At 47.3% G+C, this 72089-nt stretch overlaps 1 long non-coding RNA gene across 1 annotated transcript; it reads left to right on the forward strand.

Annotated features, from left to right (window-relative positions):
• The first annotated feature begins 12162 nt into the window (after positions 1–12162).
• Positions 12163–24434, forward strand: LOC132656491 (uncharacterized). The gene is made up of 3 exons (XR_009594239.1): positions 12163–12432; positions 21260–21354; positions 22956–24434. It is a non-coding gene; the product is annotated as an uncharacterized LOC132656491 (long non-coding RNA).
• The last annotated feature ends 47655 nt before the right edge of the window (positions 24435–72089 follow it).

Here is a 72089-nt window from a genome sequence, read left to right on the forward strand (position 1 = left end):
TTAACGAATGCTCCAGCGTCCAGCAGGCCTTAGTTAAGATCCCTAAGTGTGTGGGGTGGGTGAGGTCTTAGGGATTTGGGGAAAACTTGAGACTAATGGATTTAGGCTGTGGAAGGTATCTTGTCCCCTCTAAGGTCCCTATGACAAGGCAAAGTGCGATCCCACCACTGTTCCCCTTGAAGGAGTTTTAGTGAGTTTTAGTGGGTTGACTTACAGAGTCCGAATGGACGACTTCTCCACAAGGCACTGAGGGAGCCCCTTTTCCTCAGCCTTCCGGCCTGCATTCTCTACCACCTCCCCTAAGCCCAGAGTCAATTATGGCAGAATTGCACACAAATAGCTCAGAGGAGTAGCTGGAATTCCAAGTGACCCTCCACACCCCTCCTTCTATGAGGAAATGTTAACGTTCAACAAGGCCCACTGTGGGTCTTTTACAAGCAGGCACAGCTGAACCTAATGAAAATGGCAGCTTCCACCACCACCACCCCTCAAAGGCTCCCACTGGACGTCAGGATTGGTGGTGGAAAAGTCCCTTAACAAGTGACTGTGATGCGGGTTTTACCCAACACGGTGACTGCAAGAGAAACCTTGGAAAGAAAGGGTGAACCGTATGCTGTGTAACTTACGCGCTCATTAAGGCTCTTACAGCACTCCTAGGCAATCTAGCTCTGTCTCATTATTCCAAATGGTGTAACATCTTGCACTGCTGCTGTGACCAAAATGGCAATGGCAACGGGAGATGAGCATCTAACAGAATTATTACTGGGCCAGAGAGATGGCTCAGTGTCTAAAGCACTTGCTGCATGAACCTGATGACCTGGGTTCTTGCCTCGGGACTCTACTAAAAGTAGAAGGAGAGATCCAACTCCACAAAGTTTTCTCTGACCTCCCCATGAGCACTGTGGTACATATGTAAACACACACACACACACACACACACACACAAATCATATTGGGCAAATCCCAAATACAAGTAGTGAGACACTTTGCCTGTCCTTAACTTGGAAGCAGTCCACAGAAAAGTAAAAGCCACTTTTAACTATGAAACCAGCTCAGAGAAGATGCTGGCAATTCTTTGGACAACAGGAGAAGATCTGTCACACTAGTTTTCAGAATCATAATTAGCCAAACAGCCAACCTAGAAAAGAAAAGAAATTGAGGCAACAATGGTTTAGACCCTGACTCTGTTATTGGCAGTATTACTAAAGTCGGCCTAGTAGTAGAGATTATTAAAATATATTTTATTATTATTATGCATCTGGAGTGGGGGGGTGTAGGTGGGTGTGCATTTTACATATCATGTGTGTGTTGGTCAGAAGATAACCTGAGGGAATCAGTTCTCTCTTTACAGCATATGGGTCCCCAATGATCAAACCCAGCCTTTTGGGCTCATCAGTAGGAACCTCTACCGTGGAGCCATGATTTACTGGATTTATCACTAGATCTATTAGGAGCATGAAGGCATCCAGGCATCCCCCTGCAGCTCTTCTTGCTCTTCAGCTTCTGTATCTCTCCTTCCTCCCTAATTTCCACCTAGCGGTGTATCAGTTGTCCTTGTAAGAGTATAAAGAATCAAGCAGCCTCTAAACATGTCTTCCTCTGCTCTCTACCACCCCTGGGAGTCAGACAATCTCCAGAGCCAAAAAGAGGAAGACACTGTCCCAGCAAACAGCATCAGTCAGAAACCATTGCAGACAAGGCTGCTCATCACACCCTTTCTATGTGCCCAAGGGGACAATGAATAACTGTAGCTCCAAGAAAACCTTCAGTATATATAATCTTGGGCTCAAAGATGAACTCCAAGCAGTGAAAAGATGTCCCTACTTGACAAAGGCCTTTTCTTTTAGGAACTTGGTTTAGGAAATGAAGAATGCCTTTCCTCCCAAAACAAACAAAATCACGCTTAGGAGGAAGTTCTCATTTACAACTGGTAGTGGCACAGAGAAGACATGCCACAAAATGCGACTGAGATGAATCTGAGCTGGGCGTAGTGTCATGGAGTTTATTAGAATCCTTTTTTTAAAAAAAAACATACTTTTTTATTAATTACACTTTATTCACTTTGTATCCCCCCATAAGCCCCTCCCTCCTCCCCTCCCGATCCCACCCTCCCATCCCCTTCTTCACGCATGCCCCTCCCCAAGTCCACTGATAGGGGAAGTCTCCCTCTCCTTTCTTCTGATCTTAGTCTATCAGATCTCATCAGGAGTGGCTGCATTGTCGTCTTCTGTGGCCTGGTAAGGCTGCTCCCCCCTCAGGGGGAGGTGATTAAAGAGCAGGCCAATCAGATTATGTCAGAGGCAGTCCCTCTTCCCATTACTGTGTAACCCACTTGGACACTAAACTGCCATAGGCTACATCTGTGCAGGGGTTCTAGGTTATCTCCACGCATGGTACTTGGTTGGAGCATGAGTCTTTGGGAAGACCCCTGTGTTCAAATTTCTGGTTCTGTTGCTCTCCTTGTGGAGTTCCTGTCCTCTCCAGATCTTACTATTTCCCACATTTTACATAAGATTCCATGCACATTGCCCAACAGTTGGCCATAAGTCTCAGCATCTGCTTTGATAGTCTGCAGGGCAGAGCCTTTCAGAGGCCCTCCGTGGTGGGTTTCACACCCATCAGAATAGCCAAGATGAAAAACTCAAGTGACAACACATGCTGGAGAGGCTGTGGAGAAAGGGGAACCCTCCTCCACTGCTGGTGGGAATGTAAACTTGTACAACCACTCTGGAAATCAATCTGGCGCTTTCTTAGACAACTAAGAATAGCACTTCCTCACGATCCAGCCATACCACTCCTAAGCATATATCCAAAAGAGGCTCAAGTACACAATAAGGACATTTGCTCAACCATGTTTGTAGCAGCTTTATTTGTAATAGCCAGAAGCTGGAAACAGCCCAAATGCCCCTCAACTGAAGAATGGATGCAGAAATTGTGGTACATCTACACAATGGAATGTTACTCAGCAATGAAAAATAAGGAAATCATGAAATTTGCAGGAAAATGGTTGGATCTGGAAAGGATCATCCTGAGTGAGCTGTCCCAGAAGCAGAAAGAAACACACGGCATATACTCACTCATATAGACATGTAATATAGGATAAACCTACTAAAATCTGTACATCTAAAGATGCTAATCAAGAGAGAGGACCCTGACTAAAATGCTTAATCCCCATCCTGAAAGGCAAAGAGGAAGGACATCAGAAGAAGAAGAAAACAGGAAACAAACTATTAGAATCCTTTTTACTGACGGTAACAGAAACCCCTCTGGGGGCTGGAGAAATGGCTGACTTGGTGGTTAAAAGCATTTGCTGCAGATGCTGGGACTCATAGCCAAACTTTGGGCAGAGTGCAGGGAATCTTATGAAAGAAGGGGGGGATAGAAAGACCTGGAGGGAACTGGAGCTCCACAAGGAGAACAACAGAACCAAAAAAAAGTCTGGGTTTGGGGGACTGATACTCCAACCAAGGACCATGCATGGAGATAACCTAGAACCCCTGCCCAGATGTAGCCCATGGCAGCTCAGTCTCCAAGTGTGTACCCTAGTAAGGGGAACAGGAGCTGTCTGTCATATGAACTCAGTGGCTGGGTCTTTGATCATCTTCCTCTGAGGGGAAGGGCAGCCTTAACAGGCCACAGAGGAAGACAAAACATCCAGTCCTGATGAGACCTGATAGGCTAGGGTCAGATGAAAGGGGAGGAGGACCTCCTCTATCAGTGGACTTGGGGAGAGGCAGGGGAGGAGAAGAGTGAGGGACCACAGGATTAGGAGGGATGAGGGAGGGGGCTACAGCTGGGATACAAAGTGAATAAACTGTAATAGATAGATAGATAGATAGATAGATAGATAGATAGATAGATAGATAGATAGATAGATTTTAAATGCTGAGGGGAAAAGGCATTTGCTGCTTTGGCAGAAACTGAGGTTCAGATCCCAGCACCTACAAGGTAGCTTACAGCCATCTGTAACTCCACATCCAGGGAATCTGATGCTCTCTTCTGGTGTCCTCAGGTATCAGGTGCACAGATAATCATGCAGGCAAAACACTCATACACATAAAAAAAATAAAATAAAATCAAGAAACTTCTGATCAGTCAAGAACTATTATCTCACAGGCCAAGAAAGCCAGAAAAATCCACATTCCAAAACATGTTCATACTGTGCCATGGCAGGGTCACAGAGGACCCCAGGCTGCTTTCATCAACCTGCCCTGTATCTTCAGTGTTGATTCATCTTGGACTAGCACTGGGAATTCTCGAGCTCTCATTCAGATTAGTCCCCACCTCTCACCCCTTGCCAGAGACCTCTCAGCACTGATACCAACAAAAGCAAAATGCTGTACCACTCTGGAAATGAAGGTTTGTTGGGTTCCAAAGGGATGTGGATGTGTGAGAATGGGAGATAGATGAACAAAACTGAGAACCCATCAGGAAAGAAGGAAAAGATGGAGTGACTATTGCATATCTGGGTAGGACACAGTATGGTGCCTGTCACAGGGTAACAGGTCTGCCTATGTGGACATTTTCTGTTAACAAGCTATGCTAAGACTCCTGCCCCTTAAGAAAGATCCCTTCATCCAAAAGAGGCAAGGACAATATGTGAAAGTAACTGGAGGAGGACAGAGATTCCCATACAACTCCACAGGCTTCTGCAACTTGCTGAGAGGTTCAGCTGGTGTAAAAGGGTGGGGCTCACCAGCTGTTTCCCACAGCACTATGGCCATCTGATAAACCGAGAATTTCACTATGAGTATCTCTGTTACATTAGTAGAAGACAAAAGACTTTCCATATGCCAAAAGGACCAAAGCCAACTTTCCTGTGAGGGTGTCCATTTGTATGTAATATACAGTCCCCTGAGGCTTGAAAAAGTTAAATGATCTGCCCGAGATGACATGGTTGATAAAGAATTAGAATTACACCCACAATGTTCTTCCACAGGTATGTAATCAACTTTTCTTTACTGTTGTCTTCGTTAGGTTTCTATGGCTGTGAAGAGACATCTTGACCAAAGCAACTCTGACTTACAGTTTCAGAGGTTTAGTTTATTTCATCATGGCAGGAAGCAAGGTGGCAGGCAGGCAGACATGGTGCTGGAGAAGGAGCTGAGAGTTCTACATCTTGCTCTATAGGCAGAAAAAGGAAATTGTGTCATACTGGATGTAGCTTGCGCATAGACGACCTCAAAGCCTGCCCCCACAGTGACACACTTCCTCCAACAAGGCCACACCTAATAGTGCCACTTCCTGTGGGCCAAGGATTCAAACACATGAATCTATGGGAGACATACCTATTCAAACCACCACAATTGTATCATCTGGGTCATCCTTGAGTGTTTGGTGAGTCTTAGAGATCTCTTCTACCTTGACTTAATTGATCCCGAATTCCTACTAGTGAGCCATAACATTCCACTGAGCCAAGACATCACATCAATAAAATGGCTGAACAATGGTCAATGCTCTTTCAGGAATCTAACTCTCTGCCAACCATACTTTGGTGTCCACTCATGTTTTCCTTGGGAGTTGAGGCTGTTTAGCCATCCATTGTGTGTAAATCAGTTAGCCTGGGTTTCATAAGATAATGCTTAGACATAAGGGAAAAGATTAGGAAGCTGGGAAATGGTGGCACACACATTTAATCCCAGCACTTGGGAGGCAGAGGCGGGTGGATCTGAGTTCAAGGCCAATCTGGTCTTATAGAGTGAGTTCCAGGACAGCCATGTCTGCACACATAAAAGAGAACAGAGAGAGTAGGAAAGGGGAGAGAGGAGAGAGAGAGAAAGAGAGGGGGGCTAGATGTGGGGTGGGGAAGGAGCAGAAAGGCTGCAAGATTCTGCCCTCTGTCTTAAAGAATAGGACAGGAAGGGCTGGAGAGAGCAAGTACTAATCCCAAGCCTGAGAGAAACGAAAAGCAGTCTGGGTGAGATGCTGGGTGCTGAGCCTTTTAACACTGCTTGCTGTTCCACCTTCCTGCCCAAGGACGCGGACTCAAAGATTCAGGACTCCCCAGCGTAAACAGCGACAGGCGGCCTCCAGGGTGCTGTCTTCGGTGCTGAAGTGGCACGGCCTGGCGCCTGGAACAGGCAGAAGCAGCAGCAAGGACATTCCCATGCTACTCCATGCCCCACTTCCAATTTAGCTTTGGAGTCAGAGCGATCCTCTGCCTTGGAACTTGGCGGCTAATTTTCAGAATTGGGGCAAATTCCCTTAAATCTCCTCTTGTTCCTCTAGTACCACCTCTCAACTCAGCTCTCAAAGGCACAGGAAGGAGATTTTTGAAACTTCAAGGACTTCAGAGCCAGTGAGATGGCTAGGTGGGGAATGGTACCTGCTGCCAACCTGACACCCTGGATTTGAGTTCTAGGAACCACATGGTAGAAGAGAGAACCAAATTCCCCCAAATTGTCCTCTGACTTCTACACAGGCACTGTGGCCCGCACAAGTACACCATACACACACAGACAGACAGACACACACACACGTAAGTCTAAAAAAATAAACAACAACTAAGAACTGTATCAGCCAAACTACTATGCCAGATGACTGGCCATTCACGCCCCAAAGATCTACTCTCTGCGTCTTCTTTTCCCTCCTGGTATCTCCTCGAACCCCTTGCCTCCAGTGCAACTCTCCCACACCAACTCTCTGAAACATCTCACTTTCCAGGTCCACTCCTAGAAGAAAGTGTAGGAGAGGACCTTTCTGAAGGCCGGCCTTCAGGGAATTGAAGGAGATGCTGCCATTTGAGACCCCAAAGGGGAGAAGGTTTCTCAAGGTTTGTAACATCATACTCGTGGGCAGTTTCCTATTGTCCTACACATGTCAGGGCTGGTTACTTTCATCCCTGTGCAGTGTTACCGGAAGTATAATAAGGAAAATACACTTAATTTATCACACGTCAAGATTAGATGAGCTTAAGTAGAATGGAACACAAGAATTACCAAGACACAGATCCTAACCTGAAAATATGCCCAACCTAATTTGGGACATGGGTAGTGCTTTGCAAACCAACCTTCAGCATGCCAAGACTCCACCTAGGTTTCCTGGGAGCCTGGAGACTGTCTCAAGGAGTGGATCTTAGGAAGGAGTTGTGGGCTAACAAAAACTCGGGTTTGAAGTTCTCAGGCTTAACCCACAAAAAGTGTACAACCTAACCAAGGGTCCAAGGTACAGTCCAGATGAAAGCCGAGGTTTTGAGACTAGAAGACTGTGCTCCAAGTTCTACTCTGACTCTGTCTCGCATTGTTGTAATTTGCATGTAGAATGGTCCCCACAGGTTCTTATGTTTGAACACTAGATCTGCCATGGGCGGCACTTCTTGGGGGAAGGATCTTTAGAACTGTGACCTATGTATCAGAAGTCAATTGTGGGGCCTAGGCCTTGGAGCAGATAGCCACTTCTGGTTCTGGTCTATCTGCCTGATCCACCAAGACAGCTGTTCTCAACATGTGGGTCATGACCTCTTTGGGGACCGGGGACCGTATATCAGATATTTGCATGTTATGATTTATAACAGTAGCAAATTTACAGTTATTAGATAGCAACAAAAATAATTTTATGGTTGGGGGTCACCACAACATGAGGAACTGCAGTAAAGGATCACAGCATTAGGAAGGTTGAGAACCACTGCACCAAGGAAAAACCAAGTTCCCATGCTCCCAGCCACTGTCCTAGCCCTGCCATGGAGTATATCACCTGAAAGCGTAAGCCAAAACAAACCAACAAACCCTTCTTCCATGATTGGAAGCTGCTTCCATCAAGTATTCTAGTCCAGAGAAGAAACAAGAAATTAATACAGTATTTCCTAGACTTCACTGTCCTTACCCTATAATACAAATAATAAGCACATCAAACTTCGTTATTTTGCAGATGTGTTGACGAGACATAAAAAAAAAAAAAAAGTGTGCTCTACCAATGCAAACCACAGTTAAATTAAGGGGAAGGGTTTCCAAATTGTCCAGTTGCAATGCCTACGCTCCGATGTAAGAGCCATGAGGGCAGGCTGGGCCCACCTGACAGGCAACCAATGCCAAGCACAGAATTATGTCCCTGGAGACCACTATCCAGGGCATTTAGATTCCAAAAGAGATCTGTCTTCGGGGAAGAAAAAAAAATACACCAAGTTTGACCTCAGGGGGCAATTCTGCCCAAGCCACCCTTTAGGGTGCAGGGCTGAGAGGTACAAAGGGAAAAGATGGCTCTCACAGGAGGAGTTGGCCCGGCACTTGGCTCCAGATGGGATTTCAGCTGGAAGCATACAGAAGCAGCTGAGCTCAAAGAACACTAAGGTTTTCTGGACCTGCTCTCTGGCTGGTGGATGAACCGCATCAAGGAGAAAGGGAGGACAGGTGGTGTGGACAGAAGGGAAAGAAGACAGGATTAGAAGAAGCAAAGGAGAGGTCACAACGGAAGGTCACATTCCAAATCTTTCATGTGGGTGAAAGATTTTCAACAAATACAATTGCCACCGGATGCCACTAGACATTCATTAATAGAAAAACTTTCAGAACAAGGATCATAATAGATTGTTAAATTGGATGAAACCTTTCGAATGACCTGATCCCCCATCTTCATTTTACAGATAAAAGGATGGCCATGAGAAATGAGGCTCCGAGTCAGCAAATGAGTCCCTTGAAGGAACAGAACTGGGATTCAGATCACCTGATTTTCAGGTCAGCATGTTTCCTACTATCAAAATTTGAATGGAGCCCTTCGAGAGAGAATACAGTGAGTACAGGTTTTTTGTCACTTGCCTTGAAAGTGTGAGGACCTGAGGTCAATTGCCAGAACCCATGTTTTTTTGTTTGTTTGTTCATTTGCTAGGGGTTAGAGAGATGGCTCAGTGGCTAACAGCATGGCTGTTTTATCAGAGGACCCAGATTCCATTCCTAGCACCTACAAAGCCCTCTGTAACTCTAGTTCCAGAGGACCCGTGCCCTATTCTGACCTCTGCAGACACTTCACACAAGTGGTGCACTTCCATCCATGTGGGCTAACACTCCCACATATAAAATAAAAATAGTAAATAAAAATGTTCTAGAAGGGTGGGTGTCATGGCGAACAGTTTTGATCCAAGTTCTGGAAAGGCGGAGGCAAGTGGATCCCTGGGGCTCACTGGCTGTTTTGTAAAAACTTTTTGTGGGGAGATAAAACACACACATCTGCTCACCCCAGATAGATCACATGCTCGTGACAAACCAAAGTTTGGATGCTACCCAAGTCCAATTTGGTGCACCAGTGAGTTTTATGGAGGTTGTCTATAGGGTATTAGGTGAGGGGCTACTTAGGGGAGCAGAAATGAATTCAAAGACAGCTCATCACCAGAACCTCCCCCAGTGGGAGTTACAGTTTACAAAATCTGGGAAAGTGGAGCACACGGCTTATAAGCAGCTCAAGATGTTAGGAGGTACCCTTTCCAAGAGATTCTGGTCTAAACCTCTCCCAGGCAGTTCAGCTGGTTTCTTCTTCTTCTTCTTCCTGACATTTGGTCTGGTCTCAGAGTCTTCTTTGCATCTTGGCTTGCCTGAGGGTAACTCTCAGCAACCCTTGCCCCCGATTACTTACTCTGAGAGGGTGAGGCCTGGTGAATCTGGTCATGTTCAGGGACTTCCCAAGCTATTTTCAGTTGCTTATCTTACTGCTTAAGGAACTTCCCTGCAAGGTGGAATATTTGAATCAGGAAACTATTAGACAGTACTGGCACACTAGCCTTGCCTACTTGGCAAATTCCAGGCCAATGAGAGACCTCATTTCAAAAAAAAAAAAAAAAAAAAGTGAACAGTGCCTGAGGAACGAGAGCTGAGGTTGTCCCTAGTACATACATACGCCCACACATACGCACACAAAAATAATAACAACCGAATGGAGATAATGGTGGAGCTACAGGAGCAGCTAGGCACAACACTGCAGAAACTTAAGTGAAAAAAGGTCCTTTCCCTTTCCATTCATGTAAGTCACAATAGGAATAGCGCATGGGTTGGGTCCCATCAGCCTGATGGGAAGACTTGCACTCTGGAAGACCATAGTAATGTAAGTACATTTGGAGCAATGTTTGGGCAGAGGGCTTGCCATAGTCTCATAGACAAGCGCCTGTTACATACAGCTACAATTCCAGCACTTAGGAAACTGAGGCAAGAGGATCATGAGCTCAGGGTGGGCTATGTGAAGAGACTTCATCTTGTGGATGGGGTCAGAAAAATGCTTTAGCCACGAGGGGCTCTGACATCCCCTTAAAGAAGTTCAGCCTTTTGACTTAGCACTGACATCACCTTTTGACTTAGGATGTGAGGTGGCGCTTCTGGTGAGGCATCTCTCCTTAGACAAGAGCAATTCCTAAAGAACTTAGTCTGGCTCTCAGCAGCCATGCACCAGAAGCTAGAAGAATGGGAGCTTTGGAAGGAAAAGAGACCTCAGCAGCCCTCCACAGTGGTTCAGGTTTGAGATGGGAAGGGCCACAGCCTTTTGCCACCTAAGGTATGTTTGGCGTCACCAAGATTATCAGGTAGAACACATTCAAAGAGGCCACACTACCTGGCTCCCAACCTGTAGAAGGCTCTTTCTCTTGGGACTTCAATGCATAGAATAAGGAGCTGTCACCATATTCGAGGTGGTGCCAACAGTCACACAAGGTTCTCACTGCTGTTAGTGATCTACCTACCCTGCCCTGGGCTCCAGCAATAAACTCGAGATAAGCCATTTGCTATTGTTGTGAGCACTCATGACAGTGATCCATCCTTTTTAGTGTCAATTATCACACAAGATACTGAGGGATTTTTTTAGGGTTTTTTTTTATTCCTAGTTGTGTGTGTGTGTGTAGAAAAGCTGAACACAATGGCACAGAATTGTTTTCCTAACACTTGAGAAGCTAGAGACAGGAGAATTCTTGGGATTCATTGTCCAGGCAGCTTACCCAAATCAGTGACTTGCAGGCCCGTAAGAGACCCCGTCTCAAAAAATAAGGTTGATCAAGAACGACGGCGAAACTTGTACTCTGGCCTTCACACTCACACGCATACACATGCACGCACTCCTAAACACATGAACACACATACACAAACACACACACATACACACGCGTGGAGACCCGAAACTATTGTCAGATGGCTTCTTCAATGGTTCTCTGCTTTACTGGGTCACGTTCTCCCCCTGAACCTGGAGCTTTCCGATTCCAGCTAGCTCAGGCAGCGAGCTTGCCCCAGGGATCCCCTGTGCTGGGATTGCAGGAGACTGCCACTCCTGCCCAGCTTTTATGTGGGTCCGGGGGTCTGAACTGTGGCTCTCACATTTGCATGGCAAATACCTTATTAACCAGGCCATCTCCACAGCCCCATTGCTTGCTTTTTTTTTTTTTTTTTGACAAGGTTCTCCATCAATAAAAATTTGAATGTGCAACCCCCAATGTACATGCATTTATATAAATTATATAAATCACTTACACTATCAACTAATATCTCGTCATAATAAACAGTCAAGGAACCAGAGAAATGGTTTAGATCAGTGGTTTAGATCATTTGTTGTACACACACCCCAGACACAAATGTTGGGGGGGGGAGACAAAGTATTGTCATAAGCCACATAAATGAGTCTTAGGATCACCCTGCAGTACTATTTTTTAGAAAAGAAAATGGAAACTCAGGAATGCAAAGATGCCCAAAGACCACAAGCTGCAGGACGAATGGAGAGATAAGGACCAGACAGGTGTGAAACTTGAGTGAGCCATTCAGGGAGACATCTGGAAACCGAAAGTCAAATTCCAGCTCACTGCTGAGACATGAGCTCTGTTCCCATTCTATTCCCAGAAGATTATGTCAGGAAAGCTCACCCCAAAAAAGCACCACTCACCCCATCAGACTAAACGGTGTTGCCTGGATTCTGGGAGCAGAAACATCACCCCTGAAGAAAAAAAGCCTGGGCATCAGCCATAGGACATTCTAAAGACGCTGCTGCCATTGTCACCAACAAACACACATGTCACCTTCATGAGTAAGTCTAAAATGGGCAGCAAGCCCCCAACCAAGGCTTATTAACTCTGGCTGCACGAAGAGGGTCTGATCCTGGCAAAAGCCAAGGTATCTCAAGTCTGTGACTTTGCAGTGTTTAAAAATAAACTTGTCCCTGGGCTGCACATACACAGACTTCATACATAATGAGGAGGACTAGCCATCGGAAGAATGGAAACCTATTTCACTCTGCAGCGATCCAGTCTGCCTCCCTCAGCTCAGAAATGTGCTGTGCTCAGCGTTTCTGTGTGGATGCTGCATCCCTGGTAGAAAGAGCAGGGGCGGCTGCTGCAGCAGCAACAGCAGCCACAGCACGGGCTCCAGGGGGTGGGAGTCTGAGTGCACCATTTCTACCTCTCTGGCGACAGAAGCACCAAGTCACAAGGAGGGTGAGAATGTAGTCCAGAGGCTGCTGGGCTATATCACTCTGAAGGTGGTGAGTAACCTGCTGTTCACTGGGGCATCATCCGAGTAAAGATTCTAGGTCCTGAGGGAGGGGTGTGTGTGTGTGTGCGTGTGCGTGTGATGGAGCACATGGATGGGCACTTCCATTTTCATGGTACAGAAATACATACGTATCTGTGTGAATGCAGTAAAGAAATAGGACACAGTGTTTTAGAGCAAGGGAGCCGGAGCAGCTGAATCTCTCTGAGATTCGGAGAGGTGCAACCTTAAAATTCCAGAGCTCCTAAGGGACAGGTGTTGAACCTAGGGTCTGTATCTCCAGCCCCAGATTCTTTTATTCTACACGGGGATATGATAGCTGCCCTTGGGCCGAAGGACTCATACTTCTGGGCATGAAGCCAAAGGCTGCAGCTCCAATGTGAATGTCAATGGGACACATCTCCCCGTTCGCAGTGGACACAGGGAACTATTTTGGACTAACTGCAACTTGGGGCACAACAACAAGAGAACAGCCCGTGCTGGGCACAAATTGCCCAGCCCTCGTGGCCACCTTCTCCCTTGAGGCTTTTCTCTGGGTCACAATACCGAGTGCTCCCATCACCTGGGAATCTTCCCAGAAAGTGAGCCGTATCTGGGGCTCAAGAGCTTGCCGTATAAACTCTTTCTCTCCTTCAGTCCTTGGGCTGCGTGTTTGCTGAACGCCATTCTCATGCCAGGCGTGCTGCAAGTCACCGTTGGGTTTAAGTTTTATTTTATCTTACGGTCATTCCGGGCATCTCACATGCTGAATGAGATACACTCGCCAACCCCCCAGTGCTCACATGGGGGATCTCAATGTACATCTCAGCACAGCACCCTGAGGCCTTACCATCCTATTATCCACGACTGACAAGGTCGGGGGGGGGGGAGACTAAGGTTGGGTAAGCTAAACAATGTGAGCTATTTAAGCCCTTTTTTTTTTAATTTTTGTTTTCCTTAAGAATCACAGTTCTTAAAAAGTTATTTTCTACGATTCCTTCAACCAGTATGATCTTTGCCTCTAAAATGGAAGAGAATATTATCTCCTCAAAATAAATAAATAAATAAATAAAAAGCAATTATTTACAGGATTGCGGCTCAAACGTGCAAAGGGAGAAGAACACTCAAAATTGTGACTCTCAGTTAGGCATTGCATGTGCCATGGAGGAATCCTCTGGTCTGCTTCATTTTTTTTTCTGGGTTGTTTCAAGTTAACACAGTGAGATATATTTCAGAAACTTGGCTCCACCTGTCAGCCAAGACTATAGCTGCGGGAGCTAGGCATGTTCCCTTCCTGCCTGCTGCCTCCATCTTTTCTCATCGATAAACTGATGGCTAGGACTAAGTGATGTCTCTCCTCCCTCTGAGCACTGAAATGTTCGAGCATGCCTTCATTCCTCCCTTATTCAAGCCTGTCTCAGGTTCCCATGACATGCCTGATGTACTGTTGTTGCTGGGAGGGAGGGAAGGAGGGTCCCCAGACCTGGAAGAGACGTTATTTGCCGTCAGCAATACTCCTGTCAGGCCCCCACCAGGCCACCAAGCATCTTCAGTCAGTACTTCCTACCATGTAGAGCTACAAGACTTTCGCTGTGCCCTGTCCCCCACTCTGAGAGGTCTGTGTCCTTCTCTCTTGCTCCTTTCTATAATAGCACTGAGTGTGTGCCCAATAAGCCACAGTGCCAAGCACAGTGCTAAGCAGCTTTCATGCATGACGTCATTTAACCCTGACAATAATCCTATTCAGTAGATAATATGATTAACCCATCTTACTGATGAAGAGACTGGCAACTTATCCAAAATGGCATGGTTGAAAAATAATGGGGACAGAGTTCCTGTTTGGGATGATAAAAACTTCTGGAAATGGATAGAGATGGTGGTTGGATGACACTGGGAATGTATTTAATGCTACAGTTTTGAATGGTGCTGGGTATGGTGGCTCATGTGAAGAGGCTGAAATAGGAGGGCAGCCATAAGTTCAAAGCCAGCCTGGGCTACATAATGAGTTCCAGGACAGCCTTGACTGCAGAGTGAGACCCTGGGTTAAAATAAAAGGACAAAATTTTAAATTTGTGTTACATATTATCTTACCACAATAAAAGAAAAAAAAGTAGAATCCAGGCTATGCCTCAGTTGGTAGAGTGTCTAGCACTCAGGAAGCCCTGGCTTCAATCCTAAGTACCACATAAAACCAGACATGGAGGCACATGCCTAAAATCTCAGCACTCAAGAGATGGAGGCAGGAGAACCAGAAATCCAAGGTCATTTTTGGCTATGTATTGAGGCCAGCCTAGGCTACATGAGATTTGTCTCAAAGAAAGAAAAAGGGGAAAGAAGAGAGAGAGAGAGAGGGAGGGAGGGGAAAGAAAAGGGAAGGGGAAAGGGAGGGAGGAAAGGAGAAAGGAAGGAAAGAAGGAAGGAAGGAAGGAAGTCCAGCTAAAAGGAAGTACTATGTCTCATCTATTGCTACCAACAAATAGAACTCAGAAATAAAGCTGATGAGTCTGACTAAAGAATATGTTGTCAAATACCCAGCTGTGTATAACATTGTATCTTGATATTTGTCTGAGGCTTCTTTTGTAGCTAGAACATGATATGATCAACAGAAAATGTCCCGGATATGGGGTTTTTCTAATAGTGAATAAGAGGGTTTCCAAACCTGTCTATGAGCAGGTTTCATATAGCCCAGGCTGGCCTCAAGTTCGCATGTAGACAAGAATGACTTCAAGTTGATCTTGCCTCTACTTTCCCAGGGACAGAATTTTAGCTGTGCACCACCACACCCAGCGTATGGGGTGCTGGATATTGACCCTGGGCTCGCGTGCCTGTTAGACAAGCACTGTACGACTGACCTATGGCCCCACCCTTAAAATGAGATTGTCACAGTGTTCCATTTGGGCCAAGACTGCAGAGCTTTTCTAAGTGTTGGCTTTTTTAACTGATGACCAAGGAAAGGAAATTCAAAATCTCTGTACTATAGTCCCAATTTTCTCCCTATAAGTACTTTCTGTTGTCAATGTTGTTCCTTTGGCTTTCATGGTTTTGGTTTTGGTTTTGGTTTTGGAGGGGTGTTTGTTTGTTTGCGTGTTTTCTTTTGTACTTTGAAGCTCAGTTTCTAGGAGTTTAGAATTATTATTCTGCTCAGTTGCTCTCCCTCCATTGTTTGTTATGGATAGCCTATCTTCATCAATACTCTTAGTCTTCCTAGCTGCTTTATTCTGACATCGACGAGCATTGCCAATTTTTGTTTGGTAAAAGTTTAGCTGCTTGCCAGGCATGGTGGTACATGTCTTTAATACCAGCATTCAGGGAGGCAGAGGCAGGTGGATCTCTATGAGTTGGAAGCCAGCCTGGTCTATAAAGGACAGTCAGAGCTGCTAGACAGAGAAACCCTGTCAAAAAAAAACAAAAAAAAAACAACAAACAAACAAAAAAAAAAAAACCTTTACCTGCCATTCTTGCTCCACCCTTTACATTTCATGTTTTGTTTTCAATATGCTTCTTACAAACAACATGTAGGTCGATTTTATTCCAATCTAGCTAGATCTATCTTTTTTGAGCTCTGTGATACAATGATGCAATGAAGAGAATATTCTTTTAGGGATTCATTTCCAGGAGGTTTTCTGTTTCCCTCATTGAAAGGTCTCCATGAGCACCTTCTTCACATACCCTTTACAGGGTGTTTAAAAAAAAAAAAAACACCTTCCCCTCAGCCTGTCACTCCATTACACCTGGATAAGCTTTGAATAGCATCGTGTTTCTCCCAGATATCCCCCAACCAGCTTCTTCAGTTTTTACCCTTGTGCTGGCCACACTAATGCTTCAGCAGTGAATCGTGTACAACGTCATTTCCTTTAAAACAGACCTAGATTTGAAACTTGAGAGTCAAAAAAAAAAAAAAAAAAAAAAAGTGCCTTAGATCTTTGACAATGTTGCTCCTTTGCTACTTGTCACCTCCAAACTATTGGAGACTACTCTGACCTTCATCCAGGACAAAGGCGAGGATACCCTGGCAATGTTTGCCGGCGGCAACCTTCTCCAGTCGGATTTTCTTCCTTCTGCAGCACTGACCTGGAGGCATCAGGGTTGCTGGTCAGACATTCCACCACTGAACTATATTCCGACCCTCTCTGAGTCCTTCCTTTTCATTTTATTTTTTTTTTATTCCTAGATACCAATGTCTTCCTTCAGCTAGAATTTATTGAGCACTCGCTATAACATATTTTATATTTTGTCATTTTATCCTGACAACACTATGCCCCTAGGAGGGACCTCTGAAAGTTCGAGGTTCTAACAAAGCTAGGCTGTGGACTAATGAGAAAGCAAGTGAACTAGAACCTCCAATATATAATGAAGTGAATTGTAAAAGGTGGCGCTGGAGAGATGGCTCAGTGGTTAAGAGGACAGGTTTCTCTTGCAGAGGGATCTGATTCCCATCACTCACATGGAGGCTCACAGTTCCAGAAGATTCAATGCTCTGTTCTAGCCTGGAGGGTACTACGGGCGCGTGGTACACTTAAATGCAGGCAGGCAAAGCATGCATACACGCAAAATAATAAAATTAAATTAAATCAGATGCCCCCCCCCTTCAACTAACCGCTTCCCGCACAATCCGGCCACCTAACAAACAACTGTGTTGAGGAAGGCGTATCACTCATCGGAGCCTCGTTCTCATCTCACAGCTTCGGACCCCTCCCGAGTCCCTGAGAGCCCATACATGGAACAGGCCCAAGACGGTGGTCAGCCGGGGAGGCTCCCTTTCCCACCTCTCCTGACTCCAGGTCTGCAAGGTTTCTGAAAACCCCAGGATTTGACTCCTGTTCCCTAAAATTCAGGGCATCGACTACAGGGAGGCCCCACCTCTTTGTGCTGCGTGGTGCTTGCTCCATCTCTGAGCCTCCTAAGAGTAACACCATGAAACGTTCTTTCTTCAGACTTCCTTTCTTCTGCTAGGAAGGCCAGAGACAGGGACTCCGCAGTGAGGTGTGGAGACAAAGTTCACTTGCTGGCTCTTTTGAAAGAGTAAAGTGTGACAGAAACCACGGCTCTCAGGGAACCTCTCTGTTCATGTTTTTTATACATGTAGCTCTTCTTGCTTTATTTATTTGCATACGTGTGCACTTGCCCCAGTGCACCACAGCACACACGTGGAGGTCATGTGGGTCCTCAGGGTTGAGCCCAAGCTGTCATGGTTGGCAACAGTGCCTCCATCCATCTCTCTGGCTCCTGGGTTATCCTTTAAAGAGAATTCAGAAAGGTAGCAAAGCATCCGCAGTTTACTGGTTATCAGCCAGTAAACTGCTTGGTCTGACCAACTTCACCGTGGTTCACACGAGAAAACAGATGGAACTGGAATGTCTCGGCTCCAAGGCCCATGGCTGTTCTGTAGGGCCACCAGCTACGTGGGAAGAAGACAAGGGCCCAGACCAAGCCACCACGTTTGCATCGGGTGCTTCCATTTTCTCCTCCTAGTACCCACGGCTCCCCTGCCAGGCGTTCCCAAGATTTTCACTATGTCGAGGCCTTTTAAAGTTTCCTTAAGAGAACAAACAACAGAAGGTGACAGTTACTGAGGTGAGCTCTTGAACAGCAAGCAGCTTCTGATGAGAAATCAGGAGAAAGCCTCACAAAGGATGTCAGAGTGCCAGGCAAGCGGAAAGCAGGCTCTGGCCTCCATTTATCTGTGAGAGAAGGACTAAGCTTCTGAGAGGGAGAATGACTGACCCAAGGTCACAGCAAAACCTAGAAGCTGAACCCAGGCCCCTACCTCCTCCCTGTCCAGAAGCCTCCTCACCCCACAGGGCTGCATGAGAGTGTGCAGGCTTCTTTATGAGACAGGGAAGGGTCTCAATACGACTGTGATGGCTGCTTTATTGTGGCAAAGGATTTAATTACGTGCTACAGTTCTCGTCCCAGGCAGTGAATAATTTAAATCTTAGTGCTGGGTCTGAGAGTGGAGCTCAGTGACAGAGAGTGTGTCCCCAGCACCAAAACAAAAATTAAAAAAAAAATAATAAAAAGACTTGTTAGACAGAGAAACAAATCACATGAAAACAAATGGCTCTAGTTTTTAATTTATTAGTTGCCTCTGTGTGCTTGAAGGGTGGGGTGAGGGGTGCCACAGCTCGCCTGTGGAGGTCAGGGAACAACTTACAGGAGTCTGGTCTCTCTACCACGGGTTCTGGGATGGAGCTCAAGTTGTAAGGCTTGTGCAGCCTCCTTCCTTTTTCCCTACCCGTCCCACTTTTTTTTCTTTTCCCACACCATATATGTGTGTCTGTGTGTGTATACAAAGAAGAATTCCATTAAAATGTCTCCTCTGTGTGTGTGTGTGCGTGTGTGTGTACATATATATATAATATTTTTAATCAATCCTTCCTTTCATTTTGTATTGTATGTTATGAGCTTAGATGTCTGAACAGGCACAAAAAAACACGGGATGTGTCTGCCAAACAGGAAACCTTGCTTTACCAGGCCTGTCTTGGCGTAGCCTGACACAGGAGTTCACCCAGAAGGAAGTATGTACCTTAATTGACAGCCTGCCACCCCCAGAATTTCCCCAGGGGAAATTCTCTGACACCCCTCCCCTTCCCCACCCCAGGTGGTGAAACACTGCTACTGCCCTTAAAAGATGCTGTTTAAATGCACGGCGTTATTGTCACTATAGATCATTGCGATCAGCTTCCTGGGTAGGAGGGAGGATAGCAGAATGATGCACACCAGCATTTTGATTATTTAGGGCACAGTATATTCGGTTTATGTTGATTGCCCTGAGTATCATCTCTGAAACACAGCTAACATCACAGGGTTGGTAACAAGGTACCCTCTGCAATCCTGTCTCCATAGTGTACATCACAGTTTAGCAGAGGAAAAAATGGCCTTAAGAGACATTTCTCATCTGCTATCACCTCACCCTGCTTGCATGCTGCAGCAGGACAAATGCTGGTTTGGTTTGGTTTGGTTTCTTGGTTTGGTTTGGTTTTGGTTTTTCTTTTTTTTCTTTTTTTAATCGGCTTTGCATTATGTAACGGCACCCCTGTTTGTTCTAGAAGGCTGTGCAACGGTGTTATGACGGAGAAAGCAGAATCTTTGGGGACGGCAGGCTTGCATCCCAATCGCAGTTTACACACCTGACCAAAATCGTTTAAAGCACTCCGTTTTAATGTCTCCTCTTGGTAAAGTAGGGTTCTCCTGGTTGCGAGACTGCCGATCATGTAAGAAAAAGCCCCCAAATAGCACTGTGCCTGACTGGGAGTCGCCATGCCTGGCCCCCTTTGTTTTATGCAGTGTTTGGAAATGCCCATCTACTGGGCTTTGCAATTCAAGGTTGTGAGCAAGCCCCACCGCCTTCCCTACCCTGGACTTTCCTCAACAGTCCTTTGGCCTCCCCGGCAATGTTATATATGCAGATGATCTGTTTGAAGCTGCCAAACACAGAGGGGACAGTGATTTTATTTTATGAACAATGGTTACGTGTCTCCTGAGTGCTGGCTACTGGGAAATAAATATTCTAGATTTCATCTATTCATTCATTCATTATAAAGAAGCTATCCTCCAACGACCCCCTCCCTTCTGCCTTCTTCACTGTTCCCTCTTTAATTTCTCTGTCTCTCTCTCTTTCTCTGTTTCTCCTCACCACCACCACCACCACCACTGCAATCCCAGAGGCCTAGCAACCTTTTTGCCCAATTGGATGTTATTTTTCATTTTCTTCTTGTCACTACCTAATGTCCAAATTTATTTAAATCATCCTCAGACACAATCCTACAAGCTATGAATCACATCTGAGGCGAGCTTTTTTTTTGCCTTCAAACTTGTCAGCCATCTCACTTATGATTGACAAGATTTCCATTCCCGTCATTTCTACTAATTCTGCTTCAAATCTGTATATTTAATGAACACACCAATTGGTCCCTCGTTATCAGTCAGAGCCATTTTTTTTTCATAGATAATGCACTGGTTTTATAATTTATCGTGCATGGTGGCTGCCTCTAAATGAAATTCAGTGAAGGCCTTGTCCGGTTCATATTAAAACAGTATCTGGCACACGAATATGATCATGAGATTCTCCCACCCCCATCTCCCCTTTTGTGCGTATGAACAGTTTCATGTTTCTATTGGATTTTTTAAAACACAAGCAAGGCTTTTCTCACCTTAAAGAATGCTGAATGTTATAACTCTGCACAGAGAAGAAAAGAAAAACAAGAGATTGCTTACAAAAAAAAAAAAATTCTCCAATGCAAACACAATATGACACATGCTAAAAATTGCCGGAAGCACTGGTGACTTACAGTTCCTCTCCCGAGGCAGATAATTCATTAGGAAATAGCCTCATGCCCTGTGTAGCAATTGAACAAAAATATTTATTTGTGGTACTATCATATGATAAGGGGAACAGGGTTTCTTTGGGAGTGAGGGGGGAGGGGAGGCTTGTGGTAGCTGCCCACCATAAGCATTGCAAATGAATCATTAGCCTTCATCCTGCAATCTAGGTCAGGATGGAGCGATGGGAGGATGGGATGGCTTTTAAATCTGCTGTAGGCTCCCATCAATCTGCTTAGAAGGCACGAGAGGCCCAGTTACGCTGGACTGGAACATTCCAAGGGGAACAGAGACACTCTCACCTGCTGTAGGGACCATTACCCGAGCCACAGAGTCATCAAAAATAGAGAGGGCTGTGCCATCAGATGAATTACACTTAAACACACGTAGACTTTAAGCTTTCCTTGTTCTGCTTTTTAAGAACTGAGCAGGATTTGTCAGACCGATCTTTAAAAGAGAGACACTCATCTTCCAGAAGAATTCAGAATATATGAATTCTTTCCTTTAAAATACAACAGGTTCCTGCACCCTGGGTGTGGACAGGGACTCTGCAAATCACCTCCCCATGTTGCAGAAGAAGATAGGAAATGCAAGTATCCTCCAACAAGCCATGGTTTGTTTTTCTTTTGGCTTTCTTTAAAGATTAGGGGGTTTGTATACTATGAATAATTCATCAAATAAAGCAGAAACAAAACAAATTGACTGGTGACTGCCACCTGATAAACTAAACTTGCACCTAAGGCCCTTGTCAAGGGCCATCTTCTTCCCTCAATATTAGCATAGGAGGATGCTGTTTCCAGGAGCTCAGGATTAGTGTGTCCTTCCTCAGAACTGCTTCTGCCAGCTTTAATATGGTTACTTCCTGGACATGTTATAGACTTAGTTCACTTGGTCAAAGTCCCTGCCACTTTTCCTGGGTTCTCTTCCCTCAACCCACACAAGCTGGCTCTGTGTATTTTTCTAGTCCCAAAAATACTGCTAAAACTAGAGGGTATAAGTAGAAACATCTGAATTTCAAAAATTCAGTCGAAGCAAAACACCAAACGAACTGGGCAGGACAGGCTACTTCTTTTAACTTTCATTTGCTTATTTTAATTGTCACATCATAATTGTGTTTAGGTATGGGACAGCCTGTATGTGGAAATTCAATATGCATTCACAATGTGCAACTATCAATTCAGAGTAACTAGTAATTTCAGGTTCTTAAATTTTTATAATTTCTGTATGTTAGAAAGCCTTCGAGCTCTTCTTTGCCAGTTACTTTGAAAAAATAGCATACATTGCTTTAGATTACTGCTTCCCTAAGCTACTTATTTCCTTTATTTGACAAAAAAATAATAAGAAAAATTTTAAAGTACAAATATGGTATAGGAAAAATGTGTAACAAAAAAAAAGAGAGAGAGAGACCTGGGTTTTGTTCTATACCTCTGAACTTGCTACAAATCAACCTCATGGTTCTAGACGGAATTTTTGCATACCTCTAGGCCTTGCTTTTTTCTTTATGTGCATCAGAAGGCGTCAGCCAGCTCCCAGGTTCTGTTGTTAGCTACACTGTCCAGATACCACCTCCAAATTTGTTTTTTTGCAAGACAAGGTAACTGCAGAAGTATCTGCAGTTATTTCCAAAGATGTGAACTGACGTTCACAGAAAAGAGAAGCCCTTCTGAAGCTGCTGAAATTGATAAAAAGCTTGCAAATGAGGGAGTCTCACTGCAGAAATGATCTTCCAAAAACAGTGTTGAATGACTTTAGAGGAAGACCTTATAAACCTTGAAGCTGTATTTTGTTCAATTTTGACTCTCTCCCTCTCCCTCTCTTTCTCTCTCTCTCTTTCTCCATCCCTCCCTCAACGTTGCTCAAAAGGCCTGCAGAAAACAGCGATATCGGATACCCAGACAAGAACAAACTTAGCTTCTTATTTGTCTGAATATTTCACTGGGGATGGAGTTTTGTATTCCGAAGCTGGAAGATGATAGAATATTCTATTTCAGGCATCTTTTTTTTTAAGCCATTTAAAGTACTGCAGAACGTTATTTTGATTTCTGCCACAGGATAAAGGGCTCCTCCTGAATGCAAACAACAAGCAAAGAATGCGCTAGAGGCTCCGCTATCATATTAAAAATTAAACCCGGCTGCATTTCATAATGGGCTGACTCTCTCTTTCTCTCTCTCTCTCTCTCTCTCTCTCTCTCTCTCTCTCTCTCTCTCTCTCAGAGCACAGCAGCACAGCTTCCATCTTCTCACGGTGAAGGACAGCACGATGGCTGTTCTTCATGGTTAACACTAGAGCATCAGCTGAGGGAGGTCAGAACCCTGCTTCTCTGAACAGAGAACCACAAATGTCACTCACACATGCCACGGCTTGGCAAATAATATATTTCTTTCCAATCTCCTGTCCCTTCCGTTTACCCATCCTCGTGCATGTGCTAAGCTGAAGGGCACCTCTGGGTCTTCCTTCCTTCCTTCCTTTGGTGGGACCAGCAGGAGGCATGCCATTCACAATGAATTCAAAAGTGCTCCTCTTTTGATTTCTGTTGTCTTTATTTTAACCTCAGGAAGGGGGAGAGATTTAACTCAGTCTTCACCCCAGGCTACGCTAATACTTAGGTCATGTCTGAGCTCTCAGGGGGAAACCCTGCTTTATCCCATCCGAGGGGCAATGGTGTCTTTTCAGTGGAGCTGTACAGCTGTCCAGCCATATGGGCCCCAAACAGCCCAGTCAATCCGATTTGGGGAGGTTTTACAATGTAATTTCTTAACGTGTTAGTATTTGGGGTGAGTTTGATCAGGCGCATAGACAGCCCTTAAGCCCAAGGGTTTAGGTTTTAAGAAGCCATTTCAAATGGCCCAGCATCCACTCAGACTGGTTAAAAACAGATATGAAATCTGTGGCTGGGGGAGGGACAGGGACTCCTGACCCCCTGGTTGGAGAAAGTCCCAGGGGTATGCTCTAACTATTAATTCAGCATCAGCTGCCGTATCTACCCTCCCCCCCACCTTTTTTTTTCCTCTCTCTCTCTCCTTTTCTTCTTTAACCCTGGGCTCATCATTTAAGGCGTTCCCACTCGGGCCTGCAGAGCCCTGTTACAAAACCAGGTCTCCTCTCCCCACCCCCACCCCCACCCCACCCCCGCGCGCGCGCGCGCGCGCTCGCCCCACACCGCAAGATGAGAGAGCCAGTATCCCGCAAGGCCGCAACGGCGCAGGAGAACTGCATTGAAACCGTCCCCGAGCTAAACAAAACCAGGCCCGTCTGACAGTCTAGTCAAGGACGGCAGCCCCCGCATCCCGTCGTCGCTTTCCAGTCAAAACCGAGTGGACTTCGAGACTCAGCCCCGTCCCTCCCTGGTGCAGGGGTTCAAAACTGCCTGCCAAGGAACTCTTCATAGACAGAACATAGAACAGCCCTAAATCTAAAAACCTTTTATCAAAATGGTGGAAGGCAAGCCAAGTTACCCCTCCTGGATCTTGTCCCCCCCCAGAGAACTACAATTTGGTGGCGACTATCATCAGAGCGGTCGGTGTTTCCGGAAAGATAGCCTGGTGGTGGCCTTTGCCAACCAACTATTTTTTTTTTTTTAATTAAAATCGGTCACAATCTAGTTCTTGCAACCCCTCCCAAGGTTCTCAGTTTTAGAAATTTACCAAAAATAAAAATAAAAAAAAAAAAAATGCTTCTTTCCTAAGCTTCTAGCTGCACATTGTCAAGGCAGGAAAAAAAAGCAAGAAGGGGAGGTTTTGTGACAGCCAAACCCTAACCTAACAATTGACAGGCGCAGGAACGGCCTCGAATCCAAGCAGGCATCCCAGGAGATCCGTCCCGGCTAGGTAGGGGCCTCGGCCACCACCCCCACCGACGGCGGCCGCACTTAAGGTGCCTCTGGCTGTCCGAGCTGGTCCCCACGTCTAGATGTCCTGAATCCAACACAGCCTAAGAAACAGTTCTGGGGTTTGGTTTGGTTTGGTTTGGTTTGGTTTTTTCTTTTTCTTTTCTTTCTTTTTTCTTTCTTTTTTTTTTTTTTCTCTTTTCTTTTCTTTTCTTTCCTTTAAGTCATCAAAGAAAAGCAGGCGTAGGGAAAGCAGATGGGCCTGCGTGTGCGGGTCGCGGCTGCCTCGCGGCTGCTGCAGTGGCCCTTTGGGAAGACAGATTTCTCATCCCAGGCGCGGAGGGCTCGGGTGGGGGAAGGTCTTTTTTTTTTTCTTTCTTTCTTTCTTTCTTTTTCTTTTTGGTTTGCTCTTATGGGGACATTCATTCTGGGTCCTTCCTTAAGGCCACAGCTAACTCGGTGCTCTCGGAGAAAAAAAAAAAAAAAAAAAAAGCAGTCACCCGGCCACACAACTACAACAAAAGGCGCCTCCCCGAAGTGGCTCTCCAGGTCCGCAGGACGGGTGGCCGGACGTGGAGACGCACTTTTGTGCCTCGGTAATCTCGGCCGTCCATCTGGCCCCGGCGGGGCGAGGGCGGGCGGGAGGGCGCGGGCAGGGGAGGGGCGCGCGCCCGCCACGGGAGGAACGCGAGCACGCGCGCCCGCTCTCCTTCACTTTCACCTTGACTGCGGAGGGTTTGGAGGGGGGTTGCGGGGGGGGGGACGACGACGAGAGACCGTGGTCCTCCATCCCCCCCCTCCGCCCTTCGTCTTCCCACCCCCCGGCACCGTCCTGCCCAGACGCCAGCCCGGGGCGGGGTGGGGAGGAGGGAGGAGGAGGAGGAGGCTGCACCGGCGCTCGGGTCGCCGCACCGCCCCGCAGCCGCGCGCGCGCGCGCGCGCGCTCTCTCCTCCTCCTCCTCCTCCTCCTCCAGCGACGGGCGACCGCGAGCGCAGCGGCGCCGGGCTCCATCCATCCTCGCCAGCCTCAGCCCGAGCCGCAGCTGGCGGAACAACCCCCCCCCACCCTTAGCCATTTCGGGCTGGGGGGACCGACGAGCCGCCGCCCCGAGCTCCCCGTTCCGTCGGCCGGAAGGTCGAGGGACCCCCGGAGCGGGCTGGCGGCGGTGTCGCCTTAGGAGGAGAAGGTGGACCGGAGGACGCGGAGCAATGCAGGCAGGTGGAGGATCGAGTCCGCCCAGAGGACCTGGGCAGGGTCTGGGGGGTGGGGGGTGGCCCGGGGTGGGTGGCTTCGAGGGGGTCCGCTGCGGTGGCGGCGGATGTGGGTGCGGCGAAGGCGCCCCCCCTTCTCCCTGGCTCTAGAGGGGTAAACGGAAGCGCCTGGAAGGGACGGGGAGGGGGGGTGCCAATCGCCACCTCCGGCCTTGGCTTTCCCGCTCTGGAGAGCACCCCCACTTTCTCACTTTCCCCCCAAATCCGCATTTTTTTTCCCTTGGCACAGCCCTCCCGAACACCGATGAGAGAGGGAGAGAGAAAGAGAGAGAGGGAGGTGCCCGGGGGCAGTGAGAGTGACGTGTGCTGGTGCAGAGGGGGTGGAGGGCTGCGGGCCGGGCTCTGTGGACCGACTCCTAATCCTCTTGTTTTCGGAACCGTCAGCAGATGCGGCTCCTCTTAGCTGAGTAATCCGTTAAAGGAATAAATAATTTTAAAAAGAGGACCTCGGCCTCGGCCGACCAGGACGGCGAAGGGGGCTCGGCGCTCTGGTAAGGCTGAAAGGCTCTAAATTCTAGGCGTCCCTCTCTCTCTCTCTCTCTCTCTCCCCTCTCTCTCTGTCTCTGTCTTCCTCTCTCAGTTCCCTCCCCCCCTCCCCCAGCCTCCTCCCCCCCACCCTTCTCCCCCAACCCCTGCAATCCGCACTCGACGCGAGTTCACGCGCGGGGCTGGATTTCCAAGCTGCACTGCAACTTCTCGGCGGCGCGTTATTATTATTCATCCGAGGGTGCAGCCTCTGCCACCTTCGCCTCCTGCGCTAGCAGCCTTCCCCCCCACGGCCGCGGCCACCGGCAGTGCGCTTTCTCCCGCAAGCTCGCTCGCCAGCCGCAGAGGAGGCTTCTGGCTTTTTGAGGGATTTTTTTGGTTTTTTGGTTTTTTTTGTGTGGTTTTTGTTTTTTGTTATTTTGGTTTGTGTTGTGGTTTTGTTTTGTTTTGTTCTGTTTTTGGTTTTTTTGGTTTTTGGTTTTGTTTTTTTTTTTGTTTTTGTTTTTTGTTTTTTGTTGTTTTTTTTTTTCTTCAGAACCGTCACCGCGACGCCCGGTTTTACAGTTCGATTCTCCTGCGGCCAGGTGGGGCGGCCACCAGCGCCCTGCTCTCCCCGCTCTTCCCCTCGCCCCAGCCGAGGGAGCGGTTGACTGGGGGCCGCTCCCTGCCGGCGGGACTGCCTCCAGCGTCAACTCCCGCATCCATCCGCAGAGATACTTCCCCCCCTCCCCCCCCCCCCGTCCCTTTTTATTCCAGCAGATCTGCCTCTGGTTGCAGACGGGCTGGAACACCGCGGACCGCAACCGGGTCCTTTTCCAAGGAGAACAAAAAAAAAAAAAAAAAGATGGGCAGATCTCGTGCGCGGACTCCGGGACAAAGCGCCTCGGGCTCGGCGAGGAGGGATGCGCGCGGCTCCGGCTCTGCGGTTGGAGATCGGCGCCGACCTGCGGACCTCCGAAGGTTCGTTCGGACTCAGTTTTATCCATCTCTGGGGCGTGCTCTGAGAGGGTCGGCGGGAGGTAGAGACTGCGTCCCCCCCACCCCACCCTGCGGGGGGTGGGCGGGCAGCGGAACGCGAACCGAGCCGGTCGGGGTTAACTTGTCCGGGATGCCCTCTACCTCGCCCTTCTCGAGCTGCGCGAGAGGGTCGCGGGGGAGGCTTAGAGAAGGGAAGCAGGGCGAGGGCGAGGACGCGAGCGGGGCGTGGGACGGGCCAGGTGAGGGAGGGCTGTGGGGTTCGGCACCTTGCTCGCTCGGGCGCCCTGGGTGGACCGCGCGGGGAGCAGCAACGTGGGTGTCCGCTGAGAGCGGGCTTGAGGCGCTGACACGTTACAGGCAGAAGGTGACTGGACGTGTGTGTCAACACGGCGGCGGTTGGCAGAGAGGGCGGGGGGGGGGGGCTCAGAAGAGTGTTTTATTGTCCCCCGTGGGTTCGCGGGGCTCTCCCCCATCCCCTCCAGCTACATGATATGGGGGTGACCTTTTAAATCTACGCCCATCCTTTACCCCTGTAATACTGGCTGACAGGGGTGGGGTGGGGAGCATGTAGGGGTGCTGTCTCTCTCTTCTCTGTCTCTTCTCTGTCTCTCTCTCTCCCCTCCCCCTTCCCAGTCTCCCTCCTCCTTCTGTCCCCCCTCCCTCTCCCTTCACTCCTCCCTCCCTCCCTCGCTCTCCCTTCGATCCCCCCCTCCCTCGCTCCCTCCCTCCCTGCTGCATTTTGCATGAGCTATCTAGGTCATTAGCATTTTAGCGTATGCAAGACTTGACAAGGCTGATGAGGGGGCCAGATGGGCCTCGCTCTTATTTATTTATTATTTTTTTTTCTTTTCCTTTTTTTCCCCCTCCACCACTTGGGACCTAAGCGAGAGGACTGCCGCAGGAGAGTGCCGGAAGGCTGATTCCCACAGATCGCGGAGAGGAGCCGCGGCTGCTCAGCCCTGCGGCACGCCCGCCCGGCCAGTCTGCACCGGGACTCAACCCTCGAGGTAAAGACCGCGGCCACACGCCCTGCCTAGGCAGCGATGCTGCGCCCCTGCTTCCCATCCCTTTCCCCGCGGTCCTCTCCCTCCCCCTGGCCCCCTCAGTTTCCTAGGCGAAGCTGAAAGCGACCTGGGTGGGTAGGACTCCGCTGCGGTGGGGCGAGGTAGGGTTGATGTTTTCTCATTGTCTGGAGCTGCAGGGGAGACGGAGCGCGAGGAGAGGAGTGAGGGGTAATTAACACGGGGGAGGCACCCCTCCGTCTCCCACTTCCACCCACACCCCGAACCCTCCACCCCCTCCCCTCTGCAGGAAAAAGCTTGGAAACGAGAGGACGCGGGAGAACAAAGAGCCTTCGGAGGACGTGGCTGTTATCTCATTGTCTGTGACTGGGGGAGCTGCGGTAGGAAGGATGCGGTGGTCCTTAGCTCATCGCGGTCCCCAACCCCACACCCTCCCTGCTGTCAGTGCGCACGCAGACGCCAGCTTTTTCTTTCTCATTCCTCGGTTTTTTCATTCCATCTTCTCCCCATCCCCTCCCTTTCTTTCACCTTTCCTTCCTTCCTCCTTCCCTCCCTTCCTCCTCCCTTCTCCCTTCCTCCCATCCTCCCTCCCTTTCTTCTTTTCATCTTTTCTTCCTTCTTTCCTTCCTTCCTTCCTTCCTTCCTTCCTTCCTTCCTTCCTTCCTTCCTTCCTTCCTTCCTCAGGAGAAAGGCCTCTCTCTCCGTGTTCACAGCGGACCTTGATTTAAATGTCCATACAATTAAGGCACGCGGTGAATGCCAAGAATGGGGCTGTCTGAGCACCTTGGGTCCTCGAGGGCCGGCCACGGACGGATCGACCCAGCCCAACGCCCTGGGCAGACTTCAGCGCTGCAGCTGCAGGCACCACAGGAGGGGGAGCAGGCTTCTGAGTGCCTTGCATTGCAGCCTTTAGGGTGGGGTGTGCGGCTACCGACCGAGAGAGGGGTTTGTGCGGATGCAAATAGAATCTAGGAAGCGAACAACCTATTCTGTGACTGAAACAGAGATCTATGCAAGCCGGGTGGTGGTGGGAGTGGGAGATAGTCTGGGAGAGGCTGCAGAGTAAAGAGTTCAGGTTAGCATCTAGGAACCTGCCCGTTGAAGGCGGACGCCTTCCTCTCCCTCTCTGTTTTTGTCCGGGCTCTCAATTTGCCTTTAAGCAAATACTAATAATTGGGTACCCATGTGACTGTCAGACTACCCCGGGGCCTGGACTGCAGTTACATTGTATTCTGCTTAGGGTTGATGGGGCAGTCTTGGGAAAAGCTGTTTGTTACCCTTTGGTGGAGATTTGTGGGCATTCGCAAGCTTAAGCAGATCTCTGGGTGAGAGCAATCAGCAAATTTGCTCATGGACAGCGCACAGACTCCATCAAAGCTGACAGCTAGCCCGTGGCTGCAAGGAGGGCCTCCCAGCCTCCTCCAGGCTGTGACTGGGATTCAGGCAGAGATCCAGAAGCTGCGGGAAAGACAGGCGCAGTACTGCGCATCCCCCAAAGGGAGGGCTCTTCCGTTGCTCTTAAAACCCAGACAGAAGGAAAAACAGCATGGGTACAGGTGGGGGCCCCGAGGAAAGTCTGTTTTGAAGCAGGCTGTCCAGGGACAGAAAGGGTTAAGCCTCCCTCATCCTGAAGCACCTGCTTCCCAAATCAGCCCCCAGCAGCAGCTGGTCCTGGAGGCCCCCCGACACAGTTCCATCCCATCTCTGTCTCAGTATTCCCCGCCAACCTGCAGTGGATGGTTGGTGGCCTGGTGGCTGACCTAAACTCATTAATTTCCAGGTGGAGAAAATGGAGGAGGGGCAGGTCCCAGCAGCAGAGGGAGGGAGGGAGAGGAAGCCAAGAGCTGGCCTTCCCACCCAGGAAGCAGGCTGTAGCCCTTCCCCCTGCTGTGGTGCCAGAGGCCTGCCTTTGCAAGGCCAAGCCCATAAAGGATGTTTAGGAGTTTAATCTGATTCCTAACGCAGTAATCAGGGTCTAAAAGAGCATCCGTTGAAGTTAATGGAGGACTCTCTTCTCAAAAGCCTCAGCCTCATCTAGCGTAGTAAATTAGTATACTGGGGTATCATGGATCAGTACCCTCTCTGGCCTAGTTTCCTCACGAGCATTCATTTATTTCTTGATTATCTACTATATGTCCGCCTTTGCGATTATCTTCGTTTTAATTCCTAAATTTCCTCACAGAAGGGAGTGGTGGAGGTAACCTGGCCGAGGTTAAATTCATCACATCCCGAGTAGGCATTCCCGGAACCTTCTCTGCTCTGCATACAAGAGCCACAGCCTGCTCACTCTTGCAGAGGGAAAGCTGCGGTGCGCACAACATGAGGGCTGCAGGCGCTCCGGAGAGTCCTATAGGGCAAGCTGAGCTGCGAGGCAGAAAGAGAAAAAGGCTTAGCAATAGCTGTCCTGAGAGGCACCGTAGCCATTGCCTTCAAAAATCTACCTCCCGTGAAATGAGGACCTGGGATGCCCCCATGCTTTATGAATAGGTTAGGAAAAAGCAGCCAGTGTGCTGTACCATTTTGAGGGTACATCCATTACCCCCCCTCCATGCCCAATGAGATTTTATTTTGCCTTCAAGCAATGGTCTACTCTGCTGATGGCCCAACCCTCCTCTACCACAAATGTCCCCATTAGCAATCCTCTGCTCAGTAATTGCTTCCCCACGATTCCTTCAAATGTCCCCTCGTCCTTCACCAATACTTCATCTTACGTAACCTCCAGATGCCTCCCCAACTAAGGTCCTTTTAGGTAGAAACCCAATATGCTTTTTCTCTGAGAGTCCCAACCGCAGGCACCATCCATAAGGCCTGCCTGGGATCTGATACAGCGGATCTATACTGGGAGGGATGCATTTGTATTTTATTGCTTACGTAAACTCTTGTAGCAGAAAGCATTATTAGTGTGTGGGAGTGTTCTAGGCTGGCTAGTCTGTGTGAACCAGTGTGAGTATGTGCCTAGCAGGTCCGCTTCCCAGAAGGGGTTTGTGTGTAGGACTCTAATGACCTCAGCCCCAGGTATAATTACAAGCCCCCTTTTGTTCCACCAAATGAAGAATCAGAGCCAAGGTCAGCCTGAGCTGCCTCCTTCCTCTACATTTGCTGCCCTTTTCTGCCCATCAGTAATTATGCAGAGACCCTGAAGCTTTCTGCTCTCTCAGGGCATCTGGCATCTCTTGAATTCTCAATAACATCTCCCCTGCCTGTTTGACCCTTCTAATTACATCTTATGGCTAAAATGAAAGGGAAAACGCATGATCTAACGGTAGGGTGAGGCTGCCATAGTTTGATGGCTGAGTACGCTTTCGTTTTCCCTTGGATTTGTTCACACCCACTACCGACTTAGTCCCCATGAGGTACAAGCTCCTGTGTCTCTTAAGGAACCCAGTACTTAGAATAGATTTAGGAATGTACCAAAGGACTAATTGCAATTACTATTTCTCTCCCCTGCCAGAGGCAGCCCAGATCTGTCTCAGTGGAAAGGAATCTATTCTTTAACAGAGACAGTGGTAAAGTCTATGAATTTCTTCTTCCGAGGGAGGGATACACAGGAAACTTTCATCAGATAACTAATATGTGGGGAGGGGCATGTCCCCAACTATCTTGGTGCACACCTATGAAGCCATAGATTTTTCTCACACCATCTCCATCACTAATATGGAAGGCACCTGACCACAAAAGAAAGAGCAACCATCCACACCAGCTCTACCAGGAAATTTCCTCTCCCACTGTTGAACTTATGTAATACCCACCCCCATGTCAAGCTTAGGGGGCAGCTGCAGAATTCCTGCCTGGGACAGATGGAGCCTCCCCTTCCTAAGCTACCCTGTGGGTGGTTTTTTTTGAGCCCATGAGTCAACATGGGCAGACTGTAGTGTGTGTACGTGTGTGCGTGTGTGAGGCTTGGCGGGCTGATTCACACTGAGGATCTCAACAGCAATGCTGTGAATTATGGTACCTAATAAAGATTTTTTTTTTCTTTCAAGACCCATTTATAGTTCTTTCATCGGGTATTTTTGCCAAGTCCTAGCCAAATTGACTCAGGTTTTTAAAACTTAATTGCATCGCACAAACAAACATTGTGCAAAAAAAAATATTTTTTTTTCCTAAGCTGAATTTGTCAGAAGCAGTCTTTGTGCCTGCAGATTTTGAAGTACCAGATTTAGGTGGGGGTGGGGCAGCAGGCCTTATGGAGAACAAGGAAAGTTCCAGGTCAAAGAGGAAGTGTCAGCAACTCTCTCTAGCTGGGTTCATCTTTCATTTTCTCTCTTTTTGTCTTAAAATAAAAACATGACCTAGCAACAAGGGCCTGCTGGGGTTATAGCCACAGAATCCCCAAAAATAAATCCCATGGTACTTAGGAGTGATTTCACTGGGGCTAGAGTCATTTTAAATTCAAATCAACTCTTTCTGCTGCTTAGACATATGACCAAATGGCCAGACCTGGGACCCGGGAGAAAAGATGGCTGCTTGTAAGGAGTTTTCAAGGTGGCCTGCTTTGCAAGCCACCGATAGGCAGACTCTGTGGTAGCCTAGTGCAGGCTGGGTCCAGGCCAGGCCACTTCTAAGAGCAGGCTTGCTTTCTTCTCTTCTGCTCCTGCTACATAGAGACATGTACTCGAACCAGCACTGACTTCATCTTTTTTGTGCTCCCAAATTTTCTGTGACCCTTTTCCCAATCATGTGGATTTGTGTTGTCCCCAACTTTTTGTTTGTTTGTTTTAAACACTGAACCAATCCAAGGTGCGCACAGAAGTGGGTTTATTTTAATCTGGCTCTGAGATTCACCCAAAGCCGAGGTCCTAATTTCTACCCTGTTCAACTGACTACAGAGACAGTTCCTGAGTCTCCTCACTTCTGCGTCTTCAGCTCATGCTCATACCACTCCTTTGATTTCACTCTGGAGCCAGCCCACACTGAGGGTCCACCCTAAGGGTGGTTACAAAGTCCAGGACAGGAGCAGGGCGAATGGGTACACCTTCACAGAATAGTTCATGCCAAGACCATGGCCTCAGTATTGTCTCCTTTGCCATTCCCAGACCTCCACTACTGCCCGCCACCCTCCCCAAGCCACAGCCTCTCCCAAGGCCCACCTGTCCTTTACAATCTGCCCCTGAGACAGACCAAAGAAGGCTCCCAGAGTGCAAGAGAGGTGGCAGTGTGTCCTAGAGGCAGTTGTAGCTAAGGGGAGGACCCTACCAGGGAAAGCCACTTTGTGGTCAGTTGCGTGCACCAGCAGGATGCTCCAGTAAAGCTGTTTGCTGGGAGGGGAAGAGTAGCATCTTCCCATACTGCCTTTCCCCCGCCCCACCCCCAACTGCTAACCTACCCCACCCTTGGTACACAGGGTGGTGGGGCCAAGGCTGAGGCATTTTCCCCCCACATCCTGGTATCCTTACCCCTTCTCCACCCAACACTCTAAATGAGGTAGAAGAACAAAAACCCTATACCGGAACATACTCCCCAGATAGCGCCAGTCCCAGATCTGATGCCAATGGCATGGAGCTGCTGAAGTGAGTCAGCCAAAGAGGGGAAAAGCCTGGCCCAGTCTTCCCAAACCGTAGCCATCACCGGGACAGAACGTGGTCTCTGTTTATACGAAGAATGAAATCCCTAATGTTCCTCATTTTTTGCTGGGCCTACCTGAGCTCAGTTAATGAGGCAAGCAACTCTCCTAGGGGCCAACAAGCCAGAAAACTGAAATAAACTTCACACCCTGGTTTCAAGGTCATACATCAGGCCCGCAAAAGCTTACCCATAGACAGGAAATTGGCCCTGAGGTTCACAGGAGGCTCCTCTTCAGTCCTCTCCCACACGAACACAGATTCATGTGGCAATATTTATTCCCATTTAATTGAGACACTAGTTTAATTTCAGATTGCTTGAGTTTAAGGCCCAGCGGGCTTTTCTGCAGCTCTTTTCCCTAGTGCTTCTATGGAAACTAATTATTGTTAATATCCAATTTTGGCATTATTATTCATTAACCAATTATGGATCCTGTAGCTGAGGCTTTGCTGCTCCTGCCTCTGCTGGCTCCTGTGGCTCTGCCCAGCTGTGTCTTCCACTGCAGCTCTCTCCTGCCCACATGAGGCACTGCGTGCGCACAGTCATTCTCTGTCTGTTCCAGCCCGGCTGTCGGTGTAGGGGTTGGGGAGTGGTGGCGTTCACGGCTTTTACGCCATCGAGGGAAATTTCGGCTCCTGAAGCACGTGGTTTTCTTTCTTTCATCTGTCTTTTTTGTCTGTTTGTTCTTCCAGACAAGGTTTCTCTGTATCCTGGCACTCGCTCTGTAGACCAGGCTGGCTTCAAACTCAGAGATCTGCCTGCCTCTGCCTCCTGAGTGCCACCACCACCCAGCATATGGTTTCCATTTTTTTAAGAAATCAGAAATTTAGCGGGGCCTGATGGCACATGCCTTGGAAAGGAGAGACAAGCTGATCTTTGTGAGTTTGGTGCTAGCCTGATCTACATAACAAGTTCCAGGTCAGCCAGGGCTATATAGTGAGACTCTATCTAAAAATTTAAAAAATTTAAAGATATCTATATATATATATATATTGAGATAGTCTCTCTATTATGCAGCCTTGCCTGTCCTAGAACTTGATATTTAGGACAGTCTGGCCTTGAACTCCCAAAGGAGCCTCTGCCTCCTGAGTGCTTCAATTAAAGGTGTGTCCCGCCATGCCTGGCTAAAACTTTTTAAAAGGAAATTTAGAGCCAGGTGTGATGGTGAATACCTGAATCCCAAAACCGAGAAGATGAAGAAGGAAGAGATCAGACCAACCCTAAGTTACAGTTTTCCTATCTCAAAGAAAAAAGAAAAGAAAGAAATTAAAATTTTAAGTTTTCCCTGCTGTCTTTCACCAAGTAGCCCAAGCTGAACTCAGGCTCAAGATCATCCTGTGTCAGCCTCCCAAATGCTTGGATTGTAGGCAGGGTCCTCAGCCCTGAAGTCATTTTGGAAGCAGCATCTTTACACTAAGTGAAAGAAACAGAACCTGACAAAAGGTTGAGACAGGGAGATTGTGGGTTCAAGACCAGCCTCCTGAGCTACATAATTAGGTACTGTCTCACAAAAAGAGAGAAAAGTACTCTCTCTATTCAGGCTTCCTCCCACTCCATTTCCCTTAGAAAACCAAATGTGCTTCTGTCTTGTCATCTCTGAGAGCTATAAGCTCATAGGCCTAGGGGAGGAAGCAAGCACTTCCCAGCATCCCCTTAAAACAGGAAAAGGAAAGCAGGACCCCTGAGGTCAGCATATTTTTTCTTTGTCTGCCTCCCATCTTCCCCCATTTGGAAACAACACTTTCCTTGCCAGCATGTAGCCTTCCACATCTCCCTTGGAGTTGAAGCCTCCCTCCCAGGCCACCTGGAGGACCAGGCCTTTCTGAGGCAGCTGGCTGGAAGCTTCCACGGCCTGGGAATCCTGTCATCAAATTTTTCATAGTGGGGGGAGTGGGTGGTGAGTGTTGTGAAGGGGGAGCTGGGACATTGTGAAGAAGGTCCCTTACACATAAGGCTCAATAAATACCACCCAAATTGGATGTGATTAAACTAGCAGCAGCTGTTCGCCTTTTCCTGCAGAAAGGCTACAATTATGCACAGGGCCTCTTAGGCAGAGTCTACATAAAATGGTCTCTCAGGGCAGGAAGGACTTGAAAACATTTCTGGGCCCAGACACATAGCTCAGCAGATAAAGTCCTCACCCCAACCCCCCAAGTCTGACCTGAGTTCAATCCCTAGGACGCACATGGTGGAGGGAAAAAAGAAACCACACACACACTTCTATAATGTAATTTTAATTTTTTCTTTTTAATTTCTGGCTCTTTCATGTCCTAGCCTGCCTCAGCTTGGCCAGGCATATGGAGTTGTACAACAAGGAGGCTACATGCCGTGTCCCCTCATCCCAGAAAGACTTGCTAAGAGGGAAAGTCGTCTTTTCCATCCTTCCATCTTCCATATAGAATAGTCTTCCTTCTGTTCGTATTTCACGCGAGGCTTTCCCCACTGGAGTCTGCCCTCTAAAAATACATGTCAATAACAATAACCTTCTGAGCCCTACTCCCTTCCACAGTGCCTTCAAAACGTTTATGTTTCCATTTTCAAGAAGCGTGAGGAGGATGGCTCAGTGGTCAAGAGTACAGGCTGCTCTTCCAGAAGACCCTGGTTTGACTCCCAGCATCCACATGGGAGCTGACAACCATGTATACCACAGCTCCAGAGGTGCCAACAACCTCTTCTGGCCTCTGTGGGCACAGGCACACATACAGTGCACAGACATACATGCTGGCAAAACACTGAGACTCCACGGTGGACTGTTCACACGACCACGTGAATTGCTGGAAATTTCTTAATTTTGTCAGTGAGGGTTTTCAGCCTCCAAGAATGCATAGCGAGGGAGCTCTCTGGGCAGCAGTTTCTTCCTTTCATTCTAATAGAATTTGTAAAAGTTATTAGGGGCCCAGTAGTTAAGGGCACTGACCGTTCTTGCAGAGGACCTCAGTTCAATCCCCATCACTCACATGTCGACGAGCAGTCACCTGGAGTCCCCATTCCTGGGATCCAACGCTCTAGCCTCCTTGGGCACTGCATGCATGTGGTGCATTTACACATATGTAGGCAAAACATATAAATTAAATTAAACATATAAATTAAAATTTTTTAAAATCTTTTAAAAAGTCAACATACAAGGTGATGGCGTTCCTCTCAGCATCTTCATCCAAACAAGTGCCTATACTTTGTTTTTATTCATCTCCCTCTTCCGAGGCTCTCCCTCAGCCCTCCCGCCATCACCACCACCACTGTGCTAGGCTTCAATCCTCCTCACAGCCATTGACAGGCTGTTAGGAGCCCCCAAGCCTTTAACGTAAACTCCCATGGTTTTGACTTCAAGGCAGGTGGATTGTCCTCCAGATTAAGGCTGTCCTGACTTGGAAGGTGCAAAGCCAGCCCTATTCTGTTATTTCGCATGACTGTGAATTACCTCCATATAATTAACTGATAAATAGGAGACCGTGTGACCCTGAAAGCCTACTTCCCCCTACCAGCCCAAGCCAGGCCATGAGTAACTAGGGAGAATTCACCTCTGGCACTTTGCACTGTCAGCTAACACCTCCTTGGCTGGACCCGAGCCTCTTTGTCTCCCTGACTCTCCAAGAGGAATAGGTCCACCCTGTGTCCCAGCCACACAATGCATCAAAATGTCAGTGACAGCAAGGCCAGACCCAGAAGCAATTTCTCAGAGCAGAAAGCAGAGCATGCTGGGATTTTGTAGGGAGCAGGGGGAGCTAGCGGAGTGACCGGCATCCCAGTTCCCGACCAACCTCATAGAAACATTTGCCCTGCGAAGAATCGCTTGTCTCTTTCCCATTCTCATCTCCCCCTCTACCTGGGGCTCCGGCAACCTGGAGCGGGATATCCACTAATGGCGACAGTCCGGCATGGGAGGTGACAGTGGCAGGTCTGCAGGCAGCCCATCCCGAGCCCCCACCTGTCAGGCCTGTCAGATCCAATTTCTGAATCACTCTTCACACTGTTGACTAAGATCCATCCAAGGCAGCATTCGGCCACAGCTAAGAAAATCACTTAAAATGATCCCAGGGCCTCTCAGAAGCCTATTAGGAATGGCCATCTTTCTTTTTTTTTTTTTTTCTCCCAAGTTATCAAGAAGCAAAGACCTGCAAAGCAGTGTAAAAACCTGTGTTACACTACATCTCCTAGAAGTTCTGCCTAAGCACCTAGCCTGTGTGGAGGGCACCTTCCAAATACATCATTTTTCTAAATGATTTTAATGTAGACCAGGCTGGCCTCAAACTCATAGAGGTCCACCTTCCTCTGCCTCCTGAGTGCTGGGATTAAAGGCTCGTGCCACCACAACAGGCCAGAGAGATACCAATGCTGTTTCCACCTGTTTTCAAACAGGGGGGCACCTTTCCTTTGTGATACAAACATGATAACAAACACACTATAGAAACTCCCTCTTTGTGTGTGTGTGTTTGTGTGTATGTGACAGGATCTCACTAAATTTCACAGGCTGGCCTTAAAACCCACTCTCTTGCCAAGGCTAACTTTGAACTTGTGGTCTTCCTGCTCCTTAGCCTTCTGAATAAGTAGGATTACAGGCTTATATCTTTAGGCCCTGATTCGTCCTGTTGTTTGAACTGTTGTCCCTCATTGTTGTCTTCTTCTGCTCCTGATTCCAAGTCCCTGTATGCTTCAGCATCCAAAACTAGCTTACGACAAAAGCTAGAGTAGTCGGGCATCGTAGCGCACACCTTTGATCCCTGAGGGAATTCAATGGGTCTGCAGTTCTCCGTGCCAGAGCGGGTGTGCCGTGCGTGCGTGTGTGTGCGTGTGTGTGTGTGTGTGTGTGTGTATGTGTGTGCAGGGGGCAGGGCAGAGGCAGGAAGCTTCTGTTACCTGTCTGATGAACTTCAGGCTGGGGACCGTACTGCAAGACTCAGCTTCTGCACATTTGCAGCAGGGGTCATCAGTGTACAGACGGTGACATCATCTTATGTTTTATGACAGGGTCTCACTACAGCTTAGGGTCCTTGCTAGAAGGGAATAAGAAAAGCTGGGTGCAGTGGTGCATGCCTGTAATCCCAGCACTCAGGGAGGCAGAAGCAGGCAGGATTGCTGTAGTTGGAGCCAGCCTGGTCTACAAAGTAAGTCCCGGACAGCCAAGGCTACACAGAGAAACCCTGTCTTGAAAAAAAAAAAAACAAACAAAGGTCTGGAAAGATGGCTCAGAGGTTAAGAACACTGGCTTCTCCAAAGGTCCTGATTTCAATTCCCAGCAACCACTTGGTGTCTCATAACCATCTATAATGAGATCTGGTGCCCTCTTCTGGTGTGCAGACAGAATGCTGTATAAATAATAAAATAAATCTTAAAAAAAGCTGGAGTAGTATGTGTATGTGTATGCATATGTGTGTATGTATGCATGTTTATCTGTATGTATCTGTGTGTGTGTATGTTTGTGTGTTTTATCAACTACATAGCATGGTTTACTTTGTACACTGCACTGTTTCATCTCACTGTACTGCTTTGATCCCTCACCAACCGCCAGAATTTCTTCTCTCCTTCATAAAAGAAGAAACGAAAATTAAAAAGAGCAGCAGGTATCACTTGACTCTCCTTTCCCAGGTGATCTTTATCAATGAACAATCAGGGACCTGAAGAAAATTCCCAGGGGGAGCCCTTGCTCCCATGTGTCGCTAATTCTGGCTTGTATCCTCACTGGATGTCAGGTATAAAACTAATGACCCTCCCATACCTTCTGTTTTCTATTGTCTTGGCTAATAGGGGCTCCAGGTCTAAAAATCTCTAAGACCCTAACCCTAATCCAATTAAACCCTGCTAAAGCAACTAGACTAGCGAAAGACAAAGAGGTGGAGAGGTTAATAGCCTCCTCTGACAAGCTAAATTAGCCTTGCCCACCTCAGGAGAAATGTTAAAACTAGATTACTGACGCTACTGCTGGTGATTGACATTTGCTCAAAATTCTAAGTAGCTGTGTCCCACCCCCCATGGTAAGTGTTAACCTGTTGAGGAAGAACAGTAGCTACAGGGAGAGGAGTGTGAAGGGATGGGAATGTGAGACATGACTCTCCACCTGCCTTTGCTTCTTTCCGACGTAGGGAACGGTGGAGCTGTTCAACAGAGCCTCTGGATTCCAGGGTGAGAAGGAAGAGGGAAGGAGAATGCCACACCTCACTTGGGGGACTCGGATGGGAAGCAGCCTAAACAGGGGAACCAAAAAGAGAGCTACCCTAAGTAGGGGAACCAAAATAGGGAGCAGCTTAGACAGAATGACAAAAATGGGGAGCAACCCAGACAGGGGGACAAAACAGAGAGGAACCTAGACAGGACAAAAAACAGGGAGCTACCTAGAGACCTTCCAGGTTTATATTTCCTGTGACTAGATCAGAGGATGAGTGTGTCCCAAAACCATAGTAACTGACACTGGGTGTCTTCCTTAGGGTTTCCAGTGCTGTGAAGAGACACCATGACCATACAGAAACTCTTACAATGGAAAACATTTAGTTGGGGTCGGCTTACAGTTTCATTTTAGTCCATTGTCATGACAGGAAGCATAGCAGTGTGCAGGCAGACACCTTACTGGAGAAGGAACTGAGAGTTCTACATCTTGATCTAAAGGCAGCAGGCAGAGAACTGAAACAGCTTCCTCCAACAAGGCCACACCTATTCTAAGAAGGCCACACCTCCTAATAGTGCCATTCCCTATGGGCCTGTGGGGGCCACTTTCATCCAAACCAGCACACTGGATTTTTTGTTTTGTTTTGTATTTTTTGAGACAAGGTTTCTCTGTGTAGCCTTGGCTGTCCTGGACTACCTTTGTAGACCAGGCTGGCCTCAAACTCACAGCAGTCCTGCCTGCCTCTGCCTACCTGAATGCTGGGATTACAGGCTGCACCACCGTGTCCAGCTCAAATTACCACACTGGAAAAGTGCCATCTCCACCCAACATCTTTGAGTGCTTCAACATGATGGGACAACCTTGTTGGTGCAAGTAAACATTGGGATCTTCCTTAACAGCCTTTGATTGAGGATTCGTTTGCCATGCACAAAAAACAGAAGGCCTATAACACAAGACTGTGGATACAGAATGCTTATCTACCATGCACAGGGCCTGGATTTCACCCCCGGCACCAAATAAAACTAGGCATGGTAGCATGTGCTGTAATATCAGCACTTGAGAGGCAGGAGGATCATAACTTCAAAATCATCTGTGGTGGTTTGAATGATAATGGCCCCCATAGGCCCACAAGGAGTGACACTATTAGGAGGTGTGGCCTTTTTGAAAGAAGTATGCCACTGGGGGTGGGCTTTGAGCTCTCAAATGTTTAAGCCAGGCCCATTGTCAGTCTTTCTTCCTGCTAGCTGCCAATCCAGATGTAGAACTGTTAGCTACATGTCTTCCTACATGCCACCAGGATGATAATGAACTAAACCTCTGAAACTGTAAGCCAGCCCAAGTTAAATATTTTCCTTTATAAGAGTTGCTCTTCACAGCCGTACAAACCTTAACTAAGACATCATCTTTGGGTGCATGTTGAGTCTGACGACAATAAAAGTAAAACAACAAAATAAATAAATAAATTGCAGTGTGTGTGTTTGTGTGTGTGTGTGTGTGTGTGTATAATTCAGTCTGTGAGGCACAACAGCAAGGAACCAAGCATCTGTGGCACAGTCTTAAGGCACTAATCTAGAAATGGGGACAGAACAGTAGCACAGGTCTTACCTTTAAGGAACTTACAATGCAGCGAAGGCAAGACTTGGATAAAAATAAGTACATGCTGGGAAGTGATAACCAACACGGCTATCTTTAAAAGGTCGTGTGGTTTTGGAACTATTAAATGACACAGCCTCTGTGAAGGGCAGTATATAGATGCTTCTCAGAAAGTTAAACACAGAATTATCACATGATACGGCAATTCCACTTCTACATATATCTCCAAAGGGAATCGGGAACTCCAGCAGCTAGTACTACACCTAGGTTTGCCAGAGTACAGAAGCAGCCTGAGTATCTCCATCACTAGATAAATAGATGAAGGACTGGAGGGATGGGCCAGTGGTAAGCGCGCTTGCTGCTCTTCAGAGGACTGGGTTTCAGTTCCTAACACCCATGTCAGGCTGCTCACAACTGACTGTCACCCCAGCTTCCAGGGATCTGAGGCCCTTTGCTGGTCTCCAGGGGTACCTGAACATCTGTGCATGCACACACACAGAGAGAGAGAGAGAGAGAGAGAGAGAGAGAGAGAGAAATACACAAGTAAAATGAAATAAATCTTAGATAAACACGTGAAAAAATGGGACAAATACATACAATAGGCTATTATCCAGCTTTCAGTGAGAAGGAAATTCTTTTTTTAAAGATTTTTCTTGTCTTATTTTTAATTATGTGTATGTGTGTGTATCTGTGGGTAGGTACGTGTGCCTAGGTGCGGTGCCCGTGGAGGACAGTGGATAGATAGAATTGTGTCCCCTGGAACTAGAGTTACAGGACTTGTGAGCCATCCACTGTGGGCTTTGGAAACCGAACTCCCAATTTCTGAAGAAGCAGTAGTCGCTTTTTTGTTGTTGCTGAAGCTTCTCCTACTCTATCAATAACTGACTCTCACTGAGACTCCTCTAAGATATCCTGCTGCTGTCCTGAGTCATGGAGATGCTGCAGCTTTGGATCGGCAGGACCAGCCCCTTTATGGGCTCCAGAAGCTCATAAATGGGGTAGATGTGGGGATGGGCCAGCTCAGAGCCCTGGATCTGGGCCTGGGTGGTAGCTGAACTGGTCAGCTCAAGAACTTTCTTGCACCCATGCTCCCAGGGCCAGCTCTCCAGAGCTGCCTAGGTGGGGGAAGGGGAGGCAGTTCTCCCACACCAATGTCACCACTGGAACCACCATGCAGTGGCCAGCGAAGGGTGGGACCAGCTCAGCAAGGCCCTCGGACAACAGGGCTTCAGGTAGCAGCTCAGACCACGGATGTCTGAATGGCCTTTGGTGGTAACATGCCTGAGCCACGTTACCACACAGATCACACAGACCCCTGCCTCAACAGGGCTATGCACCCAGACACGGGCCTTGGTGGCAGCATGGCCTACACACCACCATGACCTCAGGTGGCAGCTGAGACCTGTCAGGTCAGGCTGTTCCTCATCTCCATCACATCTCCAGCTCCACCTCCCTTCCTAGAGCACAAACCACTCTGCTCCTCTTTCTCCCTCAGCAATGGGCTAGCCTCTGGCTCCAGCAGTCACGCTAAATTGCTGAGACATCTCTTCAGCCCAGAGACGGAAATCCTAGTTCTAATATGTGCAAGAAGATGAATGAATGGATTTTGAGAAGATAATGCTGGGTGAAATAGGCCAAAAGAACCAGGTGGCAGCAGCACATGCCTTTAGTCCCAGCACTTGCGAGGCAGAGGTAGTCAGATCTCTGTGAGTTTGAGGCCAGCCTGGTCTATAGAGCATGTTCCAGGACAGCCAGGCTTACACAGAGGAACCCTATCTTGAAAAACAAAAACAAAAAAAAAAGAGACAAGGACTGCATCATTCGAGTTGTGTGAGAGATCTAGAGAATTCTAGTGCAGAGACAGAAAGTAGACAGGGTCTTTGTCACTGTTCTGTTGCTGCAAAGACACCGTGACCACCCCAACTTCTATAAAACTAAGCATTCAATTGGGGCTCACTTACAATTTCAAAGGTTTCATCCACTGTCATTTTAGCAGGGAGCATGGTGGCACACAGGCAGGCATGCTGCTGGAGAAGTAGCTACATCCGGATCTGCAGGCAGCAGGAAGAGAGCCACTGGGCTTGGCTTGGACTTTTGAAACCATAAAGCCCACCCCCAGTGACACACCTACTCCAACAAGACCACAGCTCCTAATACTTTCAGTGACACTCCCTAAGCATTTAAATATATAAACCTATGGGGGCCATTCTTATTCAAACCACCACGCAGGGGTTGTCTGGGGTTTCTGTAAAGCAATGTGCAAAGTCAGCACTTAATGGGATGGAAACATTCTGGAGGTGTTAAGAGACTGACAGTTGAAAATGTGAATGTACTAAATGCAACCAAACTACACGGTTAAAAGTGATCAAGATAAAAAAAAAGAAAAGAAACAACTAAATAAATAATAAAATAATTTTTAAAAAGTGGTCAAGATGCTAGCTTTCCTGTAAAGTGTAGCTTATCCCATTAAAAAAAAAAAAAACTTCTTACAGAAGAGAAATACAGAGATGGGCCTGAAAGGATCAATGAGTTTCAATGTTTCAAGAGGAGGGCAGACATTAGAGCTGGAGGAGGTCAGGAGGAAGGGAGCCAAAGATTGAAGAACCTCCACAAGTTGGCTCATTGAATGCTTTGAGTTTCCTCCAATGTAAGGTTCAGAAATTTGGTTGGGTATGGAGACATACATCTTTAAAACCAGTGTTTGGGAAACAAAAGCAAGTGGATCACTGAGTATAAGGCTAGCTTGACCTACACGGAGAGTTCCAGGCCAGCCAGGGCTCTGTCGTGAAACCCTGTGTCACAGGTTCTCAGGAAGATTAGGCCAGGCAGCTGTTGAACCTAGGCAATGGTGGGCCTTGAAGGAGGAATAAGGAGCTTGACTCTCATTCTCTCGGCTGGACACCCAGCATTTCCAGTGTCCCACAGAACACTAGTTCTAAGATATGCTCTGCAAAGATGAAGTAGGGACCAGACAGAATACACTTGACAAAGGCAAGCTAGCCCTCTCTGTGCGCCATCTGCAGTGAACATTTGCAATGAACAGATAAGCGTGGTCGGATAGATGGGCCGGATGAGGCACTGGCCTGGCCGGCCTAACGCAAGCCTGGTGGGTGCTTTGCTGGAGGTCAGCACCAATCTCTCAGCACACGGCAGACTGACTGGCAGTCATGCCCTGGGCAGTCCAGGAGCTCTCGGTGACCCAGGCAGGTAGCTGCTTGGCGGCTGAGTTCAGGTTTCCAGCAATGATTCCCCAGGAAGGAGGGGAACCCTCCCTCCTCTAGAATAAATGACGAATCTCAGGGGGCCATGGTGAAAAGCTGATGATATCAGGCATGTTTATTTCACGTGTAATCAGGTATTTATAAGCCTTGTGCAGTGGGAGGGGTTTTTGAGGGTGAATGTGTTTGATTCACTGGAGTTATAGGGCCAGCGGATACTTGATTTACATGTAGTGGTACAGTACCTCATTTACAGGCAATAGCACGGTCCTGTCACAAGAAGGAAAACATGGTACTTAATTATCCTATAGGTGAGGGAGAGAACTAAGCTCAGATACCAAGGCATCTTATTAGGATAGGGCAGGTATCTCTAGGAATCCCTAGGTGCTTAGTGGACAGGTTTCTTATCAGGAAAGGGTCTGTCCAGCTGGCCTATAATCTTCCCTGAGGGCTCCTTACAGGATCTGGGGTTAGCAGATCAGATAGAGAGAGAACCCCGATGAGAAAAGGGAGTCCACCATCATCCAATTGTCAGACCTCAACCTTCTACAGAAGAGTGCCACAGCCTAGCATACACGGGGCTGTGGGTTCACCTGCCAGCACAAAACAGGATTGAAAAAAGAAGGGGAGTAGGGTGGGCGGTGTCCTAGCTGGTTTCAATTGCTATGATAAAGAGGATGACCAAAAACAACTTGGGGATGAGAGCGTTTGTTTTCTTTTATCTTACAACTTCCAGGTCACAATCTACCACTAAGGAAAGTCAGTCGCAGGATCTACAGTCAGAAACTTGGTGGCAAGCACTGAAACACGGAGGAATACTGACTGATTTACTAACTTGCTCCACATCGTTTTCTCAGCCTGCTTTTTCATACCTCCCAGTCCCTTGCTCAGGAGTGGTGCTGGCCCCAGTGAGCTAGACCTGCCCATATCAATTATTAATCAAGAAAATGCCCTCAGAGTTGCCTACAAACCAATCTGATGGAGGCGTTTTTCCCAGTTGAGCTTCCTCTTCCAAGACAACCCCAGCTGTGTCAAACTGGACAAAAACCAACCTGTGTGCTGCCGCATACCTGTAATGCCAACGTTTGGGAGGCAGGAGCGGGAGGGTCAGAAAGTCAAGGTTAGCCTTGACAACAGGCAGAGTCCAAGACTCACTGGGGTTACATGAGACCCTATGTAAGCTAAATTAAAAAGGCAGAGAGCTAGAACAACGTTTCCGGGATTAAACGTGCTTACTGCACAACCATGAAGACCTGAGGTCAGACTCCGGAAGCTGGTCTCTGCAGTGCACCCCTTCAATCCCACAATCTGGGAGGCAGTGACAGGCGCATCTCTATGGGGTTCGAGGCCAGCCTGGTCTACAGAGTGAATCCAGGACAGCCAGGGCTCTGTTATATAAAGAAACCCTGTCACGAAAAAACAAAACAACAACAACAACAAACAAAAAACAAGCATGGAGTGGTTATGTATGTACCTGAAATATCCCATCACCATCATCACCCACCCACTACCTACCGACACATACACAGCCATTGATTTATTCCACAGCCCCAATCAGAGTTACAACTGGGACATCTCCCAGCCCTCTCCACTGCTTCCCCTCACCCTTAGCTGTCAGGTCAGCAAGCACTGATGGCTGACCCAAACTCCCAGTGTGTCTAAATCCGAAATAATTAGCTAGACATGGCAGGGCACAGGGATAGTCCCAGCTACTCCGGAGGCAAGACCTGGAGAGTCACACTTTCAAGCCTAGCCTGGGCAGTCCAAGAAGCCCTGGTCTCAAAAAGAAATAAATCTGTTGGCCAGGTGCGGTGGTGCACGCCTGTAATCCCAGCACTCAGGGAGGCAGAGGCAGGCGATCTCTGTGGGTTCGAGGACAGCCTGATCTACAAAGTGAGTCCAGGATGGCCAAGGCTACACAGAAAAACCCTGTCTCAAAGAACAAAAACTGAAAAAAGAAATCTATAATATGCCTTTCTCCCTGGTCTCGAAAAGAAATAAATACGCCTTTTTCAGCTTGAGGTGATGGCACAGTTTCTTCACAGCTGTAACTAAATTCTAGTGGATTTCTCACTGTGTATGCCAGAAAAGGTGAATACCCCTCTTGGGACCGGCACCTCCAACTCTGAGGAGCCCAGATTTGCACAGCAGAGAACACAACACTCACACACACACACACACACACACAGTATGCCCTTGAGAGTGTAATGAGGGAAGGCTTTTCTGCTTCTTCCCCTTGGCTAGCAGAATCAAGATTGTACCCTTCATTTGGGAGACGCTGTGCTGTATACGACCCTGTATAACCGTGTCTGAGGCATGGCATCTCTTCCGTTCGGGGTGTTCTCTCTGAGCTGGCACTGCAGTTGGCTCCTTTCAAAACCCACTTCACGGGACTGAGGAGAGATGGCTCAGCAACTAAGAACACTTGTTCTCGTAGAAGCCCTGGGTTCTGTTCCCAGAGGCCACGTGGCAGCTCACACACATCAGTAACTCCAGTTCCAAGAGACCTGACATCCTCTTCTGACCACCACAGACACCAAGAACACACACAGTGCACGTTCACACCTGCAGACAAAACATCGTAAGTTAAAAAAAAAAGAAAAAAAAGAAAACTGTAGCCAGCCAGGCTACAGAAACAGACCCTGTCTCAAAACAAACAAACAAAAGTTATGTATTTATTGTTGTGGGCCCTGTGCGTGGGCGTGCGTGACTAGAGGCACAGGTGTGAGGTCAGAGAACAACTCCATAGTCAGTTCTCTCCTGCCTTGGATTGGCAAACACCTTTATTTACCTTCAGAGGTATCTTGCCAATCTCCCCCTCCCCTTTTTTTCTCTTGTATTTCATATCCTATCCCAGCTCCCCTTGGCCCTAGTCAAAATCATGTTCTAGTTACTAATGGCAGAGTCCCATAAGTTTGTCCATCTTGTCCAAACTCATATAAATGGAGAGCAAGAAATCTATTCAGACGGTAGGTTCAACTCTTCCTTGTTGAGGTCTAGCTACTTGTGGGGCAGCAGACATCCCTGGGTTACAGAGAACCATGGCCCAGCTCTCAACAGTTCCCATCAGCCTCCTCACAGCTCACTCCCACTGCTTTGTGATGCTGGGGTCTAAATTATTCACAGAGGATAAAATGTCTATTTTGGGGTAATTCCTATCACATTTCATGGTGACTGCTTCCATTTTTTAAATAGCCTCAAGTGTGACTATTAATCAGGATATCATTAAAAATAATATGTGTCAGGATGACATCCATTCTGCCCCACAAATGATGTCACCGGTGTTGAATTCCTGAACAATGGAATATTCATACGCTATAGCAGGACTCCAGGTAAGGAGCTTCCAGAGGGCGGAGTACGCCTTTCATCTTTCCAGCACTGAGCTGCTGGGGTGGTGTGTGTGTTGGTAGAATATTTTTGTGGAGTGTACCCTTGTTCATGCCAATGCTGATTTCTCTACCCCACTATCTGGTTTCAATCCGGACATTGCCTTGTGATATTTGTTCTAAGCATCACCTGTCTCAAATTTGTGTAAACATGCCACCATTTGTTCTCTGTAATTGTCAATTAAACAACCAGCCGATGCTGTACAATGGAGAAAATAGGGTGGGACACCCTGGTTCAGAAGGAGAGAAGAAAGCCAGTGGGGGTAGAAGAAAGCAGAGGTCGGAAGGCCAGGACTTGGAACCATGAGGAGGGTCTTGGAACTAGAAGAAAAGATGAACCGGACCTAAGATATGACTAAAAGCAAGTATAATGGGTGAAATCAGAATGGTAGGAAACTATGCAGGCTTGAAGGTTTGGGATGGAGTAACTAAACTATTGCCCAGCATTGTGCTCTAGGTTAATTAAGTAAATCCTAGTCTCTGTGTGGTGATTTGGGTATACAGCTGGTTTAGGAATAAGTGCTGATTAGCTAAAAGATAAATCAACAGTAAACATTAATATTCAACAACATGTGTGACATGAGAGGAATCAACAAATTTGTGGAATTTACTCTAAAATTCATACATTCCCTTATTTGGGGACCCTGTTGTGGAAGAGTGTGGCTCCCTGTGGCACCATACTCCAAGTTAGAAATACCAGGGGTTGGAGATGGTTCCATTGGTAAAATTGCCTGCTGTGAATGCAAGAGGACCTGAGTTCAAGCAAAAGCTGCACAATGGCCGCACAAATGCTTGGAACCCTAACATTTTGGGGGAGTAGTTAGCAAGACCTCGGGAACTCACTGGCCCACTGGCCTACCTGAGATGTAAGAAATACTGTACCAAGAATTAAAATGAAGAACAATAGAGGAAGACCCCGTATCCTCCTCCGACCTCTGCATGCACACACGCATCTGTGAACGAACACCCACCCACATGCACAAGAAATGCTCCCTAGCATTTTAAATGCATCTTTAGGAACCTATTTTTTTTTAACTTTGCTTACTATTTACTTAGTTTATGTTTATCAGTATCTTGCCTGGGAGTGAGTGTGTGTGTGTGTGTGTGTGTGTGTGTGTGTGTGTACCATGTGCATGCTTGGTGCCTGTGGAAGTCAGGGGAAACCATCAGATCCCCTGGAACTGGAGTTACGGGTGATCGTGAGCCACGACGTGACTGCTGGGAACCAAACCTTATCCTCTGCAAGAATAACAAGTGCTCTTAACCACTGAGCCATCTCTCCGCTTCCTGTAGACCAGCTTTGTAGATCAGGGTGACTTTGAACTCAAAGATCCAACCCCTCTGCCTGTCAAGTGCTGGGGTTAAAGGCATGCCCTACCACTGCCTGGCTTCATTACTACTTTTTAAGCATGTATATTTCCATCATTGCCCTTTGCAGCTCTCAGACTCATCCATTTCAGATATTCATTATCAAGGCATGAAAAGGTACCTCGTTTCCTTTGGGGCTTGCTGTTCTTTGTGTGTGTGGTTTTGTGGGTTTCTTTTTTGTGGGGCTGGCTTTTTGTGGGGAGGAGAGGGCTTTTTATTGTGGTTGTGGTTGCTTTGGTTTGGTTTCGGGTTTTTCTCGAGACAGGGGTTCTGTGTGTAGCCCTGGCTGTCCTGGACTCCCTTCGTAGACCAGGCTGGCCTCAAACTCACAGAAATCCACCTGCCTCTGCCTCCCCGAGTGCTGGTATTACTAGAGTGTGCCACTGCGCCCATCTCCGTTGGTTTTAAATCTGCTTCTGTTAGAGCTGGAGCTGCCCCCTCTCAGACTTGGTAAAATCAATGTGGTTGTTGCTTGTCCGTCTCTTACTTTTCTCTAACACTAACGTTCTTTTGTGATTGGATTTTAGAGCAGATTCTCATGCAGTTGTAAGAAATAAGACGGTGATTGATTTTTCCAATTCCATCTGAGCCTGCAGTTCTCAACCTTTCTAACGCTGAGACCCTTTAACACAGTTCCTCATGTTGGCGTGCCCCCCAACCATAAAGTTATTTTTTGTTGCTACCTCATAGCTGTTATTTTGCTGCTGTTGCGATTCATAATGCAAATATCTGTATTTTCTGATGATCTTAGGCGGAGTCATTGGCCTTCCAAAGGGGTCGTGACCTATAGGGTTGAAAACAAATTATCTAAGGATTAAGTAATTAATCTTTCTTTTAGTGTGGGCTTTTCTCTCGCTCTCCCTCCTCCCCTCCCTCCCTCCCTCCCTCCCTCTCCTTTGTGTGTGTGTGTGTGTTTGTCTGTTTTCTGTCTGTGAGATGTGTGCTCGCATGTGGAAGCCAGCGGTTCACGGTCTCTTCCTCCATTCTCACCGCCTTATTCTTTGAGATAGGGTGTCTCACTGAGCCTAGTACTCACTGATTGGCTAGGCTGAATGGCCGGTGAGCTCTAGGACAGTCCTCTGTTTGCAGTTCTCACCAGGGCTTGAGTTACAAGTATTTACCTGCCCACCCTGAGATTTTACATGGACGCTGGAGCTCCGAACTCAGGTCCTGTCGCTTAAGCAGTGAGCAGTGAGTGCCTGACCTACTGAGTCATGTCCCCAGGCCTCCAAGCCAGTGCTTTTGCTCTGTAGCATCATGGAGGTCCATGAGCATGCGCTTAACTGTTCAAGAGGTCCAAAGTATTCTTGAAAACCTCTAAGTCATTAAACAAAAGAGGCATCACAGTATGGAAACAAGGTCCTAAGCCTTGGAGTCAGAAAAATTAGGTTTAGCCCCTCTTTCTGATACCCACTGATGTGGCTGAGTTCTTTTTCTTACTGGCTAAACTCCACTGGTAGTTATAACATTTCAAGGTTTCTGGGGGGTCAAAGGCAGTGATGATTATAAAGGGCTGATCTATAATCAGTATTCAATAACTATAGTTTTTAAGGGTGCTTAAGTATGGGGGCGTGTGCGTGTGTGTGAGAGAGATGTGTGTGTTGTGGTATGGGGAGGGTGTGTGTATATGTGATGTGTGTCTATATGTGTATGTGGTGTGTGTGTGCGTGTGTGTGTAAGACTGTGAGGAGGAAGGGAGGAGGTGGATGAAAAGAAGAAGAAACATTTCCCCTGAAAATTACTTTTCCGTTGAACAGAATTACCTTTATTGAAAAGGATAGAATTACCTTCCTTCCTAATGATGCCAGGTTGTAGACCAACAATGTACATTGGCACGAACTTAGAGTATGGCAAGCTTTATTTCTGAGTATCAGGAAGCCATCAAAAATCATGTGTTATCTAAATTACAGCTCCAAACTAAGATCTCCGCAAGTTAGCCACAGTGTGCAAAAAGATTGGCAGCCCACGGCTGCTCCTGGCTTCCCTTGCCAGAGCTTGGGGACAAATAGAGTGTCCCAGAACACCAGATGACTCCCCAGATCGCCCGCCTCCTGTGCTGGTGTCAGCCCTAGCGGCTTCTTGTAATCTGTGGGCTAGGAAACAGCCCCGTCGGGTCTGCTCTCCAGCGCGGACCACAGTAGCTTTAAATACAAGACAGTGCTTCACCATCAAACAAACCCAGATGGACAGCTCGCCCTGAGCCAGTTCTACACCCAGGACACAGATTTCTAAAGGAAAAGACAGCCAAGGCAGCTATGAAAATGAGAAGAGCCAGGGAACAAAGAGTCCCAGACACCAGAAAGTCATCTCTCATTCTGCTGCCCACTGAGAAGCACATGTGTGACAGCATGGCAGACACGGGCTAGGGAAGGACTGTGGTCAAGGAACGGGAGATGCTCCATGAGAGCGGAGTCAACAGAAGGTAGTCCACTGTGGAGAGGACTGAGCTCCTCCACAGCCTGCTCCAGCTTCCTTCTTTCCTGTCAAGCACATCTAAGGCGACATCATGTCCCCTTTACCAGCCAGGCGGGACACACGCATGCATGGACTGTCTGAAACGGCCATTCCTCTGAAACACTGCAGCTCTAGCTTCCTGTCTGCCTGGCCCTGGTAGGCCTTCTACCTGTCAGGCCTGGGAAGCGCTCACTGCTAAACCACGAGTCTGTTGGCCAAACTTTGTTGTTTGTTGGTTTTTGAGACTGGTCTTGAATTCACTCCAGCCAAGGATAACCTCGAATTTCTAATCCTCCTGAGTGCTGGAATTACAATTTGCTGCTCTTCCAGAGGACCCAGGTTCAGTTCCTAGCACCCACAAAGTCGATCACAACCATCTGTAACCCCAGTTCTAAGGGATCTAAAGCCCGCCTCTGGCCTCAGAATGCACATGTTGCACAAACATATTTGCAGGCCAAACACCCGTAGACATAAAATAAATTTTAAAAAAATCAAATAGCTAAGAGGTAGGAGCAGCTCCGCGTGGTAGCAGACATGTTTGCTTGGTTTTGAGACAGTTGTTTCTCTACATAACCCTGGCTCTCCTGGACCAGCCTATAATCACAGAGACCCACCCACCTGTGGGTGCCGGGATGAGTGTGCACTGCCAGGCCAGGCCTGGTGGTCCACTCCTTTAACCCCAGCACTCAGAGGCAGAGGTAGGGAAGGTGGATCTCTGAGTTCCAGATCAGCCTGGTCTTGAAAAGGAAGGCTGGGGCCCCATGGCAGCGTTCTTGGGTGTTATTTGGTGGTGTTCTTTAACACAGTCTTTGACACATGTTGCAGGGGAGAGATGAAGTGGTTTTCAGCAAAACAGCATGTGTCAGTGAAATAGAAATGCCATCTTAGACCAGGGACAGGGGGAACTTCATGTCATTTTCCCCATCAACCAGAGCGTGTGCCTTTCTGCGTGGTAGGGACCCTGCCTTACAGTATACGCTCCCCAACACCACCTAACAGTTTCGTCTGCTCTTTAAGTAAGCCCAGACTTTACAGAAGTCCCTAAGTCAACCATGCAGAAACTCTTCTCATCCTCTCACCCACCTCCTGCTAATCACAGGACTTGGGGCAGTGCCACCATGGAACAAAGGTCCAACCTAGTCTCCGCACCCTGGCCAGCTCCTGGTCACCCCTACCTGGGTGACTTCGACTCTGCCCTCTCTTCCTCAGTGAATTCTGGAGGAGTCTTCCGAGTCTTCCTGAACCTTCTAGGATGCATCAGGCACCCCTCTTGGTGGGGCTAATTCCACTATCTATTCACCGTCTGTAAATCCCTCTTGGTCTCCAGCAATTCTCAGGTCTGCCCTCAAAGGTGCGGTGTCTTTCCTGCTCTTATCCCTCTGTCTACACCTGATCCAGAACACAACAAATGTCGAGCAATGTGTGCTAAGTTAACCACCTCCCAAGGACCCTTGTTAATTTTATAATGTGTGCTGAAAAAAAAAATTAAAAACAAAAAACAAACCCACAGCCAGGTGTGGTGGTATACTTTTAATCCCAGTACCTGGGAAGCAGAGGCAGGTGGATCTTTTCGAGTTCATGCCCAGCCTCATCTACAGAGTGAGTTCCAGGACAGCCAGGACTACAAAGAAAGTCTCTGTCTAAAAGAAGAAGAAGGAGAAGAAGAAGAATAAAAAAAAAAAAAATAGGGAAGGATAAGATAAGAAAAGCTGGCTCGGTGGATAGGAGCCCCAGCTGTACAGGCTGGAGGACCCCTGGTATGGCGACCAGCTGCTTCAAGTTCCCGCCACCTTGACCTCCCTAATGATGGAGTACACACTAGAATCATGGTTATGGGTCAAATTAACCCTTTCCCTCTCAGGCTGTTTCTTTCTATCACAACAACAGAAAAGGAAATGGAAATAGAAGATTTTTGAGTAAAATAGATGTTCCGATATGTCCGCAACTCTGTTATAATAATGTGCCATTGATCTTACCTTGAAGTGTCTTTGATGTTTCATTTTAAATGAGTCACATACTCACATGGCTCAAAATGTCAATTTATGGGCTGGAGAAGTGGCCCAGGGGTAGTAGAAGAGCAATAAATGATTTTAACTACTAAGCCATCACTCCAGCCCTTAATCTTAATTTTTTTATTTTTGTTGCAGTCTCACTGTATATCTTCTCGCTGGCCTGAACTCTCCTATGTAGACCAGGCTAGCCTCAAACTCACAACCATCCACCTGCCTCTGCCCCCAAAGTGTTGGCATTAACAGTGTACATCACCATGAATGTGTTCCTTAAAATGAATGTTGTCGAATTGTTCTTCAGAAAGGTTATACTAGGCCAGGTCTGGCATGCACCCTTAACCCCAGAACTCAGAGGGCAGAGGCAAGCAATTTTCTGTTCCAGGCCAGCCAGGATTACACAGGGAGACGCTGTCTGAAGAAAAAAAAAAAAATTAAGAATATGCTGATATAATTATAAGTGGGAACTAACAACTGATTCTTTACATTCCTGCCAGAAGCAACTATTTCTGCTCGTTTCTCCACACCCGCACCAACACTCACTGTCTCCAAGCCACTCCATTCTGAAAGAGCATTGTCTGCTGCGGTGATCCGGGTTGTGATTTTGAGTGAACCTCCTTGTTTCAGTCTGGTTTTGTATGAACTGTCTTTTCAGGTGCTGTGTCTATTTTTTTTTTCCTGTGGAGTCCTGTATGTTTTTCTAACATAACATCTGCAAAGCTTCCCCGTGCTAATACTTTGGTGAGTAAAGTCACAAGATTTAAATTTTAAATCTTCCTGTCTCAGGAGTCACGTCTGTCTTTCCAGCCTTATGACAAATACCTTGAAGACAGAGCCCAACCTTCCGTAACCCCAAGTACAGTTTACCCCTCGTCTTCAGGGTAAACACGGGAGGGCAGCCTCGCCCTCCGTCCGGAACGACTGACCCCCCAGTCCTCTGGGGAAGAACTTCCTTTCTGTAGTTACAGCAGAAAATGGAATTTGCTGTTCTGGGTCAGACCCTCCATCGATCCAGGCCAGTTTCCCATCTGACAGCCGCAACAGGAAACGCGCTGCAGAGAATCCCATTACCCTCTTTGCCGTAAACCTCCGAGGTAAGGGCTCTGCCCGCGGACCCCCACCTGAGATCTAGCCTTCTCAATCTACTTCACTGCGGGACACAGTCCCAGACCCAGTACTGGGATGATGGGCGCTTTGGTGGCGGGGGCAGTGCCCAGCTTCCGGGTAAGGAGGACAACAGGAGATGTGGGCTTACAGAACTTACTCTTTCTGATTCTCTTCTTATATCCACGTTAAGTATGTTCCGTATCAATTATTAGAATAGTTGCACAATGTTCCCTTTCCAGTTCTGAAACGTCATATTGTTTTGTCGTTTATTTTTGTTTGTGTGCCTACACCGTGAGCACAGAGGACAAGTCACAGAAGCCCATTCTCTCTTCCTATGTGGGCCTCAGGGACCGAGCTCAGGATGTCAGGCCTGGTGGTAAGTGCCTTTACCTGCTGAGGCTGACAGGCTTCTTGTTTGTTTTGGTTTCTGGTAGCACTGGGGATTGGACCCAGAGCTTCACACATGCTCTATTTTTGCTTACTTTGAGACTTGGTTTCACTAACGTAACTAAGGCCAGCTTCAAACTCACAGTCATCCTTCTGCCTCAGCCTCCCAAGTAATGGAATTACATGCATAACCTGAGACTCTGAGCTTCCAAAATTTATAGACTTTTCTTTGCGCTATATTATTATTATTATTATTATTATTATTATTATTATTATGTATGATTACACAAAAAGAAAAAGTATGACAGATGTCTGGCGTCTCATCATTCAAAAGGCTAAAGCAGGAGAATGAATCTTTTAAAGATTTAATTAATTATTTATTTATTTAGTATGTATACAGTATTCAGCTTGCATGTGCACCTGCAGGCCAGAAGAGGGCCCCAGATCTCATTACATTATAGATGGTTATGAGCCACCAGGTGGTTGCTGGGAATTGAACTCAGGACCTTTGGAAGAACAGTCAGTGCTCTTAACCTCTCTCCAGCCCGGGAGAATGAATCTTAAGTTCAAGCCCGCCCTGTGCTACTTCGCAAGACCCTGTCTCAAAATACACAAAACAAGCAAGCTAAGCCGACTGTCTATCTACAGTTTGGCGTGCCTTTCAAAGGGAGACAAGCTACTCACCTACACACTCAGTCATGGGAAAACACAGAGAGGACTCAGGAGCCCACTGTGGGCCACTCCCCCACAGGGAGTGCAACCACCCTGACCAAGCTTGGGTGTTTGCTTTGGTCTGGTTGTTTTGAGACAGTCTTGCTAATGTAACCCAGTGTGGCCTCAAACTGACAGTGTTCCTGCCTCAGCCTCCTGAATGTCAGATTAAGAGAAAAAAAATGTTATGTGATGGGTTAGTAGAAAGGTACCCAGGTAGTTACCCTTCTAAAGAACTTCGCTGGGAGAGTGACAGCATCATGGCTGCAGACAGCCATGATGGACGGAGCCCTGAAGGGTGACAGGCTTCATCAGGAGAGAAAATACAATGGGGACCCGGAAGGGAGTGCCACCCGGCCCAGCCTCATTCTGATTTTTTGAGTAATTGCTCTCTTGTTTCTTTTATCTATTGATATGCTCTCTTTAAATTGCTTTTTTTTTCATTCTCTGTATTTTTTTTTTATTGTGGCTGGTCTTGAACTTTATCAAAAAAGATGAACACTGTGTTAGCACTGTCTACCTTGTGTCATGCTCCTTGCCCTTAAACATGGAGCGTCTAGATTCATCCACCTTCCCTGAGAATAGTTCTGCTTCATTCACCTGCTCTTACAATGACCCTCCATGACAGGCCTAGGCAGCAGCTTAATCATGCTTTCTGCTGGTGACATCTGGGTTGTTTCTACCCTGCATTACTGCTCACTGCTCATCTTGTAGACACCCCCTTGCTACCCATAGCTGCAGGTTTCCTCAGGGAACAAATCCAGGACAGAACCTGCTTCACCTGTTACACATCGCTAACATCTTTCCAAGGTGGTTATGCTAACTTGTACTCTCATGGGCAGAGCCTTCAGTGCTCCCTGGCCTCGGCAATGCTGGGTGGCTTCAGACTCTTGAAAGGAAGCTTTCTTTAGAGATGGTACTGATTAAGACAGGAGCTAGAAAGGGCAGGCAGTTTAGGGGTGGGGACCCTGGTTTTGTGTCCTGGGCCAGAAGCTGGAAATGTTCTTGCTCCTGTCCTGGCTAAACATCAGAAAGTATTTGAGGGCTCTGGACCCTCCTCTGGTTCCTTAATGATTTTTAGGGTCTCAAATTTTGTTATTGTTGTTTTGAGACAGGGTTTCTCTATGTAGCCTTGACTGTCCTGGAACTCACAGAGATCCAGCTACCTCTGCCTCCTGGAGTGCTGGGATTAAAGATGAGGATGGACCCCAACGTCATGATCAACTTTGGATCCCACCTTCTGTTTCCCTGGTAACAGCACACACACACACACACACACACACACACACACACACACACCACTTAGGCTTTAAGTTACCATATAAATGATAAAGAATGCACATCTTTAATCTCAGCAGAGGCAAGAGGATCTCTGTGTGTTCCAGGCCAGTCAGGGTTACACAGTGAGCCTTTTTTTTTTTTTTTAGTGGCAGGGGTCAGGGTGAGATGGGGACATTCTTGGAAGGAAGGAGGGATGTTAGTACCTCAAAGCATTTGAGTAGAACTGTGTATTTATTTCCCCTTCATGCTATCTGAATCCTCCTTCCTGCTTGCACTTCCTGCTATTTAAGGTAGAAAAAAAAATTTTTTTCTTGGTGTTATTTGCTAAAGCACACCACATCCTTGCACAGCCTCCAGGGACTGGCCGGACAGGGGAGCAGTGAGAGAATGAAGAAAAAACAGACACAAAGACAGAGAAGCTGGGATCAGGCAGGTGACCTGAGCTCTCTGATGGCCAAAGGGCCCAGCAGGTCAGCGTGTTTCTTATATAGAGCAGTGCAGTTGTTGCATGCAGCTGAATAAGGAGCCAGGGTTATTACACACAGATAAACAAAGAGGCAGGGTTATACTGTATATGGCTAGATCAAACGGGCAGATTTAGCTAATCTCGGCGAGAGCAGTCTCTGTAGGGCAGCAGCCTTCGGGCAGTAGATACCGGGGAGGGGAGAAAGCTACAAGCTACGGTGGACTTTTTCTGCACACATTATCAACACCCACACTCAAGAGGCCCCTCATGGCAATGGCTGCGCTCATGTCAACAACACACATTCACTCAGCACTTCACACACTCGGGGGGGCTTCATGAAGTCTCCCCAAAATCACTTTGCATAGACACCTGTATGTTACTTTTAACAACAAATAACTCTTGTGTAGAGACAGAAAAGCAAGGACAGGTCACAGTGGAGGACAGTTGCTAGAGGCTGGGGATGTAGCTCGTTAGGTAGAATGCTTGCCCAGGGTACCCAAAGCCCCAGCAGCACAGAACAACTGCTGGATGAAATGGGCTAGTGGAACCCCAGGTAGTAGAGGGTGGTCCAGACACTTCATGAAAAGGAAGCAGAGGCCTGAAATTAGGTCGTATGTTGCTAGTTATGAGCTTTAGGGGAAGTCTTATCAGAGCACTGAAGAGAGTACGCACTCCTGGAGTGTGACAGATAGGTCAGAAGCTGTAGGAGAAAATATCGGGATCCCGTGGAATCGTTACAAGGAGAAAAGAGGGCTGGAGAGGCGGCTCAGAGATTAAAGAGCACTGACTGCTTTTCCAAAGGTCCTGAGTTCAATTCCCAGCAACCATATGGTGGCTTGTGACCATCTATAATGAGGTCTGGTGCCCTCTTCTGGCCTGCTGTCACACTTGCAGGCAGAACACTGTATAAATAAAAAATAAATATTAAAAAAAAAAAAAAAAGGAGAAAAGAAGGGCCAGTGAGATGGCTGAGCAGGAAAAGGTCCTTGCCAGCACGCCTGATGACCTGAATTGGATCCCTGGGACTTCCTTGATGGAGGGAAAGAGCTGACTCTGCAGGTTGTCACCTGACCTCCAAAGGCACACACACATACACATACACACAATAAATAAATAAATGTAAAACAGACCACTGTGAAAAGAAAGAAACCAGAGGCTTCTTCAAAGGCTGTGGTGTCGTGCGTACCCGCTAGAGGGCAGCGCTTACTCCATCCAGACCGGGCTCCCTCTATTTCTCCTGAAGACCTGCAGGGTTTCCGGCTGCCTGCCAAAAGAACTGAATTTTTAAACAACCAACCAAATTGGGCTTTCAGGGGTTTTTTTGGGGGGGAGTGGGAGATGGGAGACAGGGGTGATAAACACATTAAGTTCCTGAGCACTCGAAATGACCAGTCTTACAGAACTCTAGCAGCTCCTAAGTTTGTTTTTCTTTTTAATTAAAGGGTGATTACATCACCTCACCCTCGAATCTCCCCCCCCTCCAAGGACTTCTATGCCTCCACCTACTCCTTCTCAAATTCATGGTCTCCTATTCCTTTACGTGTGTGTGTGTGTGTGTGTGTGTGTGTGTGTGTGTGTCTACTAATGGAGCCCCATGAGACTTCTCCCTTCCCTGTGGGCATGTCTATTGCTATTTCGCTATTGTCATAGTTCAGGTCTTAGTTAGGTAGCCATATCGTTAGGGAATCATGGGTCATTTCCAGGAGAAGCAAACTCACAGAGGTTTCCTGGTCATCTGGCTCTTACAAGCCTTCTGACCTGAGTTCTACATCCTTCCCTGAGCCTTAGGTGCAGGACTTGTGTGATAGATACAACTGTTGGGGCTGGGCACCTGACAGTCAGTTATCCTCTGTATTTCACTCAGTTGTAGCTTTCCAGGATGGTCTCCATCCGCTACCAGCCGAGGCTCCTCTAATGAGGGGTGAAAGCTATCTAAGGGTATAGGGATAAGTATTTAGAAACACTGGGGAGGCAGAGGCAGGAGGCTCTCTGTGGGTTCAAGGCCAGCCTGCTCTACAAACATCAGTCCAGGACAGCCAGAAACTCTGTCTCAAAAAAGAAAAACAAGACAAGACAGAAATATTTAGGAATCGGTTAGGTATTACGTTGTTCTGGTAAAGTGGCGGGAGTAGGTTCTCCTCTAAGATCCACGACCTCACCAGCCCCAGGCGCCTGGCTAGGTTTTCAGTACCCAACAAGAGTTCCCTGCTTTGAGCAGGCCCTTACCGCTTAGACGTGAGTGCCACTCTCACAGCTCTAGGAGTGCCTTGCCACGCTGGTCATGGTTGTAGTTTACAGATGTGCCAGTTGGGTAGGACTATTGATTGCTTTTCTCCTTTGGAATCTTGCAGAGAACCTTCTGCAAGATGGTTCTCTGCACGATGCCAAATATATATATTCTCCAAAGGAGTTTTATAATGTGGGAAGTTTAGGGAGAAAATATAAGCAGAGAGAATGAAGAAGAGCACAATGCCTCACACAATGTATGGTGGTTTGTGGGGGTTGTTTTTTGTATATATATATATATATATACATATATATAATTTTTTTACATGTACTACATATTTAATGGTCAAGACTAACAACCAAGCTTGCTTAGGCAGTTTGGGAAACAATAATGCAGACATGTCAGAAAACATATCGGTCACTAGGTGGCGATATTGTTTTAGTGTTTTGTTTTGTTCCATTTTTGTTCCTCTTTGAAGCCAGACAGACCAGCTTCCATCCCAACCTACCAAATAGAACATACCAAAACAAAAATAAAAGAAGCAAACAGTAAACGGCCCCTGGATTTAATTAATAAACCCGAGAAAGCCAAGGGTGATGATTCACTCCTGTAATCCCGGAACTGGGGAAGCTAAGACCCTAGTTCAAAGCCACTCTAAGCTAGAGTAAGAGTGGCTTCTATTCTATCTTATAGATAGATAGATAGATAGATAGATAGATAGATAGATAGATAGATAGATATAGGTAGGTAGATAGATAAATAAATGAATGAATAAACCTGGGCCTTTAAAGAATATGTACAGAAAAATAAAATCACAGCTAGACACAGCTCATATAGTCCAAGATGGCCTCAATCTTGCTATGTAGTCAAGGATGACCTTGAACTCCTGAATCTCCTGCCTCTACCCCTCCAGGGGCTTACAGACCTGCGATGGAGTTCCTGGTTCCTGCACGCTAGGCAAGTACCCTGAGCTACATTACAGAGACCGGGATGACAGCTGTGAGCTGCGTCCCTCAGCTGTGGACGTTTGTATCAAATCTAGCTGGCGAGCAGTACCAGCTGTCAAAGGTATCTCTGCTTTGTTTTGGTTTGGTTTCTTCCAGACAGGGTTTCTCTGTGTAGCCTTGGCTGCCCTGGACTCTCTCTGTAGACCAAGCTTGTCTTGAGCTGACAGAGATCCACCTGCCTCTGCCTCCTGAGCGCTGAAATTAAAGGCGTGCCACCACCGCCAGGCACCTTTACTTTTCTTATCTTTGACTGTCCTGCAAAAAGTAAAGGCTTCCTCCTGCCCTCCTGTCTTTACCAGCTATCTCTGAATTAACAGCAACACACCCTGCGTGGGACTATGATCGATTTTTCAAAAAAAATCCTACAGAGAATACAGTGCAAGCCACTGAGCATCTGCCAGAGGTTTGTCCCCAAGTTCTCTTGATATGTGGTAAGTCTGTGCTGGGTTTCCGTAACTCCCGTGATGTTGACACTCAGGAGAAAAACCTTCACTCATTGTTCAAAGTTTCTATTCTATTCGACTCCCTATGTGCCTTCGGATTCGTCTTTGCCAACTCAACTACGAAAGCCGAAACATAACCAAGTAATACGTTCCTGTCAACCGTCATTTAGCAGGAAGTAATTCAGGGACGAGATTCTGTGTAACGCCTCAAGGGGGCGCTCACAGTCTGCAAAGCAGAGAAAGGTCGCTGCCGTCGCTTCTGTCTGCAAACTAACTTCCAAACTTCTCAGTACCAGAAGTGCACCTTGGGAGAACCTGAAAGATACTCTGCTAAAAGAATTAAATCGGTCACAGGAGCAAATTTTATATGACTCCTCTTACCCCCAGGCAGTGAAATTAATAGAGAAGAAGTAGAATACTGGGACCAAGGAGCTTGGAAAGGCAGATTTAGTTGTTGTGGTTGGTGTGTAATTTTTTTGCTTTTTTTTTTTTTTTTTTTGAGGCAGGGTCTCTGGCTGTCCTGGAACTTACTATGCAGCCCAGGCTGGCCTCAACTCCACGGAGCTCCATCTGCCTCCTGCACACTGGTATTAAAGGCACATGTCACCACTACTGGTGTGTGCTTTAATTTTTAATTTCATTTGTTCTGTGTGGGAGTGCGCACACGCCATAGAGGACTATGGAGAGGTCATTAGAGAGCAAGTTTTGGGAATCTGTCCTCTTTTTCCATTCCCAAGGATGAACTCAGGTCATAGAGCTCGCATAGCACACCCGCTTTTATCCTGTGAGCCATCCCACCAGCCTGGGGGTTGAGTTTAAGAAGGGCAGCAGCATTCCAGCGTTAGGAGAAGAAAAGCTCCGTGGACGCCGATGCTAGGTATGGCAGTCACACCTGTAACTGAGGGGCTGCTACAAATATGAATGCACGTGCCTTCTTTATCCGGTGCCCAACATAAAATGCCCTCAGCTCTACATTCACAACAGAGTCTGCCTGTGACACCTTGACCATCGCATCCCATCACCCATTACGATGCTAGGCACAGCTGCCCCGTCACTGCCCTCTGCTCCCATTCTGTACCTCAGCATGTCCTCCCTTCCCAGCGCCACTCCACTCCCTAGAGAACACCTCACATTTCCTGTTGTTGTCCCCCCCCCACACCCCTCCACCTCGTGCTCCATTTTCCTTGGTTTGGACAACGCTGGCTCCTTCACTTCACATACATGAACACTGCAAGATCCCCTTGGCTAAGGGCCTTTTCCTGCCTCTCTCCTCTGGTTGATCTAAGCATAGCTTGGCTGCTTCTCTGGCTCCAGGTCTACGACGTACAGTTGTGATGATGAGTTGGTGATCTTACCACGTCCTACCTGGCCCACCAGTGTCCTTCCTCTCTCATCCCATTGGCCCAAGTACAAACACCTAGAGAATGGTGGCTTTCTCCTCCCAAAATGCTGAATAAACACCCTAGCTGGAGAATAAAGATGGGTCGACCCTGGAGAAGCCAACCAGTCTCTAATTCTGACCAGTCAGGAACTGGACAATCACACCTGTGCCAGCCAGGTTAGCATCTATTCATTCATTCATTCATTCATTCATTCACCATTCATTTATTTCTAGATTTATTTTGTTATTTTATGCTTATGAGTAATTGCCTACATGTATATGTGTGCACATAGGTGCCTGGTGCCTGTGGACGTCAGAAAAAGGTATTTGATTCCCTGGTACTGGAATTACACCCAGTTGTCATCCACCATGTGGGTGCTGGAAAGAGAGCCCAGGTTTGCTGCAAAAGCAGCAAATGCTCTAAACATCTGAGCCATCTCTGCAACTTCCTCAGGTAACTTTTAAAGGGGTGAGTGTGTGTGTATGCGTGTGTGTCTGTGTGTGTATAGACTAAAAGAGGGCACTGGGTCCCTTGGAACTGGAGTTCCCAGGAAGAAGCCTGAGATGGGTTCTAGGGAGCGAACTTGGACCAGTGGCTCTTAGTTTGCTGAGCCTTTTCTCCAGCCACTGACCTCAGTTACCTTTGAAGTCACACAAGAACGTGTGAAGGGTTTTGGGTTTTGTTTGTTTTGTAGACAGGGTATAATAAGGCCCAGCCTGCAGGCACACTCACTATCGTAACTGAGGACAACTTTGAACTTCTAACCCTCCCACCTTCGCCTTGCAAGTGTTTACTTAACAGGCGTGCAGCACCGCACCCAGTTTATAGGACACTACAGTTAACGAGGGGCCTCGAGCGTGCAAGGAAAGTGCTCCCCCTACCAAACTATGTCCCCAGCTCCCTATTCTTAGTTTGGGAGTTTTGTTGTAGTTTTGCTCTCACTATCCTAACTCAAACTCGGACCCCCTGACTTGGCCTCCTGCATGTCAGGATTACGGGCGTGTAAAACCAGCTGTGTCTGAATGTGGGCGATCCTTCAGCGCCTTCTGTGTCGGAAGCTTGGCCTCCAAAGTGGCTGTGTGACCTTGAAGAGTCAACTTGGGCTGGAGGAGAAAGGGCTCAGAGATTAAGTGCACTAGCTGCTCTGCTAGAGGACCTGGGTTCAGCTCCTAGCACCTACGTGGTGGCATATACTGTCTAGAACTCCAGTTCCAATGAGTTCAATGCCTTCTACGGACCTTTGCAGGTGTGCTACATCCAAGTGGTCAGGGCAAAACACAAAACTGAAATAAATAAGTCCTTTTTTTTTTTAATGAAAGAAAAACGTGTCGGCTCCTTGTGGAAGGTGACTAGCTCACTGGGACTTCATCTTGAGAAGGGATTTATTATCGTTTTCATGGAGTAAACTGGGAAGTCTGAGTGGCACTCTGGCTTCCCACCTCACTCCTACTTCTATGTCCTACTTATGGTGATACCAAGCGTGCAGCCAAGAAAGCCCTCACCAGAAGCCAAAGTGAGAACACCCCGCAATCTTTGTCTTTCAGCCTCCAAAGCAGTAAGCTAGGCAATCCTTTTTTCTTTGTAAAGTACCCAGCATTGGGTAGTTTGTTAGAAATGAGGACACTGGGTAAACAAAATTCCATAAACACCTCCCTTGAGGCTTCCCTTGCCTTTTGATTGGCCCCAGCTGCCTGAAACCCTACTGGCCTAGCACCACCCTCTACTGTCCCTAATCCCCTGAGTCCTCAGTAGGTTAACTGCCTGCATCTCTTCTCTGCCCATCCCCAGGCATCCCCTAGCTCTCAAACTATACCAGCACTGATTAGAGACACTCCATTTGGAATTGGGCCCTCCATTTAGTTGGGAAGGTTGCTGGAAATAGCCTATTTCCCAAATGGAAATAGTCATTGCCTCTGTAGATTTTTCTCTCTCTCTCCAGTTATAAAGATTCAGGGAAAATCCAGAAGATAAGAGGGGCTAGGATGTGACTCAGCTGGTAGCATGGAAGAGGCTCTGGGTGCAGGCTCCAGCACTCCATGAACCGAGTGTGGCGGCCCACGCCTGTATCCTAAAGCAAAGCCGGAGAATCAGAAGTTCAGGGCCGTCTATGGCCACATGGTGAGTTCAAGACTAGCCTGGGCTAGATGAGACACTGTTAGAGGAAAAGGGATTTAAAAATGTCATTGCAGAAATACCCTCTGTCTAGAGAGAATGTGACAGATGTCACAGCGACTTCAAATAGAGAGAGAGAGAGTCAGGGTGGTGTAAAACAAGAAGGGAGGGAAGCAAATTCCAGTTTGGGAAGGAAAATTAACTTTGAAAGCCGGTTTCAGTTGTGAACTCAACCAGGTGGACAAAGGCAAAAAGGGCCTTCCAGATCCATCTCAGCAGGAGGCGAGAGAGGGAGACAGGACATGTCCTAGGGCACAAGAGAAACTTTCTCTAGGAATTCATTAACCTTCCAGTTATTTATTTATTTAGGTTTTTCCAGACAGGGTTTCTCTGTATAGCCCTGGCTGTCCGAGAACTTACTCTGTAGACCAGTCTGGCCTCGATCTCAAAGATCTGCCTGCCTCTGCCTCCCAAGTGCTGAAATCAAAGGTATGTGCGCATCACCACTGCCCAGCTCTGGCTCTTTTTCTCTTTTTCAAGACAAGGTTTCTCTGTGTAACTTTATAGACTAGGCTGGCCTCAAATTCCCGAGTGCTGGGATCAAAGGCGTGGCACGCCACCATGCCCAGCCACAACTGTCCATCCCTTAAGGGCGAAAACTGTGACCGAACTTCTTTGTGCCTCTCTGGGTAACGACGACCCAGTCATTCAATTGAGGGAAGGAAGTCAGGTCAGCAAAGAGGCTAAAGGGCAGTGACAGGTATTCTGCCATCGGCCAAATGAGCCGATTCAAGCCAAATTAAATTATAAAAGCACGGCAGGATCGCCAGTCCCAAGAAACGGAACCAGAGAAGTCGCCTTGAAGACAGAGAGAAGGGGTGGGGTGGGGTGTGCACGCACAGAGAGAGAGAGGGTGGGAACCAAAACGTTTGCATTACACAGCGAAGAGCCTCTGGGTGAGAGGAAGCCCGGCCCCGGGACAGGAAAATTCAGGTAGGGCCTGAGGGATGCTGGGAGAACCTGGAGGGCGGGTCCACCTTGGGTATGTTAAATAGGCCTCTCAGCCCACCTGTCCCAGGTGTGACTCTCAACAGGCAGCCTGGCGTCACACCTGACCCTCTGCGCTCACCTGTGACCCTGGGAAGCCATTTCAACCTCTTCCCGGTAAAGACTCTGCACCTGCAAAGCCAGGCGGTCAACGGCTCGCCTCCTAGCGCCTTTGGCTGGTGGGGGGAGCCCAGCTGGTAGAGAGCTTGCCTGCGTCCTATTCCCAGTACCACATAATCAAACAGGCTGGGATCCCAATACTTGGGTGGCAGGCTGAGACGGGAGCACCTCTGTGAGCTGAGGCCAGCCAGGACTAGCCCGGACTACTTAACGAGTTCCAGACCAGCCAGAGCTACACAGTGAGACCATGTCTACGAAGTAAAATACTCCCACATATTTACAAGAGCTTAAGCGTTTCTTTAAACACTATTTTTGTTTGCAAAGTTGGTTTTGTAATTACTGGCTGGTCACAAGAAAATAAGTTCCCTCCATTCCTCGACCTGCACCCTCTTGGGGTTAAGGTCTGAGAAGCCACCAGGTTCTCCACCTGAGTATTTAAATCACCCAGGAAACATTAACAACAGGCTCTGAGCCCAACCTGGAGACATTCCAACGTAATTGGCCCGGGGTGTGGCCAAACTCTGGGGTGTGTTTGAAAGCTTCCTAGCTGGGTCTAGCTGGGTTCCGTGGCGCTCCCCGCGCCTCCTCTTCCTCAGGCCTGGGACTCACCCACAGCCACGTAGCTCTCAGCACTTGCTCCCCAGCTTCCTCTCTGTGCGCCTGCGGGGTGACAGTCACTTCCCACGGTACCACTATGTCCTGTTAAGTGGCTGATCAAAACCCTCCAGGACCAGGTCAGGGAGGCGGTAGGGATGGGAGGGGGAGGCGTAGCTCAGTTGGTAGAGTGCTTGCCTGGTATGTATGGTCATAGCCTGTGACCCCAGTTCCTGCCCTGAAGGATCAAGAAAGGCAAACAAGCCTTGCCTTAAAATCAGGTCACAAACACACCTTGACTCACCCTCTCCGACTTCCTGGGTTCCTAATCTGGTTTATGGTTTCCAGATAACATCCTAGAAGGAGAACCGGTTTCTGACTCCTGACCTCCTGGCCCCTCCTCTCCTGCTGCTGGAATTTCTCCTCGTCTGGTCCCCTCTACTGACTGCCCTAGCCAGCCAGGCAGCATTGTCTCCAGGCTACCCCCAGGATGGGCCCCTGCCTCTGAGCTTTTCAGCCTGAACCATCCACCTTGCCTCAATCCCACCCCAGCCTCCACCAGCCCCGTGCCTTATATGGTCATTATTTCCAGTTTCTGTTTTAACAAGGAAGTTGATAACATTGGCAACAGTGAATAGAGCACTGGAATAAATCAAAGAAAATGGGAGGTGGTTTCGCCACAGCTTACAAATGGTCAACAGAAGCCCACAACTTTCATTATTTCAGTCTTTCAGTCATTGGTTTCTGTCCTTTATTTTCTCCTCCTGTCATGTGTGTGTATGTGTGTGTGTGTGACAGAGAGAGAGAGAGAGAGAATAAATTTATGCAATTAGCTTTCTTCCTCTGTCCATACACCTTCACTTGGGTTTCTGGGATTGAACTCAGGTTGGCCAGGCCTTTACCTGCTGAGCCATCTTGCTGACTCCCTCATTATTTCTTTAAGACAAATCTCTGCGAAGTGGAATTACCAGATTGAAACTATAAGATTCCTCTTGAGATTCACATACGGGGTTCTCTTCTCTAAAAGAGGTACAGCAGCATATTTGTCTACCAGAATGAGCTGAAGGTCTGATTTTCACAGGGATCGTGTCCCGAGGCTTGGTGCCAAATGTTCCACATTTTAGGAGACAGCCCCTCCAAAAACACTGGGGAGCCCTAGTTTATACTGAGGAATACAGAAGACCATGGGACAAATACAAACCCTACATAGTGACTGAAATACCAGACTGAAAGCAACCGTGCCTTTAGTGTCTCATGGGGAGTGCCTAGGTGGTTCATTGTCCATGTTTACAGCCATGGATGTTAGCTCTCTGGCTCTTCATTCCCCAGTGCCCACTGCTCTTGCCACTGGGTAGGATATGAGCTGAGGACACAGCTCAAAATTCCTTCCAATCGCAAGTGTTGGCCATCAGTCTTTGACTTTGCCTATGGGCACACTCGCTGCCTTTGTTGTCTTTAGATAGCCTATGTTTAATTTTTAACATTGTGAATATTCTGACCGTGGTTTTTAAAATGTTCAGACTATATTCCGATGGCTGTCACTAAAACGGAAGGGTATGTGACTGCGCCATCTTAACGACCGTTGAAAGGTCACAGGTACCCAATTAGGAAGACCAACAACCAGAGCAGAGCATGTTGCACGGACCATAATTTTGGCTTAGGCTTGGTGGAGAAAGGCAGAAACTACATATGGAGGCTGGCTCTCACAAACCCAGGCCAGACAGCCAAGTGTTTCTCAATCAATCAGAAGGGACTTAGTTTCTCTAAAAAAATAAAGCTTCTAATCCTAGCTCTTGGGGAGCAGAAGCAGGCAGATCAAGAGTTGAAGAACAGCTTCTGGCATGTCTGCGGTTAGTTGCTGTGTGGTGGTGCACACCTGAAATCCCAGTGCTTAAGAGGCTATGACAGCGGAATCACTGCGAGTTTGAGGCCAGCCTGGGCTAAGTGGTGAGTTTATTTCTCAATTCAGATGTTACAACCAAAGCGTCCTGTGTGGGGGGGGGACACAGTTAAGGCATTTTGCTAACAAATGTGCTAGAGCCTTAGCAGGGAAGCTGATTCTTTCAGAACTTACAAGCCCATCAACTGAGCGGTTAACTCAAGCACGCTCATAAGCGCTTCAACCGATGGGTTAAATCACAGCCACAGCAATGTCAATGAGGGGTCTAGAATATGCCATCCCAAAAGATGTCAGTTTTGCGTATTGGTTATTTTGAGCAAAAGATAGTTGAGAAATTGCAGTGCAAGCGGCGCTACATGGCCCTCATAAACAAGAACAGGTATTTATCTTCCCTTGAGAAAGGTACCCCTCTCCTAATAGACTAATGGCCTGCAGGAGGCTGGGAAACACACACACACACACACACACACACACACACACACTAAACTCCGCTGGAACCAGTATGCTTTTATTTTTATTTTTGAGACAGTATCTCTCACTATGCTCTGGGACTCACGATATCGACCAAGCTACTTTGAACTCAACAGAGATCTGCCTGGCTTTTCCCCAAGTTTTGGGATTAAAGATGTACCACAACCAGCTGAAGACTTATTGGTTTGTTCTCGTTTTTCCATGTATTTTTGTGTGCCTGAATGATCTTATTTCCACCAAAGACACGCAGATGTCTGAAGAGGAGGCTGGGGGTCATTGTATCCTCCTGAAATGGAGTTACAGGTGATTGTAAACTACCACGTGGGTGCTAGAAACTGAATCCACATCCTCTTCAGTACAACAGGACTCTTAATGGATGAACCATCTCTCCAGCCCCCCAGTACACACTTTGATGCTGCCATTGGCTCCAGATTCTCTAATCTCTAAACACTGACTTGCTCCCACAGCCATGCAGGGGCTTCAAGGCCTTGAGCCCATGACAGCCTGATTCACTAGTCCTTGGCTAAGTAGCCTTGGCTTCTGGTTTCTCTCTATGGTACAATCTGCCATTGTGGGACTATTTAAAGTCCGATCCTGTAAGCCACCTAATAAATCTCCTCTTATAATTTTGTGTATTCTGCTGGAGAAACCTGATTAATTCGAGGACCTAGGAAATATATGGTGTAATAAATGTAAATGAAGGTTATTTAAGTAAAATCTGTTTCTGCAAATACTTCTAAGTCTCAGCTCCCTTCCCTGGTGACATAAATGACCTTTTCTTCCTGGTGCAAGGAGGGAGTAAAAATATCCCATAATATTATGGGACAGACTGGAACATGCCGTTTTTTTATTAAATATCATTTAATGTTTATTAGCCCTATCATATTTATTCTGTCTTTTGAAAATATATTACAGCCATGTATTTCAAAAATACACAGTGGGCTGGAGAGATGGCTTGACATTATACCCTTGCAGAGGACCTGGGTCCATTTCTCAGTGCCCATGAAGTAGTTCTCAACCACTTATGGGTGTGGCTCATCACATCTCAGTTCCAGGGGATGTGTTGCCTTTTTTTGACCTCTGAGGGTTCTAAGCATGCATGTGGCACACAGACATACGTGTAGCCAAAATACTTATGTACATAAAATAAAACAAATCTAAAAAATAATTTAAAATAATATAATCACATAAGCTACAAAATTTACATTTCCAACAGAGAGTTTTTAAAAAAAAAAACACTTTTTATTGTTTTATGTAATTGGTGTTCTGCCTTCATGTATGTCTCATTAAGCATGTCAGATCCCCTGGAACTGGGATTACAGATAGTTATTAACTGCCATAATGGGTGTTGGGATTTGAACCTGGATCCTTTGGAAGTGTAGCCAGTGTTCTTAACCACTGAGTCATCTCTCCAGCCTGCCCTCCCCCCCAGTCAACAAAGAGCTTTTTAAAAAATGGTATTATCAACTAGGTGAGGTGGTGAATGCCTGTAATCCCGGCACTAGGGGAGGTAGAGGCAGGAGGATCTCTGTGAGTTCGAGGCCAGCCTGGTCTACAAAGGGAGTCTAGGACAGCCAAGGCCACACAGAGAAACCCTGTCTCAAAAAACAAAGGTATCAGGGATGGCAGCTCACAACTACCTATGACTTTAGCTTCATGGGATCTGATGCCTTTTTTTAGATTTCTCAAGTATCTGAATTCACATATCCACATATCCACACATATATCCATGTAATTAAAAAAAATTTTAAAGGCTTTTTAAAATATTTATTTACTTATTATTTATTCAGTCTTCTGTCAGGATATATGTCTACATGCCAGAGGAGAGTACCAGATACACTATAGATTGTTATGAGCCATCATGTGGTTGCTGGGAATTGAACTCAGAACCATTGGAGGAAGAGCCAGTGCTCTTAACCTCTGAGCTGTCTCTCCAACCCAAGGCTTTTTTTTTTTTTCTTTTTTTTTTAATGGCTGTATCATGAAATGAGAAGGAGCATTATGAACCAGGTGTGGTGATGCTGGTCCAAAATTCCAGCACTTGGATGGTGGAGCCAGGAGAATTGGTAATTCAATGTCACCCTCATCTTTATAGTGATTTCAAGACCAGTCTGGCCTATATGAGACTCTTTCTCAAACAAACAAACATGAAAAACACCAGCCAACAAAACAGAAACACACACCCACACAAAAAGCATCGCAAAAAGATTGACATAAGGGGATGAAGCTCAATGGTTGAACACTTGAGTATAACACACAAGGCTCTAGATTCCAAATTCAGTAGCATAAGATAGATAGATAGATGGCTCTGGATTCAGGCTCCAGCATAAAAGGGGGAATTATTTTAAAACTCTTTATGTATTCATTCATTTGTGTGTGGGTGTGGAAGTCAGAGAACAAACTTTCAGAAGTCAGTTCTAGCCTTCTACCACGTAGAGCTTTGGGAACAAATTCAGGTACTCAGACTTGGCAGAAATTCCTTAACCTGCTAAGCCAGCTTACCAGCACAAAATTTATTGCCTGAATACACTATTTTGCAGTGCTGGGCTTGAACCCAGCTCCTCACATATGATACACAAGTCCTGTGGCTTTGAGCTACACCCTCATCCTGAAAAAAACAAACGTTTTGTTTGTTTTGTTTTGTTTTTTTCAACACAGGTTTCTCTGTGTAATAGCCCTGGCTGTCCTGTATTCGATCTGTAGACCGGGCTGGTCTTGAACTCACAAAGATCCTCCAGTCTCTGCCTCCTGAGTGCTGGGATTAAAATCATAGACTACCATAACCAGTTATGTTTTTGTTTTCTTAAAGTCTCACTATATGGTT

The sequence above is a fragment of the Meriones unguiculatus genome, chromosome 9 (assembly GCF_030254825.1).
Source record: "Meriones unguiculatus strain TT.TT164.6M chromosome 9, Bangor_MerUng_6.1, whole genome shotgun sequence".
NCBI lineage: Eukaryota > Metazoa > Chordata > Mammalia > Rodentia > Muridae > Meriones > Meriones unguiculatus.